This window comes from Anopheles cruzii, chromosome 3 (genome assembly GCF_943734635.1).
Source record: "Anopheles cruzii chromosome 3, idAnoCruzAS_RS32_06, whole genome shotgun sequence".
Classification (NCBI taxonomy): domain Eukaryota; kingdom Metazoa; phylum Arthropoda; class Insecta; order Diptera; family Culicidae; genus Anopheles; species Anopheles cruzii.
Window position 1 is genome coordinate 33,414,622 of NC_069145.1, and position 70,873 is coordinate 33,485,494.

The following is a 70,873-nucleotide window of genomic DNA, read 5'->3' on the forward strand; positions in this document are numbered from 1 at the left end:
GTGGTTGTGCCATTCCTGCAATCGACGACCTTCGATTGAACCGACGGCGGTGGTGTGTGGTTGGGCGGGTGTGATCACGGATGGTGCACGGCCGTCCGGAAGCGCTTCCGGTGAAGGGGTGAAGTCGAGTGCGCGCGCGTGTGAGTGAGATTGTAAGAGTTGCAATAATAAGCCAGCAAAGTGTGAATACCGCAAGCGAAGCGAGTCCACCGTCCCGGCGGCGCTCGATTGGCGGTGGCGGTGGTGGTGGTCCGCGGGCAGGTGCGTGGTGGAAAACGCACAAGGACCGTCATGTCCTTCGGTGCGCGGGGCGTGATATTGGCGTTACCGTCGGCGGTGGCTACGACAGCGTGGCTGCCTCCGGGCGACGCACCGGGGCGTTAGTGGTGGTGGTGGTGGAGCATGGTGCGGCACCGTGTCGGGGTGGCACCGGGGCGGCGGGCAGGGTCCGGTGGAAGGGCGGCGTAACCACGGCCACGGTCCTGGGCGTGCTGCTCGTCCTGCTGACCGCTACCGGCGGCGGTGCGCGTTCGATCGAAAGTGGCGCGAGTGACGCCAACGTAACGGTAACGCCCGGTGGTAACGCCGCCTTCGTAGGTTACGGTGGCTTCGCAACGTACGGCAACCGTTTCGGGCGCTTGCTGCTGAACGGCACGCGCCCATTCGCGACGCCGGCAGCAGCACCCTCAGCAGTGACCTCAACCCTGTCGACCACCGCGGCCGGAGCCGGAGCTGCCCCAGGAGCCGGAGCCGGAACCGCTCCCGAGCACGGACTCGATGAGGGCGTCGGGTTCGGCGCGCCCGATGGAACCGTTTCCGCCGGCTTCAACGACTCCAGCGAGATGCCCCAAATTCCGGAGTACATCCGGGCGACGTCGATGGTGTTCTGTATCATTATCATGTGCCTCGGCGTTATCGGCAACGTTATGGTAAGTGTCGCTCCCGTTTCGAACCGTGTGCACCACGGCGGGTTGATTACATTGCCGGGTGGTTCCGGGCGGCCCTGTGATTTCATTTCATCCTTGCTCTCCCGTCCTCCCCGTCCCCGTTCCGCAGGTCCCGATCGTGATACTGAAGACGAAGGATATGCGCAACTCGACCAACATCTTCCTCACCAACCTCAGCATCGCCGATCTGCTCGTCCTGCTCGTCTGCACGCCGACCGTGCTGGTCGAGGTCAACTCACCGCCGGAGGTCTGGGTGCTCGGCGAGGAAATGTGTAAGTAACGGTTTCGCTCCCCTCTATCCGCCATTATTGATATTTCCATCGTGATAATGGAGGGGAGGATGGCCGAGCTTCGTTTCGTTTCGGTCGGAAGTCCAGCTAAACGCACCGCTTCCGCCGGATGGGCACTTTTGACAAGTTTTGCGTTATCTCTGGCCGTTACTTCTTGGGCTGTGCGGATTGCGGATTGGTGTGCGCTCGCCCGTTTAGATGGCCGCCCACTTACGGGTGTCATTTCCTGCGGCGTGGCCAATGCATCTCGTTCGTCGTCTTTCATCTGCGCTCATTACATGGCGGCGAAGGGAGCGCTGCCGAGCTTCGCTACGGCTTCGCATGATCTAGAGATCTTACGGAGCGCGATAAGCAGCGGGAATCAATTAAGAAATGGCCAAATTCGTTGCCACCGCCGGGACGGGGACAGATCAGTAACGTCGGGGTACCTCGCCCCGGTTGTGTCGGGTTTGGATCTACATTTCACCGTCAAGCGTTGGGTTGGAACACTGTTAAAGCTTCAAAAGAAAGTTTTTTTTACATAATGGAAATGTTCTTCGAAATTGGCGAGAGCTTTGTTCAGTGTTTCTTCTTTCTTTATTTGGCTCTTTGATAAGTGATAAGTGATTCCTCTGCTTATCCGGTAAATACAATCGCAGAGCGGTCTTGTGGCCTGTAAAGCCCGGTCCACACGTAACGATGCATCGTTTCAGATCCGCTATCGCTACGATGCACACATGTCTATCCACACGCACACATGTATGGAAATTGGTCCGAAATTAATGCTCGACGCATTCAATTTTTTTGATCTGAAACGATGCATCGTAACGTGTGGACCGGGCTTAAGAGAGACAATGTCTCAGTTCGCCAATAAATGATCTGAAGTGAAGTTTCTACGTACAAGGGCTGTTAAAAAAGTAGTAAGACATTTGAATTTCTGGGAGTTAGGTTTATCCGATTTACAATTTTTTTACAAGGTTTACAAGGTTGCTGCACATGACTTATGGTGAAAGGTTCGGCTATTTTGAGTAATCAGTCAATTTTTGACAGCTATTTTTGGCTCATCGGCGATGGCGTCTTTATCTCCTAAATCGTATCATAGCGTCGTCTTTTCATGGCCTCCTTCAGTTTCCGGAATACGAAAAGGTCACAGGAGGTCAGATTTGCAGAATACGGTTGCTTTGGCATCATTAGTGTGTTGTTTTGGCCAAAATTTCGCGCAGAAACAGTGATGTGTCCAATTCAATTTTGGTTTTCCCATAAATTCGGGCTCGTGTGACGGATTGCTTCGCGCAAATTGCGCAGGTAATATTTCTAATTGACCGTTTTATTCTTTGGCAAGAACTCATGATGCACCACGACCCTGTAATCTAAGAAAACTGTAAGCAAAACTGTTCACATTCGACCAAACTTGGCTTTTCGACGTTCACATCTTCTCGGCCCTCTGGAAAAATTTTATACCTCCCTATAAGCGCTGCTTTTGGTCTTGATAGCTTCAGATAGATAGGGAAATTGGGATCAATAGTTACTAACCGTGCCCTAAGATCAAGACTTGGTGCATTTCTGTAGAGCGCGTCCGGTTAATGTAATAGCGTTTCGCATGTTTTTAAATTTTCTGGGCAAATAAGTTGCCCAAGTTCACACAGTGAGACGCCTTTTGTTGACCCGACATGAATCCTATAATCGGAAACATTAAACGTAAGCCAAGTTAAGGAATTTGCACATAATGATTGAGAATTCTAATGTTTTAATATGCTTCTCTAATTGTTGCAACATGCACAGGGACTCTTATAGGCTAACTTAGGCTCAAAATAGGAGCACTAGAAAATCACGACGTTCTGCCGTCTTGTTTACGATTATTGACGGTAGCAAAATCCCAAAGATGTCGTGAACGACTCACCTCACTTCGCCGCACGTGCCAGTTTGTCAACACGAACAAAAGTGCTGCTATTTCTCATTTCCGTGTCCGTGTTTGCGGCGGGTCAGAAACTTGCAGCTCGTGATCCGTCTGAAACGTCGTGTCCAGCCGAACGCGGATTGATTTCCCGCTCCCCTTAAGGCATGCTGGCACGTTGTTCGCACCTGTTCCACTGTCATCGACTGCAGCGACTGCAATAAACTCATCGATGGGTGGTCGGCCCGAGACACCATTCGTGGCCCGATTACACCGACGGCTCGGTGCGACGTGCCGTTGACGAACTCGGCCGTGTACCGTGGCACTGATTTACATCGCAATCGCAATGGAAACAAATTCCACCCACCAAACCACACACTTCGGGACCTCCGCAGTCTGGTAAGGTGGCCACCACTGCGACCGACTGCATTCCCATTCTCCCGGGCGAGCGACTGCCGGGAATCGGTTTTTGAATGTGTTCAGCAAACGTTATTAACATAAAATATGACCCATTGGGCGGCGTGGACGGGCGATAGGAAGCACGGTCACGGTGGCACCGTAACGACGCCGACGTCGTTGTCTGAGGAATGTTCCACGTTTTTGCGGTCGTTCTTTTCTGCGGTTGGTTGCCTTTTTTCCGACCATTCTCAGTCTCGGCCCGGTAACGAGTCTTGTCGGAGGTTGTTGTTCCCCCTCCGGAGCCACGCAGGCTACCGGAAGCGGCTGGGGTAGACAAGGCACGAGCGTCTGGCTGGTAACGATAGCCGAAACCGGTCGTCCCCGCTATCGTGCCTCGTCGGGGATGATAAGAGCTCGATTCCCACAAGAAAATCTCCCGGTGCCAATCAACAGTTACGAAAGCCCATGGGTTTGCGCCCCGTTTTTGGCAGTCACCGGAGCCGGTCCGGAGCCGGCCCTGAATCGGGCTCGATAAACCACGCACCGCGGCTCTTAATCCCAGTGCTGATGAATATGTATTAAACTGGCGACGGTTGAAGGTAGCGGTAATTCAATTCACCCGTGAGATAGGATCTTGCAGACTTCGGATCGCCTTTTGCAGTCCGTACGATTTGGTTGAGTTCCGGTCTTTTTTGGCCCTTTCTTCAATTTCCGACACCGCACAAAGGAAGACGTCTTGCCGTGGGTCATGCATGGCGCAAGGACGAACGTGCCCGGTTAACGGGGCGGGCCCAATGCGAAGAAGGTCAACTCTGGAGGCCGAGAGGCCTACCGTACCGTGTCCCGCAGGCGGCCCGCAAGCCGAACGAAGATCCGACCCGGGCGACCGGGACCGAAAGCGAAAAGTGTGATAATTTAAATGCAATTTCACCACGGGATGCCGGCGGAAATTACAATTAATTTTGGACATGCTCTGGTTGCGCTTTTTCCGCTCTCGGCCGGCTCCAGGCCGGGTACATTATGGCCATCGTCGTAACGCATCGGGTCGGGTTGCGGTGCTTTCAGTGTCCATGCTCCAACACTGGCTGCGATAGGGTAATGAAAGTGCCACCCGGGAGAGCCACCCACTGCCACGCCGACAGCTAACAAACACTTTAGAAGACACCGGAGAACACACCGTTCAAGCGCCGAGATTGGCCAACTTGCCAACTCATTGGAGGAGTGTTCGCTGCCGCGTGGAGTTCTTGGTTGGCCGGTTAGAAGGTAGAACGAAGGCTGCCGCGAAGCCTTCGCCGTGAGGTGCGTGAAGTGGTGCTACGCCTGGGTAAGCCCGGGCAAGCAATAAACCGATTACCTGGTGCTACATAAATCTGCCATCATGAACTTGTTGCATCATTCGCGAGGTGATCGAACCGGCGCTCCCATGCGCTCCACTCTTGGACACCCCGCCGTGGGGTGAAAGCTTCGAAATGCGCATCCGGAGCCGGTGGTGGAAAGCTATGAAATTATGCCCAGCACCGTGCCGCGTGCCGACGCCGTGAACGCGCGCAGGAAGCTAATCGGGAACGTCTCTTGGCGATCGCCAGTGGAATGCAGTGCATCTAATGCAATTAAGGGGAATGCAGAAAAAAAAACGGGCGAACAAGCCACTGTCGATGAGCAAATCCCGATCATAAGATGCTTAATTTAATATCGCTGCGCTGCTTTGTGGGACGGCCGTTACGGGCGAAATAAGCGGATAATTTGGTCTGCATCATCACAATCGATTTATGGTATTAAATTGTTGCGCAAAATTGTCTGTCGGGAGATTTTCGGACGATAAATTATGGACCTCTATGGACGTTAAACTATGGACCTCCCGAGATTGGGACCGGACAGGTATATTCACTAGCCGCTTCCTTATGAACACACATTAAAGGTGAACATAAACAAGCGAGTAAAGTACAAACTTTGCTACTTAAAGAATTAAATTGTCCTAAACTACCATCAATTTACCACCGCGACCAAAAAGTTCCCGGAATTTATATCAAAATAAATGATATCTGTTTATTGCTCAAAATCGAGTAGCCCTCGAAGTAATTCCCATGAACTTCAACGCACTAATGCCAGCGCTGGATCCCGCTCTTAAAACATTTTCGAAACTCGATTGATTTGATTAAACAGGAAGAACTCGCAGGGGGCCAAATCAGGTGAATTCGGTGGTTGTTGGATGGTAGTCGTGTTATTTTTAGCCAACAACTCGCGTCTAATGGCAGCATGATGCAAGACCCACGGGATGCTTGGCCCCCAATCCTTGCGTTTTTGACGGATTAATTCCAGCAAAACGCTTCAAAACACCAGAATAGTACTCCTTAAAGCGTCCTTAATTTTCTTTTTCAACAGTTGCATAGTTTGAAAACCGTTGGAATAGTTGTTGCTCATTCAAATCGATTTTTGGAATGTTCAAAAATAGTCAAAACGCTTAGATATGCATGTATTTAATTGTACGCAATATTCACAACTGTTGACGAAATGAGGTGAAATTATTCTGGGAGCATTAGAGACAGTTAAAGCAACGAAACAAAAAAAATGCTAGAAGCGCCGAGTGCTAGTAGTGACAAACTCCTATCGTCCTTGGAACTTTTTAACCACCTTACATAATACACTGTAAGGCGTAGTGTTTCTTTGTTGCTGCAATATACAGATACAGAACAGCCCAGCAATAACTAATGTCCAACTGCCACTTCATTTTAGTTGGACATATCATTTGAGCTTAAGCTACTTTATGAAAAATATTGGTTCAATCGATGATCGGGATGATCATATAAGAATTATTAAACACAAAAATGGATTTAGAAAGGGTAAAGAGTTTGCCTATTAATTATAGAATATCTATCACAAAAATTGACAACTTCATGTTGCCATTTCGAGCGATCGCTTACTTTACGTTGGAACCGTCGCCGTGTGTACACTCGAAAGACTAATTGTTATTACGGTCCAGCTACCAACGTGGCCCAACGCAGAATGTTTTGACATCCATTTCGCCTTTTAAAATCACATCAACCCCTTCCCATAATGCGGGTTTTGCCGGCGAATGGCGCAAGTGTTTGCCTTGCCAGTGCATTGTGCTTCGACGTCTTTGTGCAAAATACTGCCAAAAGCATTATTGTTTGAGCTGAGGTCCACTCAAACGCAGCGCGCTTATCCTCTGCGATGTGGCGCTGTTTTCCTTGGCAGCGGTCTTCTGAGGCAGGAGTCGGATAACGGATAAAGTAGCGCCAGCGGTAAGTGGATTTTCATCCTTGCAGCGTCTCCGGGTGGAAGCTCGCCCCCGAGCGCGGGACGTGGAAGATCCTGCCGATACGATCAGAAGCTCATTTGGCGTCATGGTGTAGCGGCGGCCCGGTGGACCACGGTCTGTGGCAGAGATAAAAGTGCATCGATTTATGCGTCCTGCGATGGCACGTTGCAGCTGGCTTACTGGTCCCTTCTTATTGGCACTTGCTTGGCCGCAAGAAGCAATAGGGAGCCGTCACGTTGCACGGCACGGGCTCCTAGGCTGTGGGACGCAAGTGAAAGAAAGAATCCGCCACCGTACAGAGGGCGCTCCAAGTTTGTATCCGGGGATTAGATTTCCGAGTGTGTGCTCGCCAAATGTCCGGCGCTTTTGTCCCCGGAGGCAGGTTGGGGGCGAAATTTAGGTCATCGTCAAGTTCGTGGCCGGTTCGTGTGGGCTGCTGCTCATCTCAGCAGAACCATTGTTGTCTTCCCAGCAGTGGTCATTGCGTGGCCCTAGGAACCAATCTGAACGCCATTAAAACGACTAGCCTACGGCGGGCGACATGGGTGACCGGATGTGGATGTAAGTTACACCGTCCGTCCAGCTACCGCCGACCAGGCGGCAGCTTATGTCAGCCAGAGCAAACGTAATGGTGCACATGCTTTATCCGCTGCCATAAATCATCATTAGAAATTGTAACCTACATTGTGCTACCGTACCGTACCAGTGAAGCGTGGAAAATCATGTTTGCACAGATTTCTTCATTTTGCTAGCCATGCATTTGCCAAATCCAGTTATAAAATTGCAATTAAAATTGTGACACGATTAAGAATCGACACGTTCGCGAGTTATGCATGCCGATGCCACAGATTATCGCATTTACTCATCGTTACTGTTTGACCAGGTTCATGATTCACCTAAAAAAAGACTCCTTCATTTGCATTGTTATTTTCGCATCATTTATCAGTCGTTCAGAAGTTCTAAGGAGCCTAACCAAGAGCTATTATTCCCACAAAAACAAAAGAAGTACATTATCGGAGAACATACAAAATAAGGAAAAGATTTAAATAAGATACATCCAAAGTAGCCCAAGATTGCTTCATCGTTTACTGATAAAAGCCACCTTCGAAAGGCACAACGGCCGAGCTTGGCCTTGCTTTGTCTTTCCGAATAACCTCCAAGGTTTCGGTCGGAGCTATCGAAAGTTCTGGGCCCTATCGGATATGAAGCGATTTCACCCTTTTTTCTGCTTCCGATACTCGTATGTTGCGAGCTTATCGATACCAACTACCAACCCACGTGCATACTAAATGATGCAACCAGGTTGCATGCTCTTTTTACGTCCCAAACTACACGGCCCTCGGGCAGTGCCTTTCTTACTCGACTATCGGGATCAGAAGCGCTCTACCGTGACCAACGTGACACCGTCCAGGGAAAAAGCGGATTGCCTCGGGCCTTGATGCATCCCTAGTTTCGGCAACTTGTCTTCGGGTTGGCGGCGTTGGCAGAATTCATTAAAATTTGAACTTTCGCCCGTTCACTGCCCCGTGTGCACACGGACCTCCCCCGGGGGAGATTACGTTTTGGGGGGCAAACAAAATGTAAAAGAGAAGCAACCTGAGCCGCAGTAGTTGTTGGTGCAATGTCCGGGTCCGGCAACTGCATTGCCAGCAAGTCGGGTTTCGAGAAACTTTCCACCGTTTGAAAGCTGCAGCAATCGGTGTCGTGCGAAGCAGCGCACCTTGAAGATTGTTTGGCACTTTATATGCATTTGGTGGCGACCCACAATGCACCCATTGACGTTTCGGGCGCGCCACATGTACAGCCAGATGAATTAAGTACACTCCTTGTGGCGGCTGCGGTGACTTCCGTGTGCAAATTAGTGCCGTTTGCGGCCCAGTCCACAATATCGAGTTCCCGAATCGGAGGTAACAGTTTACCGCCGCCATTAGACAGAACCGCCCAGACGGGGGCACTAAACCGTAATTAGCGCCTCCTCGTTTGCGAAGGTGTAAACAAGACTTCAGCTACTTCGGTGCCCGTGTCCGGGGGAGGATACGCAATTTACGAACTGCATTACGGCGGTTGGTGTGGCTGCTTCTGGATTGGATTTCGAATTTACCGAGAGGCGCCACAAAATCCGGGCGCCCACGTGCGTGTGTGTGTTGGCCGCATGTCAAGGAGATGCTGTTTTTTTTGTGCGCGATTGATGGCCCGGCCTACACCTCAATTACCGGATGAAGAAATGCGCATCCGAATGCGGGGTGGGAGCTCGAGGTTCAATCGTCGTCGCGTCGCGAACCGGTCACCACCATTAGATCGTGTGTAAGATGATCGTCCACGGAGCCGAGCCGTTGGATCGGATCCATACCGAGAAGAGAGAAGCGTCCGCCAAAAGTGCAATCATAATCAACTGGGAACAGGGTCATAAATAAACGTATCCGCGCGTCTGGCGAGACCGCGACACGGACACCGGCGGCAGTCGAGCTCGCTTCGCGTAGAACTGTCAGCAGATCCAAAACCGGAATTCTGATGGTGGAATGCATCTTCTGTATGCAAGCGCCGTAATGGACCTCTGGTGCTTGTGGTTTATGGTGCACCAGGGCCATACTAATGAGCTTGGAGATTGGGGAGTTTAGGATGAAGGCGGCGTGCGGTAGAAGTGAGGCACCGGTCAGAAGCAGAACGAGTAGCAGATTCTTCGGTGGAGGATCAAGATTAATGTTCCCACCTTTCTTACTGCTGCTACGATACGGTACGGTCAATTGTGAAACACCAACAATGTTGCCCTTCATTGTATCCGAGCCAATTACGCGTTTGAACTGCCTCGGATGTTTTAATGTTGCGAACAATGGTGACGCATGCGAAGATGGGTCCACCATTCCATTATGTTGTGTTCGACCGGGGATTAAGCTTTCGCACTCAAGTCAGATGTCAGTGTCAGTTTGGATTCGAATTGAAACGTCTTTGGCTTGGAAGCGGGCGGTTCGTCGTAGTCGGATGATCTGCGGACGAACGACGGACGTCCACGAAAAAAAAATCGTCTCTTTATCGTTCACGCCACTCAAGAGGGTGGTGCGGTCATGGCGCGAAATGATCATCATCATGATGAACGGAATCGATAGTCAAGTATCAGGAGCGCAGACCGCAGATTCTCCGTCATCCAGCGTAGTTGGCTTCATCCGTCACCGTGAACGTTCCTTCGGACAAGCTGCCGATCCGGCCGATGAACAGAACGTGGCCGCCGGTTTGCGGACACCACCGAACGGGGTTCACGGGTGCACTAAACCGTGCGTAGGATGAATTAACGTCCCCGTGTGCCAAATGACGCCGAAGAAGGCACCGGCGTGGGTCATCCGACGCGGTGACAGACTGAACAGCGCGAAACGACTAATACTCAAACCCAATTAGGGCCGATAAGATAAGGGAACCAAGTGACTTTACGGTACGACTCTGTCGAGAACATAAAAAACGAAATAAAAATAAAACAAGCGACAAGATCACAAGTTGACCAAGAAGAAACAAGTTGGCAAAACTACATTTTGCATTTGAGGTTTGTTTTTTTCTCAAGAGCAATAATAGCATTAGTACTTTATATTTTCAATATTATTTGGTGCATAGAACTGTAGTAAAAGCTTTGTTGCATATGAAACCCTTAAGAAGTATTTTTCTAATTTTTCGAAAGTGGCCATCTAGTCATACAAGTATTAATTATGTATGAAATAGTTTCAATATTTAGCTAAAAAGTTTTTATTTTAATTTATAGAAATATCTTCACAGGTTACTTTCACATAAAAGTACTTCTTTAGTTCATCCACAGGGAACGAGTTGCATCATTCTGGACCGCTAATGCAACTATAATTATGTAATCAAACAAATGGCCCCCAAGAACACACGCCAGCCAATTGAGCGCATGCATTCCAATATGACAGGAAAAAAAAAGTCTCAATCCACTGTCGACGACCGGCGTGCGAATGTTTATCTTTCCTCCGCGTGGTCGATGCATCCCCACGGTGCACTTGTGCAGTCCGCTCTTTTATACAGCCGATGATTATTTGCATAAATATTTTGATCAACCATGTCGACTTGTTTTGCTACACGCCAGAAGTTCTGGGCCAGCATCAAAGAAGATCGAAGTCAGCCATGCCAAAAGAGACCCTGAGCAGCTACGTTGGTCTCTGACCAGCGATTTGTTGGTGGATCGTGTTTCGTGGCTGCGTGTGGATCTGTGACCGTCACCCGCGACGCTTTACTGACGTAGTCGGTTGTCAAACGGTAGGAAAACTTCAATCGAACGGTGCCGCGTCCAAGCAAACGGACGATGGGCGGTGGGTTAGCCTTTCTTTCGACGAATACCCAAGGTTAGCTGTGCTTGATTACTGCCATCGTGGGTCCGGTGGGGTACGATTTATGGTGGTGGTGGCAGGCCAACGGAAATGTGGACGTTACATTCGAATACCCACAGAAGCGCTGGACAGTTTCAACATCCGTGCGGGGACCCTTTTTGGGCTACCGGCCTGGGCCAGGAAAAGATTGGCTAGGATTTCCGGCACTTCGATGCGTCACACGGGAAGCGGACACATTAGGCTTGTTTTGGGGTTTAGAAGTGCACGACCACCCGACACCGGCACCCAACACCTTTGGCCCACTTTGGCCCACTTTGGCCGTTATGTGACAAAGCGTCCGCCAGCGCCAGCCGCGAAACCGCGACGCGTTGAACCGTATTATTTTTATCGTTTTTCGAAGCACCACAATGAGAAAACAATAAATAGCGACCGCTAGGGCTAGGCGACCGAACCAGTTTAGTGGATCGGAAACCGAAAACTCCACTAATAAAGCATGAAACGGTGTCATTGGAGCGTGCAAATTGATAAAATTTTATCATCGTGTACACACCCAAAGGGTTACTATTTGAATACATTTTGGGGCGATGTGTCCCGGTGCTGAAATTGGACCGGCAAACAATTATGGAAGGCTCCTAATTTATCGCTGTTCAATAGGGTCCATAAACACGCAACGCAATTCCCCGACAGGTTCGCCGCTTACCTCGATGGCCCAATTTACCAACCACTCGGCTGTGCAGTTAATATATCACTCGAAATCTTTTCGAACATGACTGTAGCAGAGACTATTAATGTAACACTATTAATATAAAAAACCAAGAGTATTAAATTAGATAAAAAAAAATTATATGCCAATTTAAATATGCCCAGTTAATTTGTTTGTTTTAGTAGTAGGAAGCTAATCAAAGCACAAGAATTATGTTCAAACCCAGATAAACGAACGTGTATGGAGTGAATGTAATTAATTAAACAATGAACAAGGACACTATGAAAATTGAAAAGCAGAAAATAAGTTGCTGCCACCAGCTACTGTACACTTATCGAAATAAAAATTCCGATTTGGCCACCCATTCCGGTTAACTCGCCGGTTTTCCCGGCCCGGCGTGCTGAAATGATAAACGAACCGGTCGCGTAGTAGTAGCAGTAGTAGTATGATGGTAATTAGTTACGAATCTAATTAAAAACCAGTGAACCAGAGAACCGAACCGATGAGTTTCTTCTGTGGATCGTCGAAAGTAATTTGGTCGCATCGTTTGGTTGAAAAGAAAATCTTTCGCAGAGCTTTATATTTTTGTTTTCTCACCCTATCTGTCTTGTCGCGAGAAAACAGAAAAGAAAACATGGTAACGGGAACGGCCGGAAAACTTTTGATGGAACTAGGTGTGACAGGTATGCTTTCAATTTTTCCGTGGTTTTTTTCTGTTTTTTTGCGAAACCCAATGCCGTAGAATCGAATGAACAAAACCACTCGAATGGTTCGGGGAAGTGCCGACTGTTATTGCCAATCATCTTTAAGTATTGTTGTGAAACAACACTTGTAGTGCCACTTCTAGTGGCAGGATGTTATGTGAGCAAAATGATCGTCGTTGAAAATAAACAATTGTGTAGTTGAAGCTTCTATGAGCATTCAAGTTACGGAGAATTAAAAAAAGGAATCGAGAAAAGTGCAGTGACCATCCATGGTAACCGGGTTTAGTTGTACTTGAGATTTACCGGGAAGCCGGGAAGTGAATTGCTGTGTTGTTCGAAATGAATGCTGATCGGTAGAAAAGTAACAGAAGCGCAGACGATTTCCGAAGCAAAGTGCAAATCCGTGAACGGTAATAGTAAACCAAGTGCCGGCGGCGAATGAACAGAAAAAGGTTGCTTCAAGTTCACTGTTTTCAAGAGTCATGAACATGGGTGGATGATTTTCGCAATGCTCCAAATTTCGTTCATGAGCCATGTTAAAAATGAATATAGAAAATAAATATGTTTTATAGAAAGAACAATAGCAAATAATGAACAACCAGCCGGGAGCTATTGTTTTGTTTTTGCGTGTTCATTTTGAAACTAAGTTGTTGTTTGCAATTCACGATTAAATAGATATCATTTGAATTCTTAAATATATCAGCTTAAAGAAGCATAAATAAATTATGTTAAGGTTGTTTCGTTAACCCAACGATAGAGTTGTGTGTGGTTCCCCATGTTGAAATTGTCTAAAATTTTGTTTTTACTTTCTCCACATCACTCCAGCTCACTACACACATAACGATAAAATCCAAACCCGCAATCGCCAATAAAAAATACAATCCAAAATCAAAGGAGTGCCGCCGAAACCGTATGGTACACATCAGAACCGGTGCGCCTTTGGACGTCTCAGACCGGCCCCATTAGCACCGGCTTCGCTTCGGCAGCCGCAAAATGGAGCCACTAAATTGGTTTTGCTCAGCCATCAGCACCGATTTTTCCGTCGTTCGGTCCAATTTTCTCGATCCTCGACGCCGGATGCCGGCGTACGAAATTAATTCGTAATATAAGCGTTAATGTTTACATGACGCCGATTTTGCGCCAACGTCGTTACGCCACATCTTGCTGGTTCTTCCTCCGAATCGCATAGCCCGGGACCCCCGGCAGCTACTTCCGGCGCTAAGCACCGGTTTGAGGTTATGTTTTTGTTGTGTTTACCGATGCGGTTTCGATTAGGCTGTGTGGTGGTTCTGTGGGCTGTGTGATGACTTGGGACGTGTTGGGACAATTTTCTCTAGCTTTGTTTGTGTGTGTTATCCGTCTTGTTCCAGGCAAGGCGGTACCGTTCGTGGAGCTGACGGTGGCGCACGCAAGCGTCCTGACGATTCTGGCCATCTCCTTCGAGCGTTACTACGCGATCTGCGAACCGCTGAAGGCGGGCTACGTTTGCACGAAGGCGCGCGCCCTGCTGATCTGTCTCGCGGCCTGGACGGTGGCGGCCATCCTTACAAGGTAATCTCACGCACGCACTTCGACCGCCAGACATAACTCGCCGACGCCGGCAAACGATGGGAACCGATGCTTTCGTATAACACTAACGCACTAACAAGATCCGCCCTATCCATCAATCCAGAGTGGTGTGTCCCCGGTCCCGGTGGTGTTTGCTGTCGCTTGAACGCTTCGTTCGGTGTAATGTTACACGCTCCGCTCCGCTCTGGTGTCACCCGTAATCCGTTCGTTCGCATGTGCATGTGCCCGGTATGTTTATTCATCTTCCCGCTTTATGTAGTCATCGTCTAAGAACGCATTATTGTCGCACTCTCGACCGTTAGAATCACATTCCGGTAACATGAGCCCAAACAGCCGGATGGGCTGATCGATCATGACACACAGCGCTTCACCGCCAGAGGACAGCACTTAATCGAGCAAACGAGTTAAGGCCCGCGCCAGCCGTTACGGCTCCTTACGGGCCGGCCGATCGATTGATTGATTGCAAGCGTGGAATTGTATCGTTCCCCATTTGGGCGGCTCATTTGGAACCACTTTCCATGATGTCTGTCGCGATGACACACGGCTCCGCGTTGCTTCCATCGCGTTGTTCCATCTTACGGCAAAATTCGTTACGGCTCTGTTTGCTCACAGCCACTCCCAGGTCTCTGCCGGATGATCGACAAAGTGACAAGTGGTTAGCTGTGCAGACTTGTGGATGATGTACTTGCTGGACATGTATTTCTCAAACTGAAATTTGACCTACTTCGAACTACGGAGAAGAATTGGGAAGTAAAAAAATTACCATAATTAGCATATTAACATGTAATTATTTAGTTGCGGCTTCAGAGTTTCAGAAGTTATTTTTAGTATAGAAAACCAAACAACCAGCTTTGTTCTTTACACTTTCTCCAGCATGTTTTATGGTTTGAATACACATAAAAAACTATTAATAAGGTCATCCAAACATAAACGGGGCTTCCGCGTGGTACGAGGCTTTGCACGAGCTTTCCTCACGAAGGCCGTTTCTTGTGCCATCCTTTTAATAATCCACCCAAAAATGCAATGTCACTGTTTTAGGCTGTCCGTTTTTTTCTCTCCTATCCTGGCCTGTTTGTGGCCTTTTAATAAAATATCAATCCGGCACCAAACGGGCGCGCGCACAGCTTTGCTACCGTTCTCGGGAAGTAATGTTTACGACGTTGGAGTCGATCCGGTTCGTCATCGTGGGCGTCGGGTTGGGTAATTGCAAACGTTGCAACAATCTTTCTGCCATTTCGGGTGGCACCATAAATGTCGTCGCTCAGCTCACGGGCGGAGACTACCTTGGGCGGTCGATAAATGTATTTCGGGTGTTTCATTTTCGATATCCACGCTGGTGGGGAGCTGAAAGCTTGATCGAACTGCAGTTTGGACCTGGAGGAGCCCGATATTCCCGAAGATGAAAAAAGCCAATCCGCCAAACGGTGAACAAATGGAAGGCTATGATTCCGGACGGCCCGACGCCGTCCACTGGTGATGTGAGTGACGGTGCCTGTTCGCGGGTTGGAATCGTGAAAACTTTCGGTGATTGCTTCCCTCTGGCCCGCTGTCGAATCCACTCCGAGCAGCGCGAACGATGAGCGGGAGTAGCAAAACCCGAATCGTCCATTTGTGAAGACGCGACGAATATTAATGTAATAGTTTCGTTTCTTTTGATACCAAATGTACCGTGAAGCCCGGTTGCCGTGCCCGGCCCTGGTTCGACGTTCGGTCCCAACGGCTGCAGGATATAGCTTTGCGTCACAATTCACTCAGCAAAGCAGGACGACCCAGGGATCCAGGGAGTGTCCATTTCACTTCACGCTCAAGGCAAGAAGTGCTGTAGATTGCACCATAGCGCCAGGCACTCGCCGGAGGGCCACTGTAATTTTCTGGGTTTGCTAGCGACTAAAGTGGACTGTGCTGCGGCCACTAGCGACTGCGAAAAAATACATCATCCGGACCAGGCTGCCCATAAATTGACGCTGCCACGTGGCGTAAGGGTTAAGACACCCCGCAGCAAACAGCGAACTTGCGGCGGCGGCTGAAGGATGTGGACATTTTTGAAGAGCAACCCGTTCCGCCTTTTTTGGAACCGTTTGTTTGTCAACGCCAGCCGGCAATGGCTGCGAGCTGGCGGCCAACATCCTCCCGAGCTCGCGGATGTGTTTAGAGGTTATTATTTTGCGTCTTTAGTAAATAGAGTTACTTTACGCTGATCACGTCGCTTAGTGCCAGGATCCGGATGTTGGAACGGAGCAGCAGGAAAACCGGCAGAACGTGTGATGTGTGTGTTTAGAGTGTGTAACTTTTCTGTTTACTTACTTAGTAAAATCACATTATTCGCTGACGCAGAGAGCGAGAGAGAGCTGACGGAAGCTGTAGAACCGGCAGAAAGAGTTTGATGTGTTTTGTCTTCTGCAAACGAGAAACTTTGCCATTTTCTTTACGGAGTCGCTGTTGGCCGGGCAAGTTCTTGGGATGAAAATGGTATGAAGTAACGGAATGAAAGCGAAATGAAGATAAACTTACTAAAGTACTTGTAGAATCATTTTTGTGTAGAAATGGCATAATTTCGTTTATTGGAAATTTCGAGGCTCGTATAATACGATGTACTCACGGCAAAAGATCGAGTTTCTTGTTTTTTATATGCGAAACCAACAGCGAAACGGTAGACAATTTATCTCAAACAATAACTCTACCGTGCAGTGGACCATCGTTTTCCGCGAACATCGCAGCCAACTACTTCATCCTCGCGGGTGACACGTCCGGACGTTGGGCCCAAGTGCGGTCAACCAGTTAGCTGGACTGTTATTGGCCACAGTGCCGTTCAGAACGCGCAGAATGCTTCCCTCGTCACTGCTATCGACGTTAATTAGAGGACCCGTGGCACAAGAAAACTTCTTTATTGGTCAACTTTAATCATTCAATTTCATTTGAAATTCTCCCGGTATGTCGACCATCGAACGGGGAGAAGGACCTTTTATTCTGTTGTCATTAAGACTGCACGTTTACGATGGGCCTGCGGGAAGCGTTGGGCGAAGTGGGTTCCGGTAAGAACACGTTCTCCTGGTTCGTTCCTCGTGATGGCGGAAATACTATAATTGTGCTTTTGTTTTATGACAAACTCGTCATTCCTGCTACGGGGACGATCGCAGTCAAAAGCATGCCTTCGGGTGTCCCCTGGAGTGCATTTGGTTGAACGTTTACTTGTATCTCTTTCTATTTTCCACCACTTTAAGGGGTCGCGTCTCCGTCGACTTCAAGTCAACATGATTTACTGGCCATGTGCTTGCCATGGCGACCGCGCGAAATTCATTCCATTCATTACCGTCCTTCTGTTTTCCGTCCCACCACAATGAAGGCGATTTATTTGCGTTTGCCGCTCGTCAGGACGCTCTGCTGCTGTCGTCACAGTTGCGACTCGGCGGTTCTCGGCCGTTTGCCCTTTATCGATCGTTTCGGAAGAAAATTCGTCAGCCAAGCACAGTAACGAAAAATGCGATGATAACGAAACCCGGTGGCAATTTTTGACGGATGCCTGCAGTGATCCGTTCTGCTGGATGTACTTGAAATATTTAAGGGTCACTGATACCACCGGTCCGGTTGGCTGCGAGCTAGTCGATTGTTCGACCGCACAGAAACATAATGACCAAACTGGCCAGTTCTTCTTTCTTTTTTGGCGCTACAACCGCTGAGCAGTCTTGGCCTGGTCAGTTAATGGTTAAACTGGCCAGTTAATAAATAGTAAATACCGCCCTAAATTGAACCGCGACCGGCTAGATTATGGCAAATTATTTTCCAAATACGGTATTCGCGACACAATTAAAACAGAAATGATGAGCACTAAAACCAAACTGAACCCGTTAACGACGGTGATGATACTCACGGGAGGTTCGGAACGCCGATCGTCGCCGAGCATCGACATGCGGCGAACATGAATTTATGACACGCAGCGTAGCGGGGAAATTTATGGCCGCCAAGCAGTATAAGTGGATGATTGTGGTCGACGAGGATTGATAAATATTATGACCATTTGGCGAGAGCGTAAATTGTACCGGTTCAATCCGGTGCGCCGGGCCGCAAAGCACGAGGCCCGTTCGGACCTGTTCCCATTTCGGTCGCTGCGGAGCTCTTTGGGTCAAACACTCGTTGGGCCCAAACCGTACGTAGGTTCGAAACGCACTCCGATATTAGATGTAACGTGCTGCCAAGTGACCGAGAAGCTAATACATCGTCGAAGGCCATAATTCATTTGTCAAATCCTTTGCCGTTCCAGCCGATCTGTTCCTTGCTATGGTGTAGACCTTCCGGCAATGCTTGAAGCTGCAAGTGTACATCTTTTCGAACGGTTGGGATTGGTCAGTGTTCCTTTGCAACGTACTTATGGGATAGATTGTGATGAATGGGCCATCCGGGGTACGTTGTGCCGGCGCCCGCCGGCGCTGTGGACTAACAAGGACCCGGTGCCGGCTGTGGAGCGACATAATTTATGAGTCGCAGCCGGAGCATTGGCTCACCACCGGAGACAGCCGAGACAGTGTGCGTTAATTAGTGAGCGCCGGTTGTCAACAAACGCCCGCGACTCGGTTCTCGGTTGACAAACGAACCTCACCACGGCCGTCTCACAGCGTTACAAGCCAACCAGCGTTCGAAGCTACTGCCTCGAAGGATGCGAAGGATGATTTCCGATGACGATGACGTTTGCCGGATATTGGGCGATTAGAAACATGGCAAAAAGTCATCCGACCATTTTCTTTGGGCCGCTCTTTTTTTGTCTCCGTTGCCAGGATACGTTGCGTGTTATTATTTTTGGTTTCGATCGGGCGGCCAAGTCGCGAGCTGGCAAAAATAAGGTTAAGCAATCATCCTGATGACGCTCGGGGAGTTGCCCCACCCGCGGGGAGCAGCTTAGCATAAAAGGATGTGCGCCTAAATTTAGATGACCCATCCGATGTGCGCCACGGCGGGTTTCGGGTATCACGGTCCGTTTTTTCTTCCCTTCCCGGCCGCACGTTCTCTTGATCCTGGGCTGGGTGTGTGCTCGTTTGACTAACTTTATTTTCCCATTCGGTTTAGTGCCGCTTAGGCTGTGGCGACAACGATGGGTCGCGAATCAACAATGAAACGGAACGGCCGAGAGAGTGGCGAGCGAGTGTCACCAACACCAGCGTAGCGCAGCTATCGGTCGCACTTCCGGGGTCAGTGTCAACCGGCCAAGAAAGTTGTAGGCTTGTCGTCTTAGATCCTTAGCGGGCACCGGGCGGGTCACTCGATGGCCGGCAAATGGATTGGAAAATCCTGCACAGGCGCGCGTAGCAACCGAAAGTGGCGGGCATTGTGGGAAAAAAAGAAGGCGAAACGCCGGCGGCCGGCGTATGTTTTGTGCTCCAGCCCAGCCGGGAAAGCATAACTTGGAGCCGGCATCAAATTTCAAGAGGCGCTGATTGACGTCTTTGACTCCGGCGGCACCGTAAATCGTTGTCGCTTGGCTAACCGTGATTTTGTTTGTTTGTCGCTCGTCAGTCGGCGTTACTCGATGCTGGGAGGTCGAATTTTTGGCCGGTTGCCGGGTCAGGATAGGTCAATTTACCCCACCAACACCCTCGGCCACATCGAATCAGTATTCGGGCACGTGGCGCGATGGCATCTCGGTGCAGGATGCGGAATTCGATTAAGGCAGCGTCCGATTTCGCCGGCCGGGCGTTCAAATGTACAGGGACGGGGACTTTTTGTTTGGCGAATTGATAAGTGATCTCAAGATGTGGGGTTTCGCCTTTCCATACGCCATACGACCTCAGCAGAGGATGGTTCAAATGCGGTCGCTTTAATGTCGGGAATTGAGAGTATGTAACTTAATCGTTTTGTATCATTTTCAAAAGGATAATAAATAATTATTTTTTCAAAAGTGTTACAATTTACGAGAAATATGTTATTTTGTTGCTGTATATATTCATAGAACGCGCTTCTGTCTCACCGGAAAGGAAACAAAATAATCCCCCAAGCTATCTCTATATACTTCCATACATTTTGCTGGCATGGAGCACGTACGGTTCCATTTTCGGCATTACCGGCAGTCTTCCACCGTGGAACCTTTTGATCCCTTCGAAATCCCTCCATTTACTGGATTACGCCAGAGCACGATGGGCGAGAATCATTCGGGTTCACCCGAGCAAAGTAAAATAAAACCAAAACCCCGAAAATCGTATTCATGTTTTGGAGAATTTACACTGCCACAAAAATAGCCCTCCAAAAAAAGGTGGATCACGCCAGGGCTTCACGAGTGGCACACTCGTGTTTGTGGTTGAACGAATTCGTGGCACGACGACAATGTTTGGTGTTTGTTGATTGAATTCATGGTTTTCTTCGGCCCATTCCTTGTGGCGTCGTTTCCGTCCGTTGCCTGAACTTATTTTGCATCTGTCGTACTGCGAAAAAGGCAACTTTTGGGACCCGATCGTTGCCTACCGCTCAAGTGAGCTCCGGCCGTGTCACGTCGGGTATCCAGGACTGTGGAAGGACATTTCACGGCCAAATCCAATGCCGTATTGTTTCAGTTGGCACTGGGTTCATTATCCGTGGCTAGGGAACAGCTGACTTGTCACTGCTCGGAAGCAATTCGAAGCAACGCCGCCGGCATTAGAGTATCGCAAAAAGGCACAAAACAGAAGGAATCCGGCAAAGCAGAGAATAGCAAGACGGTTTTTATTTGCCATTGTTTCGGCGAGTGGGAATTGATAGCAATTGCTCGGAGATCCAAGGCAAAGCAGCAGACAAACAACAATACTAACTTGCAGATCGGAAAGCCATCGGAAAACGAAATCGATACTTGATTCGGAGAATGTCTTTTCAGTGTGGGCTTCGGTTTCGGCTGTCTTATGCTCGATTTTTATTACATCAAAATCAACATCATTCACTGTTGCTGTTTCAAAAACATTATACAAACCACATTGTTATGCAAAAAAAGTTTGACATCAATCGCTAACATAAGTGCGCAACAGTACAGTAAAATGTTCACCGATCGCAATCATCGTCATAACGTACCATGCGCCTCCACGGTGTCCCACGGTGCAAGATGAATAATGGAAATATGTGATACCTTAAATGTGATGGCTATCCAGTTGCTCTTGTAATCATTTAACGTACTTTTTTGGACGTATCAAACAAACTTTCATGACAGTGGTTACGACCAAAAGTACAAACTATAATAATTCCCATGTCCTTCAAATGGGAATGGGAATATTTTTTTAATATTATTTATATCTATACTTTCATTGTCTGCTAAATATCTGTGAACCACTGAAGGTCTATTGCATGTGTGGTGGGCCAAGTAACAACGATTGACTGACCCTCGATACTACCGCCTACAAAGGGGTCCTGGCCATAACAAATGTGTTCGATAATTGCTTTTGTGTGTACTTACAATAAGGTCGTGGAAACTCCTCCGTCCACCTTGGTGAATCAAAAGAAACAAAGCAGAGCCGCAAGATATGCAAATGAATCCGGTATCATTCGAGGACGGAGGACGTATTGACCGTTGGCCAAACAATAACGACCTTGGGAGCCACAAATGTCGGATGGCTTAGTACTGACCAACGAATCTGTCACTACTGACGATTGCTGACGGTAATGCGGCACCTTTGTGGGAAATCGAAATTAAAGGGGCCCAGGTTCGAGCTTGTGACACATCGTTGTTGACCTCTTCAGTTATTATATAATCTGATGATCTGATGATTGTTTTATTTTGAATGCCGACCCGAGTACTTGCTAAAGATATTCGCCGGCAATCAAAAGCAGTAAAGCCACGGCTTTATAGTCCATCCAGCGACGACAGTACGGCCATCCTTAAGTGGCACGAGTGGTGTTGTTTGCATGAATGCTTTCCACTTACTGTTTGCGCGTCTGTCACCGTAGAGAAACCGGAACTTCCATTTGTGGTGACAGTTGATGGGCCGCTCGCGGATTACCCAGAAACCCCACAAACTGCAGAGTGTGGATTCTGTAGCCCTGTTTATTACATTCACACGACTGCTCGTGATGGATTTGCCACAGCAATGCAAATATGGAATGCTCCAAAAAGTTAAGCTTGATGTTTCAATTAACCCCAGATTGGTTGGACCCCTCGTTGCTGCTGTTTGACAAGGTTTCTCATATTTTACGACAGGGCACAAGCGAAAGGTTTATTGCTGTGCTAAATAGTCAAGATAGTTATATTGCTCTTTTGTTTGGATTTGGGATAACTCTTACTGTTATTGACTTCTACGTTACTCCTTTTCTTTGTACTTATTATTAGTTTCTAATTTATTTACGCTTCTAATGGTTGTGGGAGAATGTTTCCATTCCGGAACTCAAGGTGGTGATGGTTATTGATAAATTGGTTATAAATTCTGGTCGGTGACTGGATGGAATCTGTTGGTCAGCTGACGATCCGTCATGGTCGGCCCCAAGGTCGGTTTGGCCCGATAGGATAGGTGGCAGATCTTTCAAAACCGAATGCAGCTCCTCTCACACCGCGTTCTGCGTTTCTACAGTCCAATCTTGTTCTTCGCGGAGTACAGCGTGCAGCCGTATCTGGACGGCAGCCGGGCGGCCATGTGTCTGACGAAGGCGTCCAATGGCTGGACGTTCACCTTTTTCCTGATGACGATTTCGCTGTTCTTCGTGCTACCGCTGGCCATCCTGATCGTGCTGTACGCAATTATTGCCCGCAATTTGATCGCGAGCGATCGGTCACGGCTGAAGATTCGGCTGAGCAAACCCGAGCTGAGCCACAAGGCACGCAAGCAGGTTGTGCTGATGCTGGGAGCAGTCGTGTTGGCGTTCTTCACCTGCCTGCTGCCGTTCCGTGTGCTGACCCTCTGGATCATCATCGTGCCGGAGGAAACGTTCCAGCAGCTCGCCCCGGAACGATACTACGTGCTTCTGTACTTCAGTCGCATCATGCTCTACCTCAACTCGGCCGTCAATCCGATCCTGTACAACCTGATGTCGTCCAAGTTTCGCAAGGGCTTCCTGAAGCTGTGCACCTGTGTCCACTGGACGCGCCGAGGCCACGCTGCCCGCAAGGGCCGCAATCGTTCGGCAACCTTCACGACGACCACAACGACCACCACCAGCAACAGCACGGGCGTGGGCACGACGAGTGTCTCGTTCGGGGGACCCTTCACCGGGTTGGAGGTGCGATCGAACGGTGGCCATTGCTGTGCGTCCCTAGACAACGCAATGGCTCGGAAGGGTTCCCGAAAGCTCACATTATCGCTGGACGATTTGCACTATCGGCTGGCGGATCGTGGCCCACCGTCGCCGTCTTCGTTCTATCAGATCAATCTGATACGCCAGCACTCCAGCCCGGGTCTGTCGCTGGACCCAATTAGTGCCGTCCTGACACCGGCCTCCTTCCAGCCAGCCAGCCGGACCACTCTGAAGCGTCAGCTCAACGTTACCTTCGACGAAGGATCCACGGGTACGGCGGCCAACGACGAACCAACGTCGGCCCTAGCCAACGGAGCGGCATCCGAAGCCGAGCGTCTTCTGCTACACATCGACACCCGGGCCCGGAACCCGGGTCCGGTTGGGGGCCCTAATCCACTGAAATTGAAACTTCCCTGCTTCGGACATCGACGAGCGGGCCTTCGTCCGGCCGGTAGGGCGGCGACCACCCTCCAGCAGCTGTCGCTGGACGAAAGTTTGCTGTCGGCGGCCATTGCTGGGCGCAAAGTTTGACAATTTCCCCGCTCGGTGGCTCGGTTGAGGCCGGCACCCGCCGACGCTGGTCCGGCTTGAGGTCGGAGGCAATCGGCATCGGCCAGCCAGCGGCGGAATGCTGGCCATCGACAACGGTGCCGCGATTGGGGCCTACGGTCGGCACTTACAGCACAGCATCCCGCTGTGTGGTGTTTTGCAAGAGTCGCCGCGCTTCTAATTGAGTTTCGTTGTTGCCCCGACGGTGCCACCCCGGTTCCCGGGGTGGTTCCGGATTACCGTCTCGACGGCACTCTCGCGGTGGATTGGGCGAGGCAGTTTGAAGGTTAGAAGATTTCCCCGCCCCCGGCTGCGTGGGCCCCGACGGTCGATGAACTCTCGGCTGGGTCTTCGCCACCGCTCCGGTTAGTGCCGATCGAGTAGGTCCTGGGGTGTCCCTATCGGTTACGGATGGTAAAGCGGTTTTCGCATCGAGGGTCATAAAAGTGGCTGAAACGATACTCCGAGACGGGTCTGTTTGGGTTACAGAGGCGCGACTGAGCGACAAAGAGAGAGAGAGCGAGAGTAGAGGTCGAGAGAAAAGTCGTAATGGGCCGTAATCGTTGCGGGGATAGCTTTAAGCGTCACTGTTAGGGACGGACTAGACCACCACCGAATGGTGGTGGTGTGTCCTAAAGCTGCAACCAGCATCTCCAAATCATACACTGGTCGGCTGACGATCGAACGCATACACATACGTAACGGAACCGAACCTAGTCCAAAGTGCGACATAAAGATGGAGAAAAGATTAGTGCCGAAAGGAGGCATATTACCGGAAAGCAAAACTATTTCCAGCCTGCCCCGTGCGTATTATTTACAACTCTAAGCTACAACGTGAATGTGATGAGATCGTCCGTTCGTGGACCGTTTTTTCATCGCAACCGGCCGGGCGATAGTTACCGCCATTTTGTTTCTGTTAACGTTACCGCTGAAGTAGTATGTTGATGCCCTTTATAGGCCGGTTATTCTGTATTGAGTATGATTTAAGAATCGAAAGGCATCGTCCCAGGCGGTGCAGTATAGGTAAATTGTTTAACACTTAATAACAGTATCATATGGCGACGCTTTAAAAATGGTGAATGTTGTTTCTGTGATCTCATATATCGTGGTTTAAGGTCGGCCGTTTTCGTTACAGTGTCGAAACGCAACCGAATATCCTGTCATGAAAATGTAAATATACAGATAAACTACTATGCGGCTCTCGGCTTGTTGTTAATTCGATCCCTTTCGAAGAGCAAATTGTTTTGTCAGCCTCATCTTCCTTCCTACAACGCCGGTCGATGAGTTGATTTATGTTGTGCGCCTGTCCGGCTTGCTCCACGACAGATCAACCTGCGAACGAAGGGCTTAAATGTGGAAAACAAAACACAAAATTATGAACCGATATTTCAACACCTAAGCAGGGTTTCACGGGCAACGGTCACGTACTAGGGCCCCATTCAACCTGCGACAGGCGTCGGCTGTGTCTGAAGTTCCGTTCTTTACTCGGTTACCCGTAACGCAAAGTCACCCCGGTTCCGAGAAGAGTTGACTTCATCCATCAGCCTGGCGGCGGCTCGCTGCTTCTGACAGGTGCCGGCTAAGCGCCGAGATAAGCATGAAGAAATGGTCCCGGCCACTTAACACGTCCCAGACACATCCCAGACCCTTACCGGGCAGTCGGGTATTAATTTGTTGCAGAAGACCAAGAAGGGTGAATCATGTCAATGGCGCCGAATTTGAATCACGTCTGAGGCTAAGCGTCTTTTTTGTGAATCTACTATCTACTAGCGTGCTGGTTTGAGTAGTGTGTGTGTGTGTGTGTGTGGGAATGAACACGAGCCGCGAGTAAAGGCCATCCGATCATTCTAAGTCTGAAGCGAAGTGAGCAAATGAATGTCAGTGAGCGAGTGAGTGAGGACGTCAGTGTCAAGCGAAAACAAAGCCGTTACTAATCGCCAACGTTTCATCATAAATCATCAAACACGGGCCAGCTAGTTAGGGCGCACTTCCTACAAGCCGTAATCATCGTCGCCGATTTATGACACTGTCCTTTCACACGGGGCAATTATCTGACATTCCTTTCTGTTCTGAGGCCAAAACAGAGGCAATGGCGAACCGTGTTTTCGTTTATTATTTGTACATTAGATCACTGGGCATGGAAGCGATTGTTGATACGAAGAGTTAATGGTGTGAATGTGTGTTGAGATGTAATGAGCCGTGTAAGCACGTGGTAGTCAGTAGCATATCCTAGAGACGGATGTTAACCATTGGCAGGGTGTCGAACGACGAAGATTGGCTGCTCGGGAGCTCGACGGTTACGAGCAAGGGTAAGATAAATATAAACTTCTAAAATTGGTCCACCATGTTAAGACCATTTGCGTTACCAACTCGTTGATTAACATCGTCATTTTGATTTGTGTAGAATGTTTCCGTTTTCTTTGCACTTTGCATGATTCTCCCAGCACTTGACTTGAAACATTCAAACATGTAATCGCTTGAAATAGATAGTTTTGTTCCGATTTCTAGTACTCGCCGGGGTTTTGTTTATCCTTATCAAACATACGGTGAAAAAAGCCCCTCCCGTAGCCCAGCCTAGAGCACCGTAGAGCACATTATTTGACCCCGGGGTCGTTTTACAAACAATCTCTCTCCAGAGCCGCCACCGAACAAACGATGTACCACGTGCCAACATGTGATGGGTAAGTATTTCAGAACGAGCTATGTTGTAGGCATGCAAACTATCCTTCGCTGCGGATGTCCACATGTCGTTCGGTATCCGTTCAACATAACTGCTACAATTATTTGCACACATTCGTAAAACTTCTTCTACACGCGCTGCCACGCGGCAATTGGGTACTAGGAACAGCGTGACGCTGACGATGAGTTATGACGATTCCGACGTCATTTTAGTCGGTCGGCTACTCCGACTATGTTGTGCAGCATGGTTGAGATTTCTATGCAAACACAGTGTCCGTTACTAGTGTGCGATTTGCCACCGAGTGCCATGCGCCTCCATCGCCAAATTGAAAACATTATGTATGGGGCGAAGTTTTACCGTCCCCTTCCTTAAAGTATGTAAAAAATGTCGATGAAACCTGAAGGGAAACTTCGGACGGGGAGCCTTGCTTGACGTAGGTTACACTCGTGCGTTTTCTATTTCACCGAGCCCGAAGTGTGGGCCGCCATTAGAGGGTATTAAAATGGCTTAAAATTGTTTATTTACTTTTACAATGAAGGCAACGGATGGAGATTCCCGCATCGCGATCACCCGTATCGCCATGTAGGAGGGAATGTGACGAAAATAAATTGTTTCAACTTTTACTCACATGGGACCCGGTGTGCCATTATTTTAATCCACTCCCGTTAACGAGGTACGTTGCCTCGAACGTACGGAAGGAAACAGGAGCCTTAAAACAATATTTTGTGTTTTCAATCAGTCTTAAAGGTTGGAAAGGCACCCAAACGTGTCAGAAAAACAAACAGCCACACACCGGGTACAATGTGCCCGTAAGCCAAATGTGAGTAAAATCCGTAAACGATTCCACAATGAGAACGTATTAATATAGTTCAGAGATAAGATCTAGACCAAGAAAAAGGTGATCGCTACTCAAGTATGTTTCACTATATAAAATAGTGAAAAAACGACAAAACCCAAGAATGAAAAGTATAGTAATCTAATTAAAACCCCTAAAAACACCGTTATGAAATTTGATTTCCCTCAGAATTGCAGAGAATTATTCGGAAAGGCGACAGTGCTTTCTTCCACCCGGCTGGCACTTTACATCGTTACACGGAATTTTGACTTTAGTCACGATTTTGTGGGACAAAGTTTCGCGTAAAGATTAGAAACTTTTTCCCGACGATGCCCGACGCGTTCGGGGATCACCGCCCTGAACGAAGTGTTGTCGGCTTTTTTCGTCCTGCCGGGCGCTGGTTTACCATGTAGGAAACACGAGTCAGACTCCCGCAAGAAGATGCCGGTGGGGCGATTTGGAAGCTGTTCTTGGAAGCGTTCGAACGGGCGGACTTTTATCAATTCCGTCATCGTCCGCTATTGCGCCGTAAATTAATACACACGTTGGTACAGGGTCGACCACTGTTCCAAACTTTCTTTCCAGCCTGTGCGGTACCAGTGCCAGATTCCATTGTATTCCACAGTAGGAGCTAGGCCATCGCATACCACACTCCGGAATGGAATTTCGTTAGCCATGAAAGGCAGCGTCAGGGTCAGAGACGGTGCGTCTTGAGAAACGCACGGGACCGGGATTTCATTCTAATGAACAAGAGCACTAAGCTGGAGACGTTATGAACTGTGCTTTTTGCTCCGACACTGGCTTAGCACTAGTTCGGCTCTGAGTGTCTCTGGCAACATCCCTGAATTGCCAATGAATACATTAGCAAGTCTAGCCAACAGTCGTGAAGTCGTCTTGCCAGAATGTTTAACATGTCGTCGGAAGGAACGTTCCAATTGTTCGGTGATCATCGTCCAATATCTTACGGTTATCATGCTATTAGCGGCAAATCACGAAGCTCTCACGATAGAATAATAATATTAAATGATTTTTGCTCTAGGAGAACAATATCAGGACCCCTTTTTCATTGCATACATTTTGGCGTTGCAATATTGTAACACGGATTGCTTACGTTTATGCGAACTAAGACACCATTTTCGAAACGGACGTTACACATTTAATAAAATACGCACTTTTTATGAGCATGTAAAGAAGTAGTGTCGCCCGAAGCCTTAAACGGCGTGTACATAGCTTTAAGTTTCTTCAACAGGTTCGTGCTCCACTTCAACTGTAGGTCTCTTAGCTCGGCTGGGTTCAAACAGTAGGGTGTAGACTCGCACGACCATGCTCATTACTCGCGTCACGTACATACGGTCTACTCATTAAGGATCTTCTTTGCGTCGTTGGTGTCTCGCTACGTTCCGTGGTTAATTATACGGTCAAAAAGACTATTCTACTTCAACGCGGAGCTACCCGCCCTTCTTCGGGGTTTCGCCCGATTTCGCCGTGTTTCGAACTGTTAGCGAAACACGGTGGTACATTAATTGAATTCCACCCTGCTCGTTTTCATTAAATGTAAGACTCTTCCTTGTTATTAGGCTCCGACCGGGGAGCACCGACAGTTTGGTTCTGAGTCTTACAGTTTCGGTACATTTTCTCGAAGCTTACTAGTGTAAGACATTAAACAATTACACGTTAGCTCGTTTCGATGTAACCAAAAGTGATCACTACTAGGCTCGTCTAGGTACGATTAGAAAACGGTTGTTAAGATGTATTGAAAATAAACAAGAACATATTTCGGCATAGTGCGGCCGAGCCACCAGTTGTTGAGGACACAAAAACTTATTTCATCATGCGCCGTGCCGCTGTGTTATTTCCATCGAACGATGGAAAATTAACGACCCTTATCACCAGATGCCCGCCGATGATGAAAAATGCGAAAAAATGGTCGTCTCATACCAGTGGACAAATATCGACAAAGGGCCGCGATAACGGGGAAAATGCCACAAATGATGACGAAACCAATAATGTAGAGTATGACTTTCAAGTTCGTTACAATATTGCGCTCACTTTGGAAAATTTCATGGTGATTTGGCTATACATAAGGGCAACAATTTGTGAAAACAGTTTCCAAGAAGATTTATCTGATAGACCAAACAACCTGGAGACTTTCCGTTGACTTAAAAATGTTTATACACAATATGTGACACTTTATATTTTATTTTTGAGTTCGGCTAATGGAGACGACATGAATGTTGGGTAAAGTGTTAACATTTTTTATTTAAATTGACAATGTTTAGTAAAAATAATCTTTCCGATAGATGTACAAAAACAACCCATCCATTCTACAATTACAATTCCTTTCCCAAGAGCTCTCGAAGATCGCAAATAATGCAAGGTAAGAGGCGAACCTGTGCCCAGCAACACTTAACAATCGACAGGTAAGTGCCAGAAGTTACGAGCTGAATTGTAAGAGAAACCGTCGTGACACCGTCATGTCCCCAACTTACACAGCAGCTGCATGAACCACGTAGAATAAAAGCCACGGTTGATGGTGGCATTGACTTTCACTGACGATTTTCACTTCCAAGGCACACGGGCCACCACCACATGCACAGCAACTTTACCCATCGCGTAGCGCACCACTGTTTTCCGCTCGAGTCCTGACTCGCCTGACCTTAACTCTGTTCTTCTTTCTCGCGGTTGTTCCCACCTTCACACAGTCCCATCTTGATGATCTCGTCGTATGAGTACGTTGAGTACGTCGATGGCCAAATGGTAACGGCTTGCCTGTCGCCGGTGGACAGCCTCTGGCCGGCTTCGTTCTTTGTCGGCAGCATCGTGCTGTTCTTCATCGTGCCACTTTTCATACTGGTCGTGCTGTACTCGGTCATTGCGAAGAACCTGATGGACAACCCGAGCATCATCATGTCGAACGCATCGAGCGGCAACCGGGGCAACGTGTACAAGTACCGGAAGCAAGTCATCTTCATGCTCGGTGCGGTCGTCGTCAGCTTCTTCGTCTGCCTGCTGCCCTTTCGCGCCTTCACACTGTGGATCATAATCGTTCCGAGTGAGGCGATCGTCTCGATCGGCATCGAGCGGTTCTACATCCTGCTCTACTTCTGCCGCATCATGCTGTACATGAACTCCGCCATCAATCCGATCCTGTACAACCTGATGTCGTCGAAGTTCCGGAACGGATTTCTGCAGCTGCTCGGCTGCGGAAAGATCGTCCGCTCGGACAGCATCTCGAGTGGGGCGCGCAAGGGTGGCGGTACGTTTCACACGGGCTCGACCAACCTGAGTAGTTCGCACGGGACGCACGGTTCGATGCAGCGGAAAAGCGTACGCGAAGATGGCGGCGGGAGTCTTAACGGCACTAACAGCATCCGACGTCCGACGGTCCAGTTTCAACAGCCACCGGTTATCATCCCCTCGCAGCAACATCGCCCTCCCCAGGGGTCCTCGCAGCGCCGACACGCTAGCATCATATCGATACGGTCGACGATACAGACGATGGCCGATCCACCGGCCGAAGAAGAGGAAACGGAAGAGGGCTGTGGCGTGCACAGCACCATACCCAACACCTATCAACAGCAGCCATCAACAGCACTGCCAAACAGTAACGGTTTCTATAGGATTAAGGATAAGGTTAGGTTTAACGGTCATCAGTCTCACCGAACAAAATGGCATCTTCGCCGCAACCGCAGCAGCAGCTTTGATCGCAGCCAGGCCAATGCCACAGGAAAGCAGCCTTCATCGTATCTGGATCCGGGCGAGGACTTGCCAAATGAACAACTGCACAGCGGCAACTCACGCCATCAGGATAATGACAATAAACGATTCTCACTGCTGCAGGCAACGACGATAGCAGCAACGACGACGGTGGTGATGATCGTGGCCAGCGACGAAACGGAGCAACCCGATACGGCTGCCGGCCATGAAGGTTTCGAGCACGGTAACAGATCCGGAGACGAGTGCATAATTGGAGCAACAATACCGACGGAGGGTAGCGATGGATGCAGTATAGAAAAGGTGACTATTTGCGAGCGTAGGCTGACCGATGGTGCCAGGGAATGTGATATTTAGCTTTGATCGGAACGGACCCACGGCTCATCGCCTCCGTTGCGGCGACAGCGCCGCGGCGGTGGTGAGGGTTGGCGGGAAAAACGTTATGAACGTTGAACAGGTTTTCTGGCCGTTCTAGGTATGCAATCGGTAAAGTGGTCCTTGTAAGAGATACCAAGTATTCTCCGTTGTACAGTGAAACACAATTTATACACACATACCAGGTGGGAGGAGGCAGATTTAAACCTCTGTAAAATTTGTCCAAAATACATCTGTATCGGCACCGTGCCAGTGGCCGCACGAGTGCGATGGTTACCGTTTATGGAAGATTTCGATTAGCACTCCTTTCAATCGTGGCAGACTTCGGAGAAAGATGCCTTTCGCGTAACAAGTTATTTACAGGCTTTGAAATTTGAGCTGCTTGGTAAGTAGGCTTAGATTTATTGTGCTGACTAAATAACTTCTTAAAACTTTATGCGAGTGAATAACTTACTAAACACAAATACAAGTTACTTGTTTTCCTTTTATTACATGTTAAATCGGTTAGAATACTGACAACAGAATACTGGCACGTGTGCTATGTTTGGTTTTGTTACCCACAAGGAATATTATTTACTTGGTCGGAATTTGGTTTCCTTTGTCCATTGGTGCTGTAAAACGAAGAGAACATAGTCAACATTCAAAGTAAAATGGTTTATCGCCTTCACTCCATACTTACGCTCTGATTTTCCATCCTTCCACTTTGTAATCTTGATACTAGATTCATTCCGACGAAGGGCTTCGGTTCGGTTCTCGGGTTTCAAAGCTCTGCGTAACAATTGTGCCGTAATGTTGGAGTAATTTATGTAACTAGAAAAAACAAAGATCTCAGAATGATTCTTCCTTTACGGCGATTGGCAACTCACTTTAATCCTGCTGCTCTCCAGTGGACCATGTTGGATGCTTTATTGATCCGGCTGGTTTTGCTACGGGAAACAGGAATTTATGAAATATCGAATGAACAATTCGGGCTTACTCGATGACCATTCGATACTTTTGGTATTATAAGTGCCGCAAGTCAGAAAGGATAAGATTTTCGGCGTGAATTAACCAATTACCTTGTGAAAACTTTAAGTATATGAAACAGTTCAGCAGTGTTTGAGCTCGACTGGCGATAAACGAATAAACGAGAGCGAATATTTTGACAGATGACATATTTTGTTTTTCACCGTGAGCAGCTGTCAAATTCTTTTCGAAATTCAAAATTTAACGTCCAAGGACTACCCGAGTTAACTGTTCCATTTTCAAAGCTTATTGGGGGAATCTACTGTGTTCAATAGATAACATGGATACTTGAGCCAGTGGCCACTCACGCCATTCCTGCGCACAAAATGTGAACAATAAAATGGGCCGTAAAACTTTTCAAAGTAGATTTATGATCAACTTTCTCAGATTAGCTAGCAATACGGATTTGCGCAGAATAACAGGCTTATGTAAATTTGGATTTCTCACGTGTTCTGACTTCAGAATTCCTGTATCTCATTATTCAGCCAAACATCGTGTTAGCGTACTCTTAATCAGCGGCAAACGCAGAGCAGTTTTACGACACCGTGAGCTGTTCGAATTCTGAAGCAAACGGCACTCAAAAAGGCCATACAATGATTTTCCTTACTTAGAATATTGCACCTCAGTAAATACGTGCCATTGGTAAAGTCATCGTCAAATTCACAGCAAGATACGGAGACACTAAGTGCATTTCAGTAAAACACAAGCGTGAAATTTGGTTTTGTGTATTGTTGATAATATTTCGTCTAAAAATACACCAACACGATGGACATGAATATGGTGGAATAAATTGTGGCTAAAGTAAGTCTTATAAATACAACACGCGGGCAGCCGGTGTAGCGCGTGTGATTGGCTGGTTGTGCGGGCTTCGCAGGCGGCCGATGTAGCCACGCATTATACTATCGGTTCCCCTACGACGGCAAAGCCACTACGAGGCGTAGGTCTCCTTGAAGCGTCTCTGCACATGCTGATATGCATTGTATATTCTAAAACAAAACAAAAAAACAAGTTAAAGCAAATCGCGTTAGACAGCTTGTTAGTCTCAGCTGTCTCCAAACACTCACTTGTTTTTGGCCGTCTTAAAGGATTTTTTGCGGCCCTTAGTTTTCTTTTCTTCCGAATCGAGTGAATTCGAAGAGCTGGACGCGGGCAGATCGATCGGCGCAATCGAGATGCAGTTGTCTGCAAGTGAGACGGAGAGGGGAGAAAGAAGAGAGACAGTGAGTTCGTTGCCCCTATTCAGCAACGCCGTGCTGACGGAACTTACCAGGATGCACGAAGAATGCCAACGAGTGGCGGCCACGGGTGCGGATCGTTTCCTCCTTCGGGATGATGACACGATGCTCGAGCGCGCAGATCTTTTCGCCCGTCCACGTCGACAGCAGCTCGCCGGCGTTGATAAGGATGGCTCCGGGCAGGTGACCAACGCGCTTCCACCGATCCGTGCCGGGTAGCTTCACCTCCAAGCCACCCTCGGAATCTTGGGCCAGAAGGGTAAACGTGCCGTAATCGGCATGGGCCCCACATCGCGTCACTTGCTCTTGCTCTTCTAGCGCTTCCTGTTCTTCGCGCACCTTGGCGCGATAGTCTTCGGGCAGCGAAAGATCAATCTCGTCCTTGGTGCAGCGCTGCTGGCTGTACTTGCACGTGCCCCGCAGCAGTTCGTTCTTGCTATCGTCTTCGATCAGCGGCGGATAGTAGAGCAGGCGGAATGTGGACTGGTTTTCGCCCTCCCCGTCCAGTATGTGACGGTGCTTCTCCAGGAAGTAGCCGTACGGCAGCTCCATCCCGACGGCCAGTGCCTGTAGCAGCAGCGCCGATAGGCGCTTGAAGTCCGTCGCCAGGTCGGACATGTGTTCCCGGAAGCCGGGCAGCGGTTCGTCGGGCAGCGCGCCGTCCGGCTTCAGGGTGCAGATGTTGTACGTGTGGCGCAGGTCCTTCGATTTGCCATCGAATCGCTCCTGGCCCGGCTTGATGTAACCGTGGTTCGTTTCGCCCTGCCGCAGGTACGTCTCTTTCGTGGTGTCCGACAGCTTACAGAAGTCGTCCAGGTGGCCATACGCATGCTTCATCTGTGAAGGAAGTGCGCCCGCAAGTAAGTTAACCATTTTATTATCGTTCGAATAAAAACAACAAACAACGGCCGAGGCCGAGCTGTTTTGCTCAATTAACTGGCCTTCCAGAGCAACGGTTCAACGAACTAACCGGGGCGGAAACAACACTTTCGTTCGAAAACAACACCGGCAGGACATTCGGCAGGAACCGCCCAACGAATGGTACAGAAGTTAGCAACCGTACGCGCCAGGATCGTAAAATGTCTCCACGTTTCCATGGCACTCACAGCAGTAGCACCGCAGGCCCCGAGGACACTTCTCGGGTGCAGCTCTGGTGGACCTGTTACGTTTCCCCGCTACAGGAGTCGTTTGTGACAGTAATTTAACTACAATTTCGCGAATAATAAAAAAAAACTTTGCCTCCACGCAGACACTGGCGTCATCTAAAGCGGCCTGCGGTGCTAGTTCGTCATCGTCCGTCCCAGCCATCATCGGGGCACGACGACTATGAGGGCGTTCCGTGCCCACCGGCTGTCCGCCAGCCGCGAGGAGCGGGACATCGGTAATCGGTCTGCTCGCAAAGGTGCACCTCGGGGTCGATGCCAAACAAATAGCACTTCGCAGCGCATGGTCCATCGTTAACAGCCCGCTTCCCAAACAATAACCACCTGGTTCTGCGCCCTTGCGCCCGCTCCCGGTGGGTTCAAGATCAAAAGCCACCCCTAGACACTGCACGTCAGCCCGCTGGCAGTAGCTGGCCGGGGAGCTGGGCGCGTTGGAGAAGTCAGCAGTAGCAATTGTCTCGCTTCCGTCTGGCGGTGAGGCGTCTCACGAATGGCGGTGTGATTCAACGCCGGCCGAGTGCCACGGATGGCATGAGCAGGTAATGTTGTGAAATTAAAATTTTCCACCTCACGCAACAACAGCGCGGCAGAGATCGCCAGGGGAGCGCAGAAACCGCCGTCAGACAGCAGACGGTGAACCGATCCGAGCCGGTAACAACTGGAAAAATCATAACAAATTAAGGTGCAGGTGCGGCGCGCTGGCGACGTGCAAATAAACTCCGTCGGCAGCCTCGGAAGCGACAAACGATGCTAAGGTTAAGTGGTTTGCTGTACTATTCTGCCAAGTCATCGGGTCGGTTTTGGTCAGTTACATCTCTCAGCTTCGTTACCATACTTCGTTTTGACGGGTTCAATCGACATTCGAAACCACAACGCCATTAGGGTTAGGTGCCGAAATTGTACGGAATCCCACAAAAAGCAATGGGAAGCACGCTCGAAGCGTGCTTTTCACTATCGTCAGGGGATTCATCGACGGCCGATGGTGACGTTGCTTAATTTTGAGTGGTTTTTAGAATAACATTAACGGGTTCCCGTGGACGGTAACAGACTTCAATCAGACAACGGAATTTAATGATTGCAACAAGGCACGGCGTGTCCAGATAATACTTAAATTGATGTTCATTAAAACATTTAAATCAACTGTTGTCGTTGCTAAAGTGTTCAGGATTTAACAACTTTAAAAATTAACCAATTTTACTCGGGACATTCAATACAATCAATAAGTATTGGATGGCATTTAGATGACCATGCCCCCGGTAATTATCCTCAATCATGCTGCCAACATTGAGCGATTGAAGCCGAAGGAAAAGCACAGCGCAAGTTCGGAGTTGCCCGACCCGGACATTGGAAAATCGGGACGAAGAAAGAAACGAACCGGAAACGAACCTTTGACGTGCGCCGAAAGTTGCTTCTAGTCTGCTGGCCCAGACGATGGCCACTCTGTGTTTATCGTCTAGACCGGTAGAGGAGCATAAACAGAAACGCCAAACAATATCCAAACATATCCGCTTTTTTTTTGAGACACAGTCGACCTCCACCGGCTCACCGCCGTTTGCCTCATGACGTCTGGCGCAGGAAGGCCGGGGGTTTGGCGGAATTGACTTGTTATGGCGATGAATTATGATCGACTCTTTTTATCTCGGCTTCGGCGGGGATTTTCGGTTCGTAAGGATTTTCTTGCTGCTTTCTAACAAGTGTCCCGCTGCGACACTTGAAACCGGATGACTAATGCAGATGACGCACAGTAAGTTCGAACTTTCGGGTTGCATCTTTATCTGTGAATTCGCACCTCGTACCGTGTTGTGTTCAGGGGGCACCACCGAGTGTCTTGGCCTGATTTGGTAGGGGTGTCGCTCGGATGATTGAAAACCTACGAACGTCACGCTCACAAGGCAAGTGTGCTAATGCGCAACAGGGGGTGGCTTAAGATACCGGAAGCAGTCACGGCAGCGCCTGAGAAGCGCCAACAGATAAGCCGTCGCTTAGTCGGTTTAAAGGACCAGAAATTAATTTAATTTAATTGGAACACAGGGACTGTCTTTTTTATATCAAAACCGGACGCGCGCGGTGAGGGTTTGATTTCCTTCGGGAGCGGCGGTACAGACATGTCTCTCTTATCGAAGAATCCACGTGCAGTGACATCAACCGCCATGGATGAGGCGCCAAAGTCCACTGTGAGATACCGGAGCGACACAAACAATACGCCGCACAATAAACACAATGGCAAGATAAAATTTATGAAAAAATGTTCCAGCTGACAGGGTAATCTTTATAGGGCGAATATCTTAGCTCCACTTTAAAGTGGCGTGGTTTTCCGCGAAATAATAATGCCCGGAGGGACATCGGATGGGCAAAACATGTTGTTTGTGGCCCACAGAGCACCTTCGAAATGTGCAAAACACGTAGAATCGCTGCGCGGCCCCCCGTGAATAACATCTAATAATAACAGCCTTCGCGTGTCGACACACACCAGAAGCTGCATGCCACTTACCTTCTCTTCCGAGATCCCATGATTGACCAGCAGCGCGATGCCTTTCTCAACCAGCGCCTTGTGGAGCTGGTGGCCGACACGATTCACGACCGACCGGATGGGACATTCCTCCGTTCCTGCGAGACATATCGCGGGCGCGCGGGGCAGAGCAGGAGCAGCAAATGAAACGACAAATGGTTGCAAAACATTAGACAGGCACCTCAGGCGCTTGCGGGAAGAATTGGCGACGGGAAGGTATTAGAAGGGCGGCTCGAAGAATGCATGCAATGTAGTTTTCGCGATTTAATTGCAATACTTTGTGACGTAACTGTTCGAGGGCTAACGAACAGTCGGCCGTTTGTTTGCAATTAAACAGTTGCATAAGCGTTGTCTTTCTGACAACGATTGCGGTTCGTCCCAAAACGATCGAAGCCAAGAATTGATTGTAATAGTCACATTTTTGTAGAACAACCGGATCGAAAGTTGGGACGAAGTTCATCATAAAAATCGATACCTGAGGCAAGTACTTCGGAAGAAGTCCAACACGAGATAATAATCAATGAAGCCCACAAATGATGGCAATAGCTCAACAGCTCATATCAGTAATCGATTTGCACACTCCGGAGATTCCGGAGAAGTTTAGACAGTAAAAGTATTTAACGCTCAAAGCCGTTTCTTGATTTCAATCAACCGCCAGTTTGCTGCGGTCGATGATTCCACCCGATCGGTGCCATCCGGTGAGAGATTTGTCACGAACTCACGTTTTTTTCTTGTTGCCCGTTTGCTTCTAAAGACCATTGAAGAAGCTATCTGCCCAAAGTTCTCAATCAAATGTTTACGATCTGTCGCCAGCAACAAACCACTCCAAACGGACACGCTGGGGCAAGAAACTTCCGTCCTCAAACAAGCCATCGATCCTCCAGAAAACTTCCGTCGCCGATGAGATGGGACCGAGTTAAGTAAATTTAATTTCCACTTCCCGCGAGAAGAAAAAAAAACCCACCGGAATGGGACAGATTGTCACGCTGACATGTTGATTTGAGTGATCCCATCGCCGCCCAGCGCGGTGGGTCGAACGGAGCGTGGACACAAAGTGTCCAGGAGGGAATTCAAAATTCCAACCGTCTTCGCTCGCCATTTCCGGCGCGCCGGGTCATAAACATCGCTGCTGTGCGTTACAAATCGCATTCGGGGCTGATAAGGAGGAAAACGTGGAATTACCGGAAGCGATGAAAATGGGGGGTGAAAATGGTACTCCAGAACGTTGCTTTATTTGACTGCGGATCCAAGTCTTTAAAAGTCACGCCGCACTGCGCTGAGAGCTTTAAAAAGAGCGGGAAACACACATTTTTGGTCGACCCAGTAAAATTGGGTCGTGTTTTATGGTGGTGGTCATTATATTATTCTTATGGCACGTATATAAGACTTCGGTACGCCAGGGCCATATGTCATGCCATAGGTCGATAGGGTTTCCTCGAAAACCGTTAGCCAACGGCGTGCGATGATTAATGCCTAACGACGCGAACCAGCGCGCCCACAGTGCGGGGTCAACAAAATGTGCAAAAAGTCTCACCCGTGGCATTCCTTTCACTTCAAGTCATCGAATCCGCCAGTGGGCCAGAAGGAAAGTGGCGGCATTATTGGTCCGGAGCGAGCGTCCGGACCAACGGACGTTATCTGGTGGGCTGCACGCTGAACGTGCCGCCACATCACTTATCAGCATGTTCCAGCGAACGATGTTGGCGGGTGTGATGCTGAGGAGCACCGAGGACCTGCGCTAACCCCCGGAGGTACACTCTGTCAAAGGTCAAACCCGGGATGGGTCCTCCTCCGGCATGATGTGGCAGCTCGCGGCAGTTTGTGCCACGGTCCAGGAGCAAAGGCGATTTAAAAACAAAATCAAACGAAAAAAAAACACCCGAACCATTGATTGGCCGACGGACGTGTCCACGAAGCGTAAACCAAATGATCCGAAGGATTATTTGCCCCCCCCGCTAGGTTTATTCGGCCCAGTCACAACGCATCCCTCCCGCATTCCGGGACGGCGGCAGTACGACGGATTCCGAAGACAGTGCGTAAGACGGAATCGTCACCGAAACGGATTAGATTCTTATCGCAGATTGCGGGTTGCTATTGTGGCTCCTCTTGTTTTGCGAGGTTGCGAGGCAGGCTTTAGGAAGTCCCGCGGTTGATAAGGTCCCGCGGTTGTTGGAGGACAAGCTAATCTGATAAAAAACGGCAGGGCCCACTGATCTGTGCTTCGGGATTATCGATAAGATTTATTTATAGCTAAACGCTGCTCGTTATGTTTTTGCCAGGCTACTCCGGGATTACGGTGCATCCGGAACGCGAGTGGGGCTGCTCCGCGCGCCCCTATAAAGAAGGGGTTCCCGTGAATGGCGGCAAGAGCGGCGACAAATGATTTATGACCGGGGGGATGAAACGATCATAAACCGATGAAAATGGAGTGTAAATCGCGCGAGAAACCGTCCATACGTTGGACATCCGTGGCACGGTTGCGGGGCGATAGGGCACGGAGCTGGTCGTTCGCAAGTTAGCAACCGCCTGCATCGAATGCACTAACGAAATCGAAAGGGAAGTGAAAGTTTGAGGAACCGTCGATGTGTTTGAGGAGTTCCGCGGTGAAACTACTCATGCTTTATTGGCGAGCATAAAAGAGGGTCAACGACAAAAGGCTCCGTTGGGCCACCACCGATTTAGCCTTCGTAAGCGTCCTTCAAACAGACCCGATGACGCACAAAACATAACGGGATGTATTTATGCATAATTTGAAGTGCTTCCTTTATGTAATGAATGTTGAGTAAAATAAATTACACAGCTAACGCTGAAAGATGTAGACCGTAGAAGCCTATTTTTAAACATAATTAGATCGTTGAGAAGGTGTTACTCGCATTACCCATTTGGGTTTTGTTGAATCGAACACCAAAGTGAACCAGAATCAACTGGAACAGCGCTAGCTGCGGAAGTCTGTCGCGCGGCGGGCCTTCCGAAGCGGCCCGAGAACGCAGCGGCGACTGACGCGAGCCTTATGCAAACACCCTGGATCTTTTACAAACAAATAACGGAGGCCCACCGATGTGAGGGGATGGTCACGAAAATTATTAGTCTAAACACGGGATCGAATTTAAATAGCAAACGCCTGCCTGCCGGATGTGCCAATTTTCTTTTGGCACCTTCAAAATTAGACGCCAAGGCTTACGTCGGCGCCTGCCGGAACGAAGGCGCGCGTTTGGCCGAACGGAACCAAAGAACGCCGATCGCCGATGGTTTTCACGGGTACGCGCCATTAGCTGAGACGGGCGATCGTGATCGTTTGATCAGACGCCTGATTCTCACGTCATTCTGGGCGGCTGGGCGGTCTGAACACTTCACATAATCAAACAGCCTCCGGCGGAACGCAACAAACAAAGACGATACACCTGGCCATCGGAGTCGGAGTCGGAATTGCGTCTCGCTCTCTTCCACCAGCAGAGTGACCACAAAGCTCTTGTAGCGATGCTGGCGCCGAATGATTAATGAAAAACTATTTTAAGCGCCACAAAGGCTCGCGCGATGGAGTATTTTTGTTTTTGTACGTATTTCCCGTCCCTTGTCTATAAATAAATTAACTATCTCGGCCGGACAGGTTCGCGTGCAGGTCAACCGTGAGCGGCCACTGTCCCCGGGCCCATCCGGGACAGCTGCCAGGACAGCTGGCCTAGAAACACGAAAATACGGTTCTTATCACTGTTGTTGATTTAATGATTAGTCAGAACCGGCCGCACAAATCTCGAATCACGAGCGCATCCGCGAGAGTTGCAGTTGCAAAAGCCACGCCGCCGTGTTGGTAACCGGGCCCCTCTAGTTTGCGGTGACAATGACCTGGAAAGCCTGAAAAACCCTGGTTCCGCCACAGCCGGGGGTCCCCCGCTGGCCGGTTTTCGTAACCGCGGCGCTCTTATGCCAGTGTTGCTTCCTCCGTCTTCGGGGGTTTGGCCTTCGACCGCCGCCAAATCCATGCAGACATTTCACGGGACTGTGGCGCCGTACGCCGTTGGCGTAAGGCTGTCCGAAGGCCTTAGCGGCGGCAGATGATTCATCTGCTCGGTCGGTCGGTCGTGGCCAGCATCATCGGTGACGCGCAGCATTCACAATGACAGAGCGGCATGTAAAGTACGGTCGGGCTTACGGGTGGTTTCGTTTGCTCACCCTATTAACCGCCGACGGTTTACATAACCGCCACGGCGTTCAGTGCAACGCTCTGTGTGCGGCCGCGGGTCAATTAAATCATCCATCAAACGGCGAGCTGAACCCGATCGCGGTCCCCGCGGTTGTTCATTTGTGTCACGTTGAACGAATTGACCAACGTGAATTCAGCCTTCGGCCCGCGATGAACGTTCGTGATCGGATGCGACGTTCATCGCGAGTTCGGGGAGGTCAATTGAATTACAATTTGCATACCCGCGGGGTTCTGACCCGCTCTTAATCGATCGACAAATGACGTTCCGCGAGGCCTGCTACAACAACGGGCGCGAGCGGCGCCGATGGATCGTCTCGCGAGACGGAAGTCATCTCGCGGGTCCCACGGCCGGATGCTGAACCGGTGAGCGTCAGACATATCCCACGACACACACACGCGCAGGAGATCGAGGCTGGAGGTTCCATTAGCGCCCGGGGCAACTTACCGCAGTGCGCGAGATCAATGATGGGTATTTGACTTTTGGACAGCAGAGTGTCGACCTTCTCCTCGGTTGCTTTGTTCTTCAGCATGTTTGGGGCGGATGATGATTTGCTGCGTTCTCTGTAACGATGTGGTCCAGACGCTCGTGGCGCCTTCGGCTAATGGGGTTCCTCTGGACCGACCAGCGCAACAACCCTGGGGAGGGTTGCTAGGGTTTCTCTGTTAGGGCAGCCCGTGTGTGCTCCGTGTCACAGCACCCGCCTATTTATCACTCGCTTCGCTTTCTGTCACTCGTTCGCGGCCCGCGCGTCCACTTCGCATGCACCCACCACGCGCTGTGTGCGTGTGCGGTGGATAGTTTTGCCTCCTCGCGTGGTTTGTTTTACGCCACCAACACACACGGCCACACGGGTTCGGAAATTTCACTTTTTCGGCAGTTAGCCAAAGCAACCCGTTCGTTTGGGGTTTGTGGGCTCGCGGAACCTACCACCGCAACAGCGATTTCCTGGCACGGGGGAACTGACGGTGGCCGTGGCTCACTTTCCACCCGCTGGTTGGGTGAAGTTACTTTACTCCCACTACGGGCCGTGTATAGCTCCAAAAGGCTGGGTGGTTCGCGTGACGATAGCAGTCAGCCAGGCGGCGGGCGGCTGTCACTTCCTCGAGGCGCAACGCGAAAGCGCAAACACGGAACGGACCCACGCACGCGGCCGCCGTTGTCGGATCGGAAACGAACTGTTCGTGGCGACTTCGGCTCACTCACTGGCCGTGCGCGGTGCGTATGACATTTTCTTACGCCACCGCGGATCGGGCTGTGCGCGGTGAAGTCACGCTCTGCGTTCTCGCCGTCAACCTGCGCGGCCTGCGCCTGATGATAAGTCGCACAGCACGATAATGCGCCCAAGGTAAACGGAACACCTCGCCGCCCCACAGGCCACCGCACACGCTGGGCGGTACTGGCGATATCGCGACCGACGGCTTACGGCAGCTGCAAATTTTTGTTTTTCTTTTTCGCAACTCCCTCAGCGGCCACGCAGCACGTCTTCGCAGAGTGCCTTCGGTGGGCCACACGTCCCCTATGCACGGTGGTGCATCTCGACTCGACTCACGGCACGCACGAGTAAAACGGACGGCACCTTCGTAGCGAATGGGCCCGGTTGTTGGCCACCGACGATCGACCGATGGATGATGATCAATCGGTTCCGCCTGCGCCGTGTGACGGCTCAGCGGTCCCGCGCACACACACCAGCAGCCATCGCCGCGGCCACGCAGCACACCGCGCGGCGGGTATTCCGTTGTGTTTTGTTGTTCTTTTTCGCTCGCTCGTTTGCGGTGATCCGTTAGCGATCGGCTGGCGGTCAGCGAAATAGGAATCGGTTCGGGATTTCCTTCGATGCCCTACGATTCATGTGGCTGTGTGTGTATTGAGGGCGCGAGTCTGAACCGGGCAAAAAAAGAAAAACACAAACTAAATCGAACCGTCTGGTGCAGTTTGACAATTTGGTTTACCTGAAGTGCGTTCAATTAGGAACTGCACGCATACAACCGTCCGAAGGGTCGCTTACCTGCCCAACATAACTCGACGGGTAGACAGGGAGAAGATGCGCACCGCACCGCATTTTATGTGTTCTTCATGTTGCACCGGTTGCTGTTGAAGCGCACCGAGAATTGAATTGAAACCAGACAACGTTCCGTTAAGACGGGGCCAAAAACTCATTTTCCACTACTGTCCTTTGTCGGTACGGTATGCAAACATTTTTCCGGTTTATGCTACGTCGTTTTTTGAACCAAAATTTATGCTGCGTTATTAAAAATTAACGAGCTTAGCAACCTGACATCTAGGGGGCGCTGCAGTCTTCATGAATCAACGAACCTAAACTACACCCCTGGAAGGGAGATGCCAATCAAACAAATGCTCTCGTAAAATAAGTTGTTAAATAAACGTGTACAATCTCATCAGGGACCTTAGTGAATGTAGATTTAATAAAAAAAAAGTTTTCTTAGGATTTTCAAGATCGATATGCAAGTGGAAACATAGATTCTAAGTTATTTTGTGCATACTTTGTTTTGCATCATACGTAGCATATTGGTTTATTTGGTAAACTGGCAACCCAAGCTTTCTCGGTTGCTATGTTTTGGTTGTCAAGGTTTTGACGGTTTTTGCACACAGTTTTGTAACGGAATTTTTCGAGGAAGCCCGCGCATTCGCTGCGATGCACCGCGGATAAAGTTTGTCTCTCTTTTTAACTTGTCTGTGGCACTGTGAAAAGCTAACAAAATGTCGCAAAGTGATCGTGTGACCGATCTGATTATGCACTACTATATGCAGCACGGTCGTAACCGCGATCTGGAGAAGTACCTCCGGTTGCGACGCATGTCCAACGCAACACGCTCGTCGAGTGATGGAAGTCTTCCCGGGTTGGATGAGCTGCAGCGTCGTACGATGGGCGCCGGATGTGCCGCCGAGCGATCCGGTGTTGGCAGGTCAATGGAGAATCTGTCGACGCTGCGCAAACAGGCCGAGCGTCAAGAGCTGGCAGAGGGTGAGCAATCGTTACGGAATGCTTCCGGCGAAAGTGCCAAATCGGTAGCGAAATCGGACGCGGAACAGCCGCCCCCGGCCACAAAAGGTGTCACCGTGAGGGAGAAGAAGGTGGAGCAGAAGAGTGGACGAAATTTTAACTTCAATCTCGAGTCGGTCATTGAAATAAATCTTCCACCGCCACCGACGATATCGATCGGTCCGGGGCTGACCTCCGCCGTGGCACCGATTGCGTACGGGCAACTGGCCGGCGTGCAACCAATGGGTGCCGCTGCGGACGCTGGCAAAGAACCGTCGCGTCTAGTGGTTCACGAGAACAGCACCCAAACAGCGGGCCAGGAAGATGCGCCTATTCGGCCCGTTGTAAAGCCTTCGGTTCCCGCCGGAAACGAGGACCCACTGGACAGTACGAAGGATCTGTCGCCCGGCAGTAGCATCGCCTCGAACAGACAGAAGCTGGAGTGGGATTCGCTGGGTGACATTGGGTACGATTCGAGCGAACGGCTCCAGTTCTGCGGAGCGGCCGATCTTAACGAAACGGAAAAGCGGTGCCTGCAAAGGTATTTCGCCCGAAAGGGTCTCACTTTCGATCGCAGCGTGGTGGTGGTGCGTCATCGCGAAGGAGAGAAGCCAAGGAAGGTGCAGCCTCAGGACGCATCGATCGTGCTGACCAATCCCGGAGCCCAAAGCACTCCGAAAGCGGTTCCGGAAGATGCGGTTAAAGCAACGCAAACTACACTCCACGTAAACCGCGCCCTGGAATCGCGCGGAATTCAGGTGGAAGCGGAGGTATGTGGACGAAGCGACGGACGGGTGGAGAAGGCTGTCGGTACGGAAAGCCTCACCATGGTGTCGGTGGATGCAGCGGAAAGTTTCGAATTCTTTCCCCCCTCGGGACCAGAAATGACGAGTAACGGTACGACTTCTGCATCGATGCCTTCGTCCACTACTTCGTCCTCTTGTGCGGCTGGCGGAGACGGAACATCCGCCTCCCTCCGTCCGGCGTTTGACGATGAGGTGAAACTAGGCCTAACGCTCTACAATTCGATCCGCGAGCTAACCAGCATGCCAACAGGTGTGAAGGAAAGTTTGATCGATAAAATATTCCGCAAGCTGTCACGGCACGATCCTGAAAGGAGGACACGGGAACAGTTGCTTCGTGATTACGCGAAGGCCGTCCGGGAACGTCCGACCGTAAGCGATCCGGTACAAGACAACGTGTACGACGACGTGAGTTCCGGCGATGCAGTGAAAGATGTCCCCAGTCCGGGCAGCACCCAAGAGGATCGGAGTTTGGATGTGGTGGAGATTGCGGATGAAACGAAAGATCCGGCAGAGGGTTCGGCGAACGACGTACATCCCGTCTCCGTCGGATCCGTTCGCGGTTCATCTTCGGAATCTAATGATGCGAATAATGTTCCAGTCGTGGCCATTGTTTCAACGTCCGGTGAGCTCGGTTCAGTGGAAGATTCGTCCCAACCGGAAACGGTCGGAACGGCGCATGAAAAAGTGCCGGAAAACAACAACCTGTCCAGAGACCGACGGGTCCGGAAAGCCATGCAGGACTACTTACGGCCGATGACGCACTCGGAAGTGGAATATGAAAACCTTAAAAAATTGCAACAACGCAACCAACAGCAGCGACGTGCCAAAGAGCCTCAGCTGGCCAAAATTGATCGAGAAATCGAGCAACTTTTGGTGAAGAAAATGATGCTTCTCGCTGCTGCTCAAAACTCGGAACAGACCGTTCGTTCTGGTGGCGAAGAGGTCCATCACCGACCACCGGAGGCGAAAGCCAATGCGGTTCCGAGCGAACGAAGTGGAACCGTCTACACATCGGTACATGAGCCCGTATCGCAGGGTTTGGATGGTCGCTCGTCGAAGGACAGTTCCGCGTGGAACTCTCACTATCACATGGCAAAGTTGATAAAAACCCGCTCAAAGTTGGAAACTCCTACCAGCCCATCGGACGTTAGCATTCCGACGTTCATCAAACAAAAGCAGGAACAGTTTATCGAAAACTACGATCAAGTGCGTCAGAGGCGTGCGTTCGAGGATCAGAACCATATCTACACGCGTCCGTACAGTGGCCAACGGAGCGAAATGCATCGGCACCAGCAGCAAAAGGAAAACTGTGCCCTAGGAAGGAGCAAACATGTAACAAAGAAAATGCCTTCGGCCCAGGCCCGCCGGACGGTGGAATCGTCTTCCAACAACTCCGTTCCTTCGCCAATGATCGACGACGGTGCGGCGTTCATTTCGTCCGATTCCATCTCCATTCCGGTGGTAACGACACTAACCAACACAACCACAACGCACCACTATGACATTAAATCTCGGCGCTCGACTCCGGTGGTCAGCGGCCGTACGGCCGGAACGCAAACGACGGATTCCATCCGCCGAACGAAACCAATTTTCGGTGAGCAACGCTCGCGAAAAGAGAAAGCCACCTCTACGGTGTCAGTGCCTGGCCATCATGCCACCGCAGCTGTCGAGACGTACGGCCACGGGAAGGATGATGGTCGACGTCCGGTAGAGTGTCACTGTGTGTGTGGTTGTAGGGCGCGTTCTGCGGATCATGCTGTGCCGCGCAGGACCGAGTTGATCGATGGAACCGGTGGCCGGCAGGACAAACAAGCGCAGACCAAGCCATCCTCCATCGCGTACATTATCACGTTCGAAGGTGGTGCGGAACGAGCACCGGCACCGAGGCGCGATCATCCCAAATTTTCCGAGCGGCCAGTCTCAGTCGCTAGCACCGCCAGCACCCTTGAGAGCGAAACGGCAGAGAATGGGAAGGATAACGTGTCGGAAAAAATGCTTACACTGCGCGAACAGTTTTGTCGATCGTGCCCGGCGGCACTGACGCGTATTGAAGAGCGGCGTCGGTGCATCGGCGAATTGAACAAATTGCGCAGCAAACGAAACGCACAACGCCAGCGACTGCTGCTGCTCACCTCGGATGATTCGTTGCGTCGAGCCAACGTGGCACCGGCCGGAAAAGGGAAGCTTCCTCCTCCTCCGCTGAGTAGCCAGTGGCGAGTGTTTCCGTCGACTCGTGCGATTCGCGAAAATACGCGCCGTCAGGTGCGTAAGCTACCGGAAGTGCTGCGGAAGAAGGAGATCGAACGGGTCAACAATTTGAAGCGGAAAAACATGATCCTGAAGGACGTGTACAATAGGGTAAGCCAGGAGACAGTAGTGCACTTTCTCGAGTGTGTAACTTACCATAAATTTACCTTTCTTTTTCAGAATCTTCAGCGAAAAGTGCTGCGAGGGCAAGTTGATCTGTCGAATAGTGTTCGTGTGATCCAGGACTAGACGATGCAAAACCGCGAACACATCGGGTTGGAAGCGTCTTCATTTTATTTTACAAATAGTGCCTTCAAACTGTGCGGCTAAATGTGTTAAATAAATCTCTGATGATAATTTCGAACATACGTCTTTTGATACATAAGAAACGAACGATGTTTTCTCGATGATTGTAAAAACGCGATAAACACAAACAATAAAACATTGTGGAATCTGGTGGAAATCGTAACGAGTTTTGCTCTTTGATTTTGAACTGTGCGCAGTTACACATCCGAGACCTAGATGTCGCTCGCCAGGCGAACAGAGTTTCGCTTGGAATCACATGACAGCTCCCTCGCACGCACACACATGTATTTTCCATGGTATCACTGGTCGGAAGGAGAAAAATCATCCAAGGCAGCAGCGGTCCCAGTCGTGTGTCGTCGTTCCTCGTTCAACGTGAAATCCGTACTTGGCAAGTGACCGTGCTACGGTGTTGGCTGAATCTTCCCGTGTTCCCGCAGAGGTTAGTGTGAGCTACCGAATTTGGTCACCCTTGGATCTGGTCGCTTTTATTCTAACAGCACTCGGCCTGTTTTCCAGTGGCACCAACGAGCGAGCAGTTGATTGGAGATTGTAGCGGAGACCAGCTAATCCGGCAAAAGTAGTGCGGAAACGAAGATGTCGACGATGTACAATAAAACTTTGTCGGCCCACCAGGCCCACAAGGAGCATGTGCTGGCCGTATCCCGGGACTTCATCTCGCAGCCACGATTGAGTAAGTACGATATTAGCGGGGTCAACCCAAATTTTCCACCGCGGAGAGGCATCATGTGACGGTGAGATGCACAACAGGGCCCGAAAATGGCCGATTTCCCTTCATCGTCGCTTCTTATGTTATGCCGCGTGCAAGTCTCAAGTTACAGGATGTATATTTCGGAAAAGATTGCAAAACTTTGGAGGATTTTGCCACGAATTCCAGTTTATCTTGCGGTAGTGCTCCCGCCCGAAGCGAAACGAAGCTGGTTAAGGACTGGCAATTTAGCAATTTTTGGATCGAATCGCTTAAAAGATCTTGAGTTTGATTCATTCTTTCAATTTCATTTGACGAAAGGTAGAAAATTATTGTATGTTGCGGTAAAAATTGAAAAATTCTTCCAAATTGCTGTGCAAATGCTGTTTTGATGTCACATGACTGTCAAAACACCTGACTACGCAAAGAGTACGCACATCCACGCAACGTGAGATTGGCGAGCCGCGCTCTCACCAATACACCTTAGATTCGTACTCGACTTCGGACTTCTCTTTCTTTCGTGTGAAGTGTTTATACAAAGTGATAGCTGAGACGGAACATGTTGATGCTGTTCAACCATTCGGGCGGTTTTACCATTGCTTTGTTTTATGCTTTGCAATTTCAATATTGGCGATCACTCTAGAACTGTGATTACCCAAAATTGCAGGCGAAATGATACACAAGACGTAATAAGATAAGATGTTTTGCAGAGAATTTTTATCACATGCCACTGTTACGTAAACGAAGGCTCTCTATCGTAGATAGTACATCAGACGGAGTCTTTCCCGAATGGAAAACATGTTTTTGAAAATATTCTTAACACGAATCCAATTCATATTAACGCAATTTAACCGCTTTGCTTCTCTTCACTCACTTTCATTTCAGTTTACAAAACGGTGTCCGGTGTGAACGGACCACTGGTCATCCTGGATGAGGTCAAATTCCCGAAGTTTGCCGAAATTGTGCAGCTACGCCTTAGCGATGGCACGATTCGCTCCGGTCAGGTGCTGGAAGTGAGCGGCTCGAAGGCCGTCGTCCAGGTGTTTGAGGGTACCTCCGGTATCGATGCGAAAAACACGGTGTGCGAGTTCACCGGTGACATTCTGCGCACTCCGGTGTCCGAGGATATGCTGGGTCGTGTGTTCAACGGTTCCGGCAAGCCCATCGACAAGGGACCGCCGATTTTGGCGGAAGATTTCCTCGACATTCAGGTATGTACCTTCGGCAGTACGCTCGGGTGTAATCGGTTTATGATAATTGGTTCCACTTTTTGCGCAGGGTCAACCGATCAATCCGTGGTCCCGTATCTACCCCGAGGAAATGATCCAAACCGGTATTTCGGCCATCGATGTGATGAACTCGATTGCCCGTGGGCAGAAGATTCCCATTTTCTCCGCCGCCGGTCTGCCGCATAACGAAATTGCCGCCCAGATCTGTCGTCAGGCAGGGTTGGTGAAGCAAACGGGTAAGTCGGTGCTGGACGAGCACGAGGACAACTTTGCCATCGTGTTTGCTGCCATGGGTGTGAACATGGAGACGGCCCGCTTCTTCAAGCAGGACTTTGAGGAGAACGGTTCCATGGAGAACGTGTGCCTGTTCCTTAACTTGGCCAACGATCCGACCATCGAGCGTATCATTACGCCCCGTCTGGCGCTGACTGCAGCTGAGTTCCTCGCGTATCAGTGCGAGAAGCACGTGCTGGTCATCCTGACCGATATGTCTTCGTACGCCGAGGCTTTGCGTGAGGTGTCGGCTGCCCGTGAGGAAGTGCCCGGCCGTCGTGGTTTCCCCGGTTACATGTACACCGATTTGGCCACCATCTACGAGCGCGCTGGACGTGTTGAGGGACGCAACGGATCGATCACTCAGATCCCGATTCTGACGATGCCGAACGATGACATCACCCATCCGATTCCCGATTTGACCGGTTACATTACCGAGGGACAGATCTACGTCGACCGTCAGCTGCACAATCGACAAATCTATCCGCCGGTGAACGTGCTGCCGTCGCTGTCGCGTCTGATGAAGTCGGCCATCGGTGAGGGCATGACGCGCAAGGATCACTCGGACGTGTCCAACCAGCTGTACGCGTGTTACGCCATCGGCAAGGACGTGCAGGCCATGAAGGCGGTCGTCGGTGAGGAGGCGCTCACACCAGACGATCTGCTGTACTTGGAGTTCCTCACCAAGTTCGAGAAGAACTTCATCTCGCAGGGCAACTACGAGAACCGTACCGTGTTCGAGTCGCTCGACATCGGCTGGCAGCTTCTGCGTATCTTCCCGAAGGAGATGCTCAAGCGTATCCCAGCCTCGATTTTGGCCGAGTTCTACCCGCGAGACTCGCGCCACTAAGTGGCGGCAGTATGATGCTGGTTCGTCGGTTGTTGTTAAGCGTAAGGTAGATGTTTCGCCTCTCGCACGGGATGTCAGTGTGTGTATGTCCTCTCTTTACGTCTACCCTTCTTTCCTTAGCTTATCCGTAAATTGGAGGAAACAGATATGTTGTAAATAGTGTGTGGAGTGGCATTGCGAAATGTTTCGTCCACATTGATGCATTCCCGTCACGATAAACGTTTGGATGGAACTGGTTATCTTTGATTAAAAGAAGGCCAACATTGGCCACCCGAAAAGAACCACAATTTATTGCATGCCACTTTTAGATGGTAACCGGTGGGAGTGGAAGTATTGAGTTCTCGCGTTCCTTATCGCAGTTGCTCTAAATTTCGTTTTGGTGTGTGTCTTCAGCTGACTTGGCTGACGTCAAAGATGGTCTTTGGATAATTTTTGTTTACCGAATCGGTAGTCGAGTGCCCTAGAAGCCGTTTTGCATAGCATTGACCCCTCTAGCAGCAGCACCATAAACCGCAAACGTTTTCTGGATGATCACGGGCGCAACAGAGTTGAGCTGTGTAAGTTCTTTCGCCGTCATCGAAACGCACCAAACCAAGCCAACGAAACTAAGAAATGCGAGTAAATGTCCAATAGAAAAATAACATCTCAACTATTGAAAAGACGAAAGAATAGAAGAGTCAACCTACGAGCGGCGAAAGAACTGACAGCTCGATCGTTCGGCCAGGCGGATCGAAAACAGCATCCGGCACGCCTGTTCGGCGTTGCGCGTGTCGTAACGGAACCAAACACGACCCATACCATCGGTTCCGTGGGATCACTCGCCAGTGGAAACCTGCGGTGGACGGTTGTGGTTGCTAAAGAGGCTCGTTGTGAACGGTTTTTTCCGGGAAAAATTATCCTGACACCATCAGTAGCGAAAGAATAGTACGAACGGCAACGGAAGGATCAATTTCTCCAGCTAAAGCGCACTCTTTAGCTCGTTATCGCGATATGCCGGCGCAACGATCATACGGTATTCCTTGCATCGATACACATTATTTTTCTTCACATATTTTATCTACTATTGCAATTATCCTTGTTTATTTTTGTTATCCAGCTTTTGATGAAGCGTGTGTTTTGTTTGCACGATTCGATGTCCCACTTTTACTATTTACTCCCTACGTAAGTGTTTAGCTAAGTGCATAGCCTAAGCGTTTCCTTTTTACATATCTAATCTTATCTTAGTATCTACAATCTTTATTTTGTTCGTCTGTTTTTAAGGAATGTTCGGTATATTGAAAGATTTGTTGTCTATTTAGATTTTTTCGCTTGCTGCTGCAAGGTCGAAAACTTCCGTTCGGATCGATTGATTTGTCATCATGGTGAAGTGAAGAAAATCAAAAACAGTGCTCCAACCTCGGGTTTTGAATAGATGCTGATGAGATGAAGCTAATCCCGTCCCGGCTCACTGGCTGCGCCTTCTGTTACATGCCATCGCACACTAGCTACTCTGTCGATTTGCCATCATACGCCATCGTACAAAACAATGATACCCCCTTTTAATAGACCACGTTTACGACCACGTTTTACGCGGGTGGCTGTTTCGTAATGGTGACGAAGGTGCTGCCGGTAGTATTAAGATCAAACACTCGCTGGGGACGGACACGGGTTAGCTTCTGTAATCAACAGGCATCTTTCAACCGAGATTAGGTACCTCTTTCACTTAAGCCCTGTCGTTCGATCGTTCGATAGTATTTTCGCGCAAGCGCACGCAATGTTACTTATGTTATAATGTCCATAAGATAAGGCTCTACCTGTACGAAACAAACTGGTACGTTTTGCGATATTTCGATCATCGTTGGTCCAATCCATTGTTGAGTGTAGGAGAAGAAGATAATCGAAACAGTGTCCCGAAACAGTTGTAGGAAAATGTTACAACACCTTGTAGTGTTCGCACGGCTCTAAGAGACGAAAGATACATAGAGGTTGCTGGTGCCAGTGTGCGACCCATTAGCAGCTGCTGATGGGCACACGGTTCTGAGCCACGCCACTAGAAGAAGGCACGGCAGCGTTCGAACCTCGAGACAACCTCCGGATGTAGATGTGTTTATAACTTGAGAAAAATATTACCGAGGCCCACAAAGTCGTTTGAGCTCTGTTTCCATGCTATTCTAGGTATAGCCACCACACAAAAAATAGACAAAAGTAATGTTAGATATAAAATAATACATGAATACATAACAATATTATTACTGTATTAACGAACGATCACGCTGAATAAAAAATCCGAGTGCGAGTCCGAATGCTGGCCAGTGTGTGGCTGATCATTATCTTTATTATGTCCCCCCTGGTTGAGAATAACATAAAATAGAACATGGATTGAAAGATTGTTTCGTTTTTGCCCAACCTACGGTCGGTAGTGGGAAAATGAAGATTGATTGCTATCCACATCAATCGAACGCGTATCTGCCACGCGGTATTTACATCCACGGGAACGTTGGGCAATTGATTCCTTTTGATATCACTAGCTTCTGCTGCTCTATCACACTCAGCAAGTAAGCATTCGAGCTCCTCATCAGTGTGATATCCTTCCGAGCCCCCCCCATTCCCCATGAGTTGCAACGTTTTTTTTTAATAAACGAGTTTTCGGTTGATTTTTATACTCGAAAACCTCCGACCAAAGTCTCTGAACCCAGTGGTCGACGCTACGAACAGCTTCTTTCGGTTTTTGCTTTCCGGCTGCTGCCGAATCATTTCTGTTTACAAAACGGATTTTCCCTCTCGCGTTGCTGGCGTGAATTCCGGGGCCCGGACTCGCTTATCGGGGGTTCGCTGTCGTAGTGTTTCAGTTTACTCGGTTCAGTTCAAGATTTTGTGAGTCGCGGTCGATTAATTTCACCTCAGTAGAAATATCGATGTACCGTAAATATTGTGGCCACTAAGGTGGTAGCGTGGAGTTTCGGCTGCGTTTACTTTCCAGCCGGTGTCGAGCGGCGGCGGTACTGGCCGCAGGATGTTTATTCATAATTTTGTTGAAGTTATGCTCCGAAGTTGCGACGTGCTGATCTACAACCACAGTGAAACTACCGACCGGCGGTGGTTTCAGAGAAGAGCGTTCGGCGCATACCGAGTGTGGGCAACGGGGGAATAAATTATGATGAACTTATTGGCCAAATGTTCGGTAGATAGCCAAACGACGGTTTGTGGATAATCAACGGGTCTTGTAAAGGTCTTGTGGAAAGCCGTGTGTTTAGCTTAAAGCTTTCCTCCCACAGCGCTGGCTGGATGGCTGCCGATGCCGGCGGAAACTGTCCCCATAAATAAGCTAATGGCTTTTTAATCTTCTCGCAGGAATGCCTACTTCACGACGAAATAAAGCGCGCCTCGTTTGTGGCTTTACAAATTTACGTTTGATAGCGTTCCACGCAGGGGTCTGTAAAGTGGAAAGTATTTTGTGTATTGACTACTTAATTATTTCACCAAAATACAACTTTTAGCGCAGATGATCACGCTTGCCTTTCAAACGGCCTATTCGGACACTATATATTGGGATTCAACAAGCAAAGTCCGCCTAAATATAGCAATTTTGAGCATGGGAATTATTTTACCATCAATTGAACGGAAAAACTTTCCCTGTGCAAACTTGCAGATGATATCGATTTTCGACGATTTGCGATGTTGAAATTTCAGTAAAAGATTCTTGGAAGACATCAGTCGGGCTTCCATCGTTGCTTTAGTATATTCTTTCAGATGAAAAATGAACCAACGACACGATAAATGTCACGAAAACGAAGCGTTAATGTTGAAGCATATTTTAGCTTTCATTAAAGTCGTCAAATGAGTACCTTCGTGTATGTATTGGGAGGTTTAAGACGAAAGTACGTGTTAATATTTAGCTGTTTTTCGTTCTTGTTTTTTAAACCCTACACAGTTACTGTAAAGTCGTCAATTAGAACAAAATGGTACCCGGTGGTGGGGAAACAATAAAAAACACTACCTTAAATGATCATTTCTCGGGACTTGACTCGTTCATGGCGGGCTGTTCGTGTTTTTTTGTTCGTACCTCCAAAAACACCTTTCCGCATCTCCGACCGATCCGTGTTCTTGGCGCTGGAAAGAATGGAAACCAACAAACCCGGTGAGGGGCCACATATCGAACAGGAAATCTCTGGCCGTTGAACCGAGTCGCTACACGCCGTGTCGCTTGTCGTCGGTGCAATCAAAATGTCGACGGTGCCACGTGGCCCGGCACCGGCTGGTAGTGGGGCTGGATATTTCAATTTAAATTTTCCCTCAGTTCCGGTCCGGAGGCACTCTGCTGGAAGCGCCGGTGGTGCCGGCGGCGGCCACGTGCATTAGCAAGATCGTTCCGGTCCGAACCTCACAGGGAATTCGGGAAACCATCGTTAGCGTTCCATAAACGAGGCTACAAATAAACAAATGGTGCAAGAAAAATGGTGGCGCAAAACATCCTGCGAGATCGCTGCCACCTCTGTGTGTGTGTGTACGTGTGAAGGAGAGAGTGTGAGTGACAAGTTGTGTGCCATTTTAATCCTTGTTTTATTGCTTTCCGTGTTTGGTGTCGAGCCGGGATAGGCGTCGGGCTTATGGCTTCGCAATGAGGGCAACCACCATAAAGGACGCCCCGTCCCAGTGGGGTCGGTGTGCTGAAGGACGTGCTTGTGCTGGGCGATACGGCGGATGACGGTGTAGCTTCTTGCCGGTCACGGTGGAGCGTGATTTCCCGTCCCGTCCCGCTTATTGGTAAACGACTGCCATATCGTCGAAAATATGGCCACCATTTCTTTCCATGTGTGTGTGTGTGTGTGTTGTGTTCAATCAAAATGCCGTTAAATCAACATGTTAAACGCTACCAGGAGACTCGTTTTGAGGCTGCTGGACCTCACCAGGGTGTAGTTTTGGAAGCGGACGATAAAATGTCGACCGTTGTCTCTGCATGAGTTACGTACCTGAGCCGAGCGACCAGCACTTAGTGAAACAGCGGGTTCGGGGATCGACCATCAGGAAATCGGTGTCCGGAAAATGCGATCACAGTAGTTTTCCTGACGTACATAAATCTTAACCACCGGCACGGGGACATTAATCAGGCGCGTTTAGGATTCCCGGGGCTTTCTAGTTGTCGCTGCCGTTAAGGGACCGTTTTTGGGGAGTAATCGAATGGAAAAGGGGCAACCTTTTGGGATCACTCTGGAGTGTCATGAGCCCGGGTGCCGTTGATACGGACGAAGACTTGACACTGTGCACTCGAAAGAATGTAAGTAATGTGGGGTTAAACGCCCGACGAATACGAAGAAGAAAGTTACGACAACTTGAGGGCGGCCGTGATGTGAACTGTGGGCACATGCCGTCTTCATTACGTGACCGACGTTCAGGTTTATTCTTTCTAATCGATCCATCCAATGTCGATGCTACAATGCTCTATTGAGATTCCACTCCTCGAATGAGATGTTTGGAGTTCGTTGTCAAATCTTGCATATTTTATGCCGCAAAATGGCCATTTTGAATTGATTACTTCCGAAATTACAGTGCCATCACCGAGCAACCCCGTGGCTTAAAATTCCCAATTCGTTGAAAGTAATTCGGGTGAATGCTTTTAGCGCTGTTTCTGTGGTCCTTCCCCAAATGCCGCATTATCTCGCTATTTTTGTACCGCAACGATGATGGTGAATTAAAAAGCTGCTGAAATAATTTAAATTTGCTCTCGTGGTCCCTTCGCGCTGCCAGGCTCACGAGGCCACAAGCAGCCGAAACTTTCCCCCGACCGAAGGAATAGTTGGTTGAAGGTTTCAACTTTAAACGCCAAATCATCACGATAAACGAGCTATCGAGGCGGAACTGAAAACAGCACCGGGAAGGGCCGTAAATTTTGCGCACCGCCTGTTCCTCCGAATTCCGCGCGTCTGCCGGTGCTGCCAATGGCGGTGAAAAGTTGTCGCGGTCTTGCGGATGTGTCTCAGCGATTATGTCCAGCTAGTGCTCGGTTCGGCCCGCTAACCACCCGGGCCCAGTGCGTGAAACAGAGCAACGGTTTTTTGTTTGAAGCGCGTAAAAAACGCCAATTAAAACTTTAAATTAGATCGAAATTAAATTACGTCTTACCGCGAAATGGGCCACGGCGGCGGCACTGACCAGAGGGACACCGGAATGGCCGGATTTATGGCGTTTTGGGTGCTCTGTCGACAGTGCAGACAAGGCTGGACAAACGATGGCATTCACTCAGCGCCAAGTATCACTCGAAGGCACTTTTTTCTGCCATCGCGCCACTTGACTGCGGCACTGACAGGTGGCAAAAGCTGTCCGAATACGGTTCGGGGGTTGACGGCGATGCCATCGTCGAGTGACACACTCGACTCAGCAGTTGTGTGAAGGGCTTCCGTTTGCGCCGTTCAATTTCCATGCGCGCCTTTCGCGGTCCTGGCGAACTTTCGGTTCTTTTAATGTCAATTAGTGTCGCAGCCCGCCCGAGTCGCGGATCTACTGGACGAAACGAAACCAGTACATTTTATGGCGTGAAGTGGGTTTGGAAAATTAAAAGTTACATCAAACGGCAAGTGAACTGAAAATACGCGACGCAAAATCGAACTCATTGGAGACCGACCGATTTTATCGTGCGCACTTTTTCATCACACTTCTGAGAGTGGCATTTTAATTATCATCAAAGGTACAATTACCGAGAACCTGTGAACATTCCAAAGAATTTTCCTTTTCCAGGTCAATTTCGACACGCAGCGCGTTGTGGCCGTGTATAGAAAAAGTAATCATTTTGTTGAATTAATTACACTTGTTTCGAGGAAATACCGCATCAGAGAAAAATCCGATCCAAACTTGATCACCGTGAACTGACTGACGTGGCACTGATCGTACTTTAAAACCAGGTGGCTAGTACATCTTCACGAAGGACGATGCGTGGCCGATAACGGCATGGGCTTTCATTACGCTCCGATGCCAACCGTGTCATTAATTCGATCACCGAGGCGTCATCATCGTAAATAATTCGCCACTCACTTACCGACACCTTTTCGGGAAAATTAAGATTGCTCGTCACCGACGCAACGGATCGCAACGAATCCTGGCATCGGCCCCGCATTGGCTGCCCCCCCTCTTCCGATGGGTGGGCCATCATAAATTCATGTGCCTGAATCTGATCGAAGAGGCACAAGATTAAACACCCACTTGAGAATGGTGATGTTCCGACAGCCGGCCAACGCTTCCGCTCTGTGCCGTGTACCGGAACGCATGGCGTGAGCTCTTTCTTTGCCCATTTATTCATTCTCCAAACGCCCGGGAAGGAAGAAAAGCCGCTTTCGCGTAGTCACCGAACGCACATGTTCCGGTTCCGGCACCAGCAGGTGTACCGTCACAGCGCATACATATCTGCACCTGCTCCCCTCTATTCGCGGTATTTATTTTATCGTATTTTTACGATTCGCCTTCCCGCCAATGTTTGCACGCTCAAAGTTCCGGGGTTCCGGTCGATGGAGATTGAAATCGGCTTTTTGGGCATATTAAATTCGCATCGCAGGGAGCTGCCACGAGTCAAAGCAAGGAACACTGAGTCGGTTTGGTTCCGGTTTCGAGATGGAGCCTTCCAGTCGGTAAGTTGCTTGCTCGGGCCGGGTGACTTTTTTGACAAAAATGGGAGATACGTTCCGAGTGGTTCCTACGACATCTCGGTACGGTGTTTGCGGTGTGAAATGATCAGCTCCCGAAATTAATAAGGACTTTCAATTTCGGTTTCTGATGCGTGCGTGGAGTACCTTCAGCGTGCGGAGTCAGCTAAAAACGGAGCCGGTGCGCCGAACGGTGCCTAATTGGATTGGGGGTCGGAGGAGAATTCGGAAGACTTGCGGCCCATCCTGCTTCACGTGACGTAACGGCTCGCGTGGAAACCATCCTTCGTTTCCGAGTACTCGCCACACTGGGAACGCACTACACCGGATCACACGGTACCGGAACCGCGAACTACACACCACTTTTTGTGGCCCCGCACCGTTTTTTGTCGAGCAGCAGGCCGCAGCCGGAAAGAGCCGTGTCCCGAATTGGCGAATGAAAAGTTTTATGAATTTTCCTCTCCAGCCCGGCGGTTCCCGGGGTGGGAATTTTTGCAACCTTCAGTTCGCCGAAGCGCCTTCCCGTTCGAAGTTCGACCGCACACTTTCGACGCATTCCTTTCGTATCCAAGCGGTGGGCGTTTCGGGGGTTTTCCAAAATATTTCACCCTCAGAAAATGGTTGAGGAAGTTATTTTCTCTGTGCCGGTGTCGGGTGAATATTAAGCGAATGCTATTTAGCTTAAATGTTTTCTCAACCCTTGTGTCGGAAGATGGCTTTTTGCGAACGTGTAACTGATTTCTTTTTCTGTCGCATGGCTTAATGAAATGAAACGGTTACGTCGGGGATGCTGCGCGACATTTTTCGGGGTTCTTTAGCTGAAGAAGTTCAAAGTTTTGCAACTTTCATATTTCATTCATTTTTTTTCATGTGCTATTGAATTATTGCCTTTATACTGAAGCAAGAAAGTGATGAGAAATCCACATGTGAATGGATTTTTCTTACGGAACGAAAACCTATACAACAAATTCTCCCAGAGAAGCGAAACGCCTCCACCAGCTAGGGTACAGCAGGAACTACAAACAAACTAGTTCGTTACTAAGTAGATTATCCGAAGTTTGAGATGCCACACAAAAACCAGAAAGGACAAACGGGCACGATCTGTATCCGAGTCCGGCCCGGTGGCGACAGTTCATAACCGAAAAAAGAGTGAATGTTGATCCTCCGTATTTTTTTGCGCAAGCGTTTCAAAGTTTGCTCTGCGACAATCAACGATATTTATAGGTGTTCTGTTTTCCCCACATCTTGTCTCGGTCCTCGGCGGACCAGACAGCAGCGCTGTTCAGGTTTCTAGGTTCAGGTTTGGTGTTGAAAGTTGCGACGTGAGTTGCGACATTGTTTTTTGAGAGTCCGCGTTAGTTGGTTGCTGTTCCAACATCTCGATCTCGGCGCGGTGTGTGATAGGATTTGGGTTTTATAAAGATTTAGGTGTTATCAATGGTAGTTCCCGGTACACTCGGCAAAACACTGGCTCATTAATGGCTTCTGTGTGATGATTTGACTGAGGCCACAGAGGCACGGTCGCAGCCAGTGCGGTCCGTGCGACTAATAAATCGTACGTTGTGCCGTTAGTGTCACCGTCGATGATGTGCTCAGCGCCGGGAGGGCCAAACGCCCGCGTTCCGTCCGGGATTGTTCTCATCCTGCTTGGTGGATCGGTGGATTTGCATATTGTTGTGCCGGGCGTTGGGTTTTATTTGTTGCTTCCGCGCATCACAGCATATGCAGCCCGATGAGTGCCGTTTGGCAATAAATCTTGAGGCGGAAACCGGTTGGCCAGACTGGCTAGACGAGTTCTTTGGCCAATTTCGAGCAGTCGAGCTTCGCGGGTTCACCGGCTCCCCGGACCGGGGGTGACACAGAACAATCCGTCCGCTGTTGATGACTAAAAATAATCTCGACATTATTTATGATAATCCGACTCGAAACATCGGTTCGGAATGTGAGCTGTGGAGAATGTGGAGGACTTTGGAAGCGCTCGGTGAAGCGCATCTATTATGTGTGTGTCTTGAAGATAGTTTATGTTTCCGTCTCGGCTCGGTGGCCGTCTTCGAATTATAACGAACGATTTATGCTTCGGTGTAGGGTCGGTTTGGTAAACGTCTTCATGTGGGCGTTCCGTGTTCCGTGCGTTGACAGCAGGTGACGCTCCGTTTCGCTGCGAGGATCTCCCTAACACTTGCTTCCATACGTCACTCGCCACACGGTGTTTAAGGTGTCTTTAAAGAACGTTAAGGAAATTTGCTGAAACAATCTTCCACAAATCAAACGCCTGGACCGTTCGCAGTTGTCCCACCGTGGTCGGAGATCCCGACCCCGATAAAGGTATGGGCTGCTATCAAAACGGACACTTTCGGGTTTCGTTTCGGGCGTTCCGGGACACAGTTTTAGTGCCCAAACATTCGAACCCACGCTAATGGAATTGTGGTTTATGATTTAGGTGGATAATCGAAATGGAAATGGCAAATCGAACAGCAAACCCGAGCCTCGACCGAATCGTTTCCGGCGCACGTCCAGCCGTGTAGCGTGAACACGCAGCACGCCAATAGTGTGGTTTATTCCGCGCGTGGTGACGCAGAGGTTCTTCGGAAGCCTTCCCTCGATCGAGGTCCTTCGATGGGTGGCACAAAAAAACAGAACGAAAACAAACACCGCAAAAAGGACGCCCCGAAATCTTTATTGTGAAAAACAATAGCGGGCCTTTAGCAGTGCCACTTCCGGCCTGGGGGTTGGCTATCGGACCAGGCCATCTGATAGGCTCGGGCGGGGGAATAGAATAGCTGCCTCCCGGCCCGATAACGTCGCGTAATAGAGCGGGACCGGCTGTGGGGCTGATAAATGTTTCCGGATGGTTTTTTATGTGCCAAAAGTTTATATGGGGTTTTGTTTTGATCATTTACTGTCCCTGCATTTGGCGCATTATTGTTGCCCTGTTTTGGGGCGCTTCAGACCAGTTGCTTGCCATTTGATGGTACCCAATTGGGCTTTGGCGTGGAATCGATTTGCTTCCGTTTTCATTTCTGAGCCCTCAAGGAGTTTGGTGGAAGTGAAATTCAATCACCGCTGTCAGGATGCGTGACTCACTGCTAGTGTTCTGGCCCTACCTTATCTAATGCTTTTATCAGCCCTCAGTTTTGTTTTTCTCTCTGTCGAACTGGCAATCGGTGGCAGGACCCATGAGACCTTGACCCGCTTTTTATTCGTTTCCATTCGTCCTTTTGGGTGTCCGTCCAGCTGGTGGCGGTTCTGGGTTTGATTTCAATTTGATCGGCACCTCCACGCGGTGGCCGCGCGGTCGATGTTTGCCTTTCGGTGTAAGTTAGGCAAAAGTTTTTACAAAGAAGCCTCCACGAAGAGGTCCGCGGGCGGGCCGAAGCTTTTTGGGGTAATTGAAATTTGTTTTTCGCTTTACTGAGCACGGCCGGCCATCCCTTTTTGTCCGTTTCCGTTCGCCGAGCTTCCGCTAAATTTCCAAACAGTCCAAACTCCGAGTGACACTCTGTCCGGCCCATGGACGGCAGCGGCCCCCTTTATTTACTGCCAGCGAACGTAAGCATGTTTTTGTGCCTTGTCGCCAGGTTGTGTGTTGGGTTCGGTTCCGAGTTTTTCCTACAACTTTCCCGTGATTTTCGTTGTACCCGCCCGCCGAAGACAGTTCATAGGCTCTAGCTCCGACTGGCTATAAAAAGGACTTTGCTGAACTGAAGTTTACTTTCTGCGGTCACTGTGTGATTTTGACAGCTTCGGTCGCTTCACGTAAACTGTGTGTGTGTGTCCGTGACCCATGGGGTCTTGCTGATGAACGTACAGACTGACAGGCAGCCTGCGGCAAATGGAACACGTTGATTGATTCGCGTCCAACATTGTGTATGTGATTAGTGTCCATTTGCAGTCGTCGGGCTTTCAACGGGTTAATTTGTTGTTTGGGGTTTGTTTTTTGTGCCCTCCACGTTGCCATAGCCGGTTGTAGGAACACTTCATTTTATTGTAATTATCAAAAATAAATTGCGCTTTTTATTTGAATTTCTAACTAATGGAGGGTTTAGTTTAAGATGACGGATATAGAAACGGTTTAGGGATTTGTGAAGTTAATTCAATGTATTTTATTGGACAATATATTTTATCTGTACCATGCACTTCTTGGCCGCTCACCAGCTCACCAACTTTGATCGTTTTCGAAGCCCAAAATTAGTTTCCAAACCCGAAGCGAAAACTCGGTCCGATGCGGCACAAAGTGTAACGAAAACTGTGGCACAATTTCAACCGAACGCCGACCCGACAACCGGACAACTTTCGCCTAAACTATTTCAAATTTTCACTGCAGAACCTTTCTTGCAGTTGGAAAGAGGGACCGAGAGAGAGAGTAAAGGGAAGTAAGGCGGAGTACATGACATTTACAGTGATGTACAGGCGGGTATCGTAGGTCTTTTCGTAGAACAAAAAGTTAAACAGGGACATGATTCTTTCGGGCGACATGTCCACGGAAACCCCGGATGTATGGTACGGGGCGGGAACAACTATTTTATTTCTTCTGTCGAACGGCGCTAGAAACCAGGGAACTGGGTCGTCTAAGTTGCCGCCTGGTTGCTCACCCAGCTCCGCGCAAAAGGTACACGTGCTAAGTGAACATTGGCAAGTATCATTCGTCGCTTCATTACAAGAACCGTACCTCAAATCGTCTGGTTTCCTTTTTTGCACTGGTGCATTGAAGCCCTTTCGTTGGGGGGACCTCGGTGTCGCTACGAATGTGCTCCAAATTTTACCCGCAATCGAATCAAATAACGTACGCTTTCGTCGAACGGCACTGCGCTGCGGAGCGACCCCCTCTCGGAGCAGTGCACGAACCGGATGTGAACGGAACGAATCGGGGCGGGTCCTTCGAGCGTGCGCCAACCGTTCGCCAGCCATCCGAAATCGTCGGGTTTTTCGACTGAAACTTCATTTCCGCTCTGTGGGTGCAATAATTTACATTTTAATCACAAATCCGCGACCCGGCCGACGGAACCCGGCGGATGCATATATTTTTGATGTTTGCTGGTATTTGTTTGTGGTTTTTAGTGATGATAAAACGAGGCACTTCAACCCGGCGGCATGCACCCGGCTGGCTGGCTGGCTGGCGATGTTTGGGTTACAAAAACGGACCGCAAACCATTTCAGTGTGGGAACTATTGGTGCATAATTTATTCAGACCAACTCACAAACACTCGCCCGATTCCCGTGGCCCGCGACAAAGGTGTGTGCTGTGCCGTGTTCCGTGCCCCACACCGGCATGCCGAGAGTGCCGCCGTGAAACGTTAACCTCTCGGAAGGGGGAATAAAGTATGACAACTACCGTGCTTAGCTTCGTGTGCACACCGCGTGTCACTCTGCTTTCTTCTGCGCCATTCGGAGCAAGAAGCTTTAATAAGGGACCGAGGACCAAGCGGATCCGTGCCGTGCCCGTGTGGACCCAAAAGTTGTTGCCCCAAAACCCACCCTATTTGGATTTTAAATTAAACCTTTAATCACATTAATTATGGAGGTTTTTGGGGGTGCACGCACGCGACATCGTGGCTGAAGGGCGGCCCGCTAGACAGGCGACAACGAAGGAGGCGCCTGGTGACTCAAGCTCGAGTGCGATGGAGACGCCTGGTGATTTACGTGGCACGGGAGTATTTTGCTGCGATTATTATCAATTGTGAAGGAACGAGGGCAAAGTTTTCATTCGTTGACAGCAAACTTTGGCTGCGGCAGGCAGACGGTGCCCCATTCACGATGATGATGCGCTGCGCGATGATGTACCGTTCGGCAGTCTCTAATTCAGGTCAACCAGTACACTGAAGGTCTTCTCTATGCGGAACCCTTCAGTTCGGTGACGGAAGGAACAAACCGTCATGTTATGCTTGCTAGGTGAATAGTTTTCACCCCCAAACTGGTGGCCTAAAAAACATCATACAGGGATTTTTATTCAGATAATTTAAATCCAACTTCCTGATGAATGCGTACGTTTTAAGTTATGGTCTATGCATTGAGATGTTATACAAATGTTTATAACATTCAAATAAAAAATTCTATTTTATTCAAAGTATGTGCCAATGCTAGCTATACACTTTTCCTATCTCTCTGCTAAATCGTGGATTCCCAGACGAAAGAATTCTTCGTCTTTTTAAGTAAACTAATTAGTCATCCAGTTTGGACTTTCTCGTAGGAAACGAAGTGTTGCTCAGCCAAAACGTGTCCCATCGATGAAAATGAATGATATTCGGAAAGAGCCAAGTCTGGTGAATAAGGCTGGGGGGATAGCAGCTCCCATCCAAGTGATTTAATAGTATCCTGAAACAGTTTTGCGAGGTCACAGAGTTCAGAGGTCATTAAGCCCCACCTGGCGTCTCCACTTAGGACAAGAAGAAATGGCCTCCGACGCTCTTCACTTGTTAAGTCAAAATCGCCATTTTGAAATTTTTAAACCACTTAAAGCACTGCGATATTCCAGAAACAAGTCCCGATAAGCATTGGATGCGATTCTGAAGCAGTTGTCTTCAAGAGGTAGCAGAAAAATAATAATCTCCGTAAAACGTCATTTTCAGGCCCAAAAGTTGATATGGTCTAACCCTTTCAAAGATCGGTTGCTAACTAAATTAATTTTTTTTTCGACCTGAACTCATTTACCTGATATCAAAACAAGGTAATGATGAATCAAGAACACAACTAGGAAGTCCAAATCGGCAGGTAGAGCCATCTTTTTAACAGTCCGAATCTCAATGCATAGACCAATGTTATATTGGAAAATAATAATACACGTAGAATGTTCCACTGCACCATCGAAATGGGTATCTTTTTCAGTTCCCCAACCGACACCAATGGCTAATCAACGTTCTCTGGTCGAATCGTTCACAATCTCATTGCCGGCAAGATAGATGTCCGATAACTGTCGGCTCTCTATCACACTTGACCAGCCGCAATAACCGCCGTGGGAACCGTGTCGGGGGTATATTACAGCCTCTGTCAACTTTAATGAGAATTATCGTTTGATTGGCTGACCCGCGCAAGCACTGATCGATAATCGGAAGATTGCCTGCGTTGCCCAGCCGAAGCCGATGGCCACCGTGACCGGATCCTTCTCCGTCCGTCCTAATTGAACGGTGTGCGAGGGAAAGCGAAGCGGAAAAGCCGTCCATCAGACAACCACAAAACCCACCCGAACCGACCTCAAATAAAGCTGTCATTTCGGTGACAGTTCGGTGACTCTCGGCGGCTGGAGATGCCAAGGTGAAGCAATCATCTCGCGAACCCCCATAAAGTCGGAGTGGATTGGTGTTTGGGTGTTTTTGAAACCAGAACCCGAAGAAGCGAAACAGAAAGCTGGCGGCCACCGTTCGTCGTTTATTAATATTTTTCCGCCATTTATTACGACCGATTATCGACGCCCCGAATGGCACTTGGCGCCCGTTCCGAGCCGGCCGGGTGGCGAGCTATCGGGGGGCGCGTCCGGTTGGCTGACCGTCAGATGGCCTCCGGTTGGATGGATGGTTCATTTTTGTCGCCATCTTCGTCGTTATCGTGGACATTAAGTTTCCGCACCCGGCTGAGCCCCCAGTGATGACCCGTCCGCCCGTAGGGCCTCTTATCTTCGGAGCCCCGCAATCGCACCTCGCACCCGGACGAGGAGCGTGCGATGGGAGGGCTAGAAAGAGATAGAGAGAGGGCGAGAGAGACGAAAGAATTTATGACCACAACCTGACCTTAGCCGGTAGGCGCCGTCGAGATCCAGCTGCTGACCGGAATACGTTAAGAGGTATCGCCACTTAAGAGGCCTCGCTCAACGGTCCTTCCAGTGAAAATAGGCGAAGATGCAAACATACACAAAGACAGCAGGCAACGGGAGGCGATAGGAGGAGTCGGGTGAATGGTCACCGATGACCGACGGCAGATAGCGCCGCGCTGGAGAAATGATAATTAAGGGCATTGCGTACCATGCGGGATGCGGTCGTTCGGTGAGGATTCTAGGCCCGTGATCCTCCGGGCGATGCTTCATGCCCTAGACTCTATCCCTGCGATCTCGTGCGATGCGGAGGAGCTTTAAGTAGGCTTACACGGTAAATCCCATTCTGGCAGTCATCATCAATCGGCCGCAGAGACCGTTAGCCGGTCAGTTGAGCACGTCCAGCGGCGGCCGAGCAAATGAGAGTGATTGTGTGTGTGCGCACCGGACAGAAAGGTGGCCAGCAACGGGGACTGTTCCCAGGAAGGCTACCCAACCCGGGGGCCCCGACACCCGAATGGGGCGCGCGTTTTACGAGCGAAACGTAAAATACCGCTAAACGATGAAATGTTTCGCCGAATGAACGAACCGAATTTTAAACTCCCTCCCGGCAATTCAAACTCGATTTATGATGTTTGTGGAGACCGCAGCGTGATCCGCCAGGAATTGGGTGACGTGTCCCGGCGGGCGGAAAAGAATCCTAATGGCATTAAATCCATAACCGAAGTGCTTCTCCATAACGCACCGTGGGCCGAAAGAGCCCAGCCTCCCCGAGCCCGAGAAAGTGTGGCCACCGGGCGTGTATCGAGTTTTTTGGCGTGTTTGGCGGAATTCTATTATCTACGACCCTCGCATTAGCCATGCCCTTCTGCGTTTTATGCCCAAGGATTATGACATTAGCCTGCCTGGGGTCGGCTTAATTGATTAAGGAGTAATTTCGTCGTTCCAGTCCCGATTTTGTGGGACATAATTCACTTTTTGAATCATCGCACACGACGCGATTCCGGAGGGTAGACGTTAGCGTAGCTATCCGATATCTTAACGACCTGTTGGCAATTAGCTCACTTTAAACGGTATTTTTTCGACGGACAGCATCAGAAGTCGTTCCGTGCTTAGCGTCTTTTTCTCGGTTTTTGTCATTCCTCCTATACAAATTTCTTGTTGTATGATGGTGGCTGAATAATGTAAAAAATATTCGAAGTTGTTCAATGTTCAATAATATTTTGATTACTTTGAAAAAGAATTTTTAATAAGATTATTTGCTTTGGCATTCATTTGGCACCAACGAATCAAGCAAACCTATATTTAATCCTATTTCTAGGAGGAAAACATCGATTAGCTTTTGACTGCAAAGTGTCCACGGTAATGTGCATATGGTTGAAAAGGATTCAGGTAAAAAAGTGGGGTCAATTGTGAGCTCATGAATTTATTGACGCGTTCGGCTTCGGTTAACATTTGATGACCTAAAATTTTAACCTGACGTAAGTCCAATTTATTATGAAACTTGGCTACGAGCATACACATAGTACTAGCATGCAAACGAACATTAAATTTGACAAAGGATTAGTAATGCGGCCATAATTTTCAACCATCTTCGATATTGTGTAAGTTTCCTGTGATGAATAAACCATCTTCGTCCAGATTTCGAGGTCATTTGTAAATTAAAGCCGGTTTGGTAGTTTTTGAGTAACCTATCGACAACGGAAAATCGATCGTACAAACCTCTCCGCCTAACATGCAGCCCTCTCTGAGAGCATAAAATGAAATTAAAATAACATTTTGTTTGAAGATTTAACGATGGGATCGCTCTCGACTTCCTATACTTCATAAAGAGTCCACCTCCAGCTTTGCAAAACGGTTGAAAGCTACACCATCTAGTGATCTATTTACGTAGCTTGTAATTGGATTCAGCTTCCCCGAGAGCCGCCCTTCAGACTCTATACCCTATCATCGTTCATACTTGATGAAATCGAGAAAATAACTGTCAACCCCGGGTGTAGAATCCGGCACCTAATTAATTGTACCGAAGGGGCACCCGGAAGCGAGGGCACAACAAACTGGGAACAGCATTGGAAGAACGTGGGGTGCCGCGCGGATCGCGGGTGCGGCGTACATTTCAGTAGTGGCCGTGGCAGTAGTGGAGCCTTGATGTGAAGCCTGATAAAGGTGCAACGCCAGCCGGTTCTTTTGGGGCCTGTCCGCGGAAGAAGTTCTGCGATCGACCGGCAGCGACGACGGCGACGGAGGTGCTGATTAAAAGCACACTTTATCGGCAGCACCACTCTGCGCCGCCCGGCGAGCGTTTGGGTGAGTGTGCGAACGTTCTCACTCACTAAACATAATTAATTGGATCAAATAATTCACCCACAGGGCCTTGCTGCGCCGGAGCAGAACATTGATGGTGTAGTTTAGGCGATGCTTACGCCGCGCAAGGGCCTCAAGAAACGGAAAGCGCCCGGAAAGTGGTGCTCGAGCAGTAAGCTCTCTGCCAAACGCACATCCCTCCGGAATCTGCAAGCTCCGGCATTGAGGGTTTTCGAGGGCCAGGGCGTTTTGTCTGCTCGGTGGCGGAAGATGAATGATTTACTAGCCAATCTGTCGTTATTTATGAAGGTAAACAGACCGTACCAGGAGCCGCTTCGAATGGAATCGACCGGAACGTGCTTACCCGCTAAATGGAAACAATTTTTCGTGCCAATAATTAGGGTTGAGGATACAGTTTTTAACCCTCCCCCTAAGCTTTATCCGTACTGCGGTTGTGCAAATCCCGTACAACGACACGTACCACCCCAGGCACTAATAGTGCCCCCGAACCGAGCAGACATCGTTCGGTAACGAAGTTAATTTTGGGGCCACATCTAATGACATCTGATGCCTGGTCAGACACCGGCCCCAATAGTGCAAACCGCTTGGTCTCCGCTTGGAACTTTGGAACGTCCAAAATGTTGCATGGAATACGTGCCCGGGAATCACCGGCGTTGAGTTACACATGCTGCAAGATTGCAGCAGCTGCGACTAAATGATGTCGTCACGTATTTGCGTAAGGGACTAACTTTCAATAGCTGGAAATGTCAATGGGAGAAGAGAAATTGAAAGCATGACCATATTTCGCAAGTTGTTCTTTGACCAACGCAGAACACCTCACCCAACTTCGTCCTCGCCCATTTGGGCGCCTCCGTTTCGGTTGGAGAAGTTAAGTGACTTTTAATTTAATAATAATCGAACTCTGCGAGAGTAGTGCCGTGGGGAAAGGAACGATGTCATTACGGCACATGACACGACAAACGCTGTGTTTGCTGTCCGAAAAGCATCCGCAAACGAATGCACACACCACACAATCACACGATGGTCTACATTTTTTATGCCACGCTAGTTCCTGGGGGGATCCTTGCGCATGTGGTCCCCACTGGTGGTCACTGGAACGCTGGACCATCAGGACCACCGCTGCAAAGTTTAAAAACGAGCGACTCATTCTTTTCATGAAACCTCAGCAGTGTGAATTACGTGCTGACCACGTATCTCTCGCTTCGTGTGCCATCCAGCTTACACGTGATTTTTTTCGCTTACCGTCACCGAATACCGTTCTGCAGACGAGCAGAAGGTATGTCGCAGAAGGCTTCGGACCACATAGTTAAACTTTCATTCTGACTGCCCGACGATGACCGACGGGGAGTGTGCTTTTCGTCCAGGATCTACGGAGTAGTGACATCATTATTTTATAGCCAGCCGTTCTTGGGGCTAACCGAAGCTTTTCGGAACTTCCCTGCGCGGATCAACCACGAAAATGGAGTGTTCTCGTGTGGGTCCTGGCTTCGAGGTCCCGGACACGTGTGTCTTGCGAATGCTGATTCTTTTCTCTCTCTCTCTCGGTCACGTCGGAACAACCGTCTAGGTTCTAGGTTCATCAGCTAATGAAAAGCAAATTTTCCTGAAGCGCCCAGTGTGCAGTGTGTTGCCGTTTGTTGCCTGCGTAGTGCATTATAACGCGTCCTCGTCGTCGTCGGAGTGCTTTTGAAGGTTGCCCACCAGCAAACACGGTACGGTCGTTTTACAATTCTGTTTGATTTCGGTCCGGGGTTCGGCCAGCAGACACGAGCAAAGCACTTTGCGCTTATTTGAGGAAAGAGCCTAATTTTGTCACTCCCTTTGGGCGCTTAGATGAGCTTTTGCTCGTCGGGATAAACGGAGGATACACCGCATTCGATCTTTGGAGAAGTTCGTTCTCATTTCGGCTTCTTTCAGCCATTGATCGGAGGATGTTTGGCTTCCGGTTCAACTTTGCTGTGCTTCACAGTCGTTTTTTTATTTCTCCATCTTAAAGTCATCCGGGTCCGTCCGGGTTCGTGACAATGAGTGCAGTATTTGCGGTTCACTGTGGCCGAGTTATACACACGCACACACACACACACACACACACACACACACACACACACACACACACACACACACACACACACACACACACACACACACACACACACACACACACACAATCACATCGTGCGTATGTGTCGTGAGAGCATATTTCCAGGACTTGCGTACGGCCAACCCCAATGGAACGGTTTTTCTAGACGGG

The 70,873-nt window shown here is 49.4% G+C and overlaps 4 protein-coding genes across 4 annotated transcripts; 3 read left to right on the forward strand and 1 right to left on the reverse strand.

Annotated features, from left to right (window-relative positions):
- Positions 1–842: 842 nt before the first annotated feature.
- LOC128270277 (uncharacterized) lies at positions 843–31,396 on the forward strand. Its single transcript, XM_053007679.1, has 6 exons — positions 843–929; positions 1,057–1,219; positions 13,892–14,072; positions 22,601–23,786; positions 29,675–29,745; positions 30,028–31,396. The coding sequence occupies exons 1-6, from the start codon at positions 843–845 to the stop codon at positions 31,394–31,396; spliced, it is 3,057 nt and encodes a 1,018-aa protein (XP_052863639.1).
- Positions 31,397–33,155: 1,759 nt separating this feature from the next.
- Positions 33,156–42,548, reverse strand: LOC128272031 (uncharacterized). Its single transcript, XM_053009742.1, has 5 exons — positions 41,973–42,548; positions 37,309–37,424; positions 33,687–34,491; positions 33,484–33,601; positions 33,156–33,405 (listed from the first exon to the last, which is right to left on the reverse strand). The coding sequence occupies exons 1-5, from the start codon at positions 42,055–42,057 to the stop codon at positions 33,348–33,350; spliced, it is 1,182 nt and encodes a 393-aa protein (XP_052865702.1). The 5' UTR covers positions 42,058–42,548; the 3' UTR covers positions 33,156–33,347.
- A 1,698-nt stretch (positions 42,549–44,246) lies between these two features.
- Positions 44,247–47,831, forward strand: LOC128273949 (centrosome-associated protein Alms1a-like). The gene is made up of 2 exons (XM_053012022.1): positions 44,247–47,693; positions 47,763–47,831. Exons 1-2 carry the CDS (start codon positions 44,247–44,249, stop codon positions 47,829–47,831), a joined length of 3,516 nt encoding a protein of 1,171 aa, XP_052867982.1.
- Positions 47,832–48,226: 395 nt separating this feature from the next.
- LOC128274651 (V-type proton ATPase subunit B) lies at positions 48,227–53,223 on the forward strand. Its single transcript, XM_053012914.1, has 4 exons — positions 48,227–48,327; positions 48,405–48,579; positions 49,480–49,805; positions 49,873–53,223. The coding sequence occupies exons 2-4, from the start codon at positions 48,483–48,485 to the stop codon at positions 50,944–50,946; spliced, it is 1,497 nt and encodes a 498-aa protein (XP_052868874.1). The 5' UTR covers positions 48,227–48,327; positions 48,405–48,482; the 3' UTR covers positions 50,947–53,223.
- Positions 53,224–70,873: the final 17,650 nt, after the last annotated feature.

Excerpts from the sequence above, each read along its gene's own strand:
- LOC128270277 (XM_053007679.1), top strand. The coding sequence starts at position 843 with ATGCCCCAAATTCCGGAGTACATCCGGGCGACGTCGATGGTGTTCTGT. Across the intron at positions 930-1,056 it reads GCGTTATCGGCAACGTTATG|GTCCCGATCGTGATACTGAA; the intron begins GTAAGTGTCGCT and ends CCCGTTCCGCAG. Across the intron at positions 14,073-22,600 it reads GTGGCGGCCATCCTTACAAG|TCCAATCTTGTTCTTCGCGG; the intron begins GTAATCTCACGC and ends GCGTTTCTACAG.
- LOC128272031 (XM_053009742.1), bottom strand. The coding sequence starts at position 42,057 with ATGCTGAAGAACAAAGCAACCGAGGAGAAGGTCGACACTCTGCTGTCC. Across the intron at positions 34,492-37,308 it reads ATGGGATCTCGGAAGAGAAG|ATGAAGCATGCGTATGGCCA; the intron begins GTAAGTGGCATG and ends CTTCCTTCACAG. Across the intron at positions 33,602-33,686 it reads GGCATTCTTCGTGCATCCTG|ACAACTGCATCTCGATTGCG; the intron begins GTAAGTTCCGTC and ends TCTCACTTGCAG.
- LOC128273949 (XM_053012022.1), top strand. The coding sequence starts at position 44,247 with ATGTCGCAAAGTGATCGTGTGACCGATCTGATTATGCACTACTATATG. Across the intron at positions 47,694-47,762 it reads TGAAGGACGTGTACAATAGG|AATCTTCAGCGAAAAGTGCT; the intron begins GTAAGCCAGGAG and ends TTTCTTTTTCAG.
- LOC128274651 (XM_053012914.1), top strand. The coding sequence starts at position 48,483 with ATGTCGACGATGTACAATAAAACTTTGTCGGCCCACCAGGCCCACAAG. Across the intron at positions 48,580-49,479 it reads CATCTCGCAGCCACGATTGA|TTTACAAAACGGTGTCCGGT; the intron begins GTAAGTACGATA and ends CTTTCATTTCAG. Across the intron at positions 49,806-49,872 it reads AAGATTTCCTCGACATTCAG|GGTCAACCGATCAATCCGTG; the intron begins GTATGTACCTTC and ends CTTTTTGCGCAG.